This window comes from Heterodontus francisci, unplaced genomic scaffold (assembly GCF_036365525.1).
Source record: "Heterodontus francisci isolate sHetFra1 unplaced genomic scaffold, sHetFra1.hap1 HAP1_SCAFFOLD_421, whole genome shotgun sequence".
NCBI classification, from domain to species: domain Eukaryota; kingdom Metazoa; phylum Chordata; class Chondrichthyes; order Heterodontiformes; family Heterodontidae; genus Heterodontus; species Heterodontus francisci.
Window position 1 is genome coordinate 1,403,140 of NW_027140402.1, and position 72,089 is coordinate 1,475,228.

Consider the following 72,089-nt stretch of genomic DNA (forward strand, 5'->3'; position numbering starts at 1 on the left):
AATCCATCAGTGCTGAGAAAGCAATGGGAAATATTACTCATGGCTGAGTAAGCAGAGGGCACCGATTTAAGGTGAATGGGAAAAGAAACAAAGGCAACATGAGGAAAAACCTTTTTTATGCAGCAAATGGTTAAGATCTGATATGTACTGCCTGAGAGTGTGACGGAGGAAGATTCAACCATAGCTTTCAAAAAGATATATGATAATTATCTGAAGGGAAAAAAATTCAGGTTTTCATGGAATACATGAGGATGTGGCATGAGCTGAGTTGCTTGTGCAGAGAGGCAGCACAAGCACGATGAGCTGAATCCCTCCTTTTGTGCTGTAAGTATTCTGTGATCTATGATTCTATACAAAGTGAAACCAACATTCACATATGAGAAACTGACAGGTACAGTGTAAACCCCACACTAACAAACCAGCAAATGCCAGGGACAGAGTAAAACCAACAGTCCTAGACATGAAACTGACAGATACTGTGTGAAACCCAAAAATCACTTATCAGGATTTGGCAGTTAATGTGTAAAAACCTCTCTTCAATATCCATCCTGCAAGGTACAAAGAAAATTAGGTACAAACCGAGGCTCATACTTCGAAGACTGAAAGATAAAGAGCAAAACACAGACTCACCTACAAGAGGCTGACAAGTACAGAGAATAAAACAGAGGGGGTGCAGATTAAAAACACATGCATGTAACGGATACTGATAGGGATAGAATCAAACCCTTTCTCACACATGACAAAAAAATTGGTGGTGTCGTAAATTGTGAGGAGGAAAGCCACAGATTACAGGCCAATATAGATCGTCCGAGGCAGAGAATATAAGAGCAGGGAGGTTATGACGGAGCTGTATAAAATGCTAGCTGGAGTACTGTGTACTGTTCTGGGCACCACACTATAGGAAGGATGTGATTGCACTGGAGAGGGTGCAGAAGAGAGTCACCAGGATGTTGCCTGGGCTGGAGCATTTCAGCTATGAAGAGAGACTGAAAAGGCTAGCGTTGTTTTCGTTAGAGCAGAGAAGGCTGAGGGGAGATAAGATTGAGGTTTACAAAATTATGAGGGGCATTGATGGGTTAGATAGGAAGAAACATTTTACCTTAGCGGAGGGGTCAACAACCAGGCGGCATAGATTTAAGATAAGGGGCAGGAGGTTTAGATAGGATTTGAGGAAAAAAGTTTTACCCAGATGCTGGTTGGAATCTGGAACGCACTCCCTGAAGAGGTGGTAGAGGCCGGAACCCTCACAACATTTAAGAAGTATTTAGATGAGCACTTGAAATGCTATAGCATACAAGGCTACGGGCCAAATACTGGAAAATGGGATTAGAATAGTTAGGTGCTTGATGGCCAGCACAGACACAATGGGCTGAAGGGCCTGTTTCTGTGCTGCATAACTCTATGACTCTATATCAGAAACTGATAGATCTGGACAAAAGCTGATGTTCACATAGAAGTTGTTGAAAGATATGTGGTGAAACTCACTTTTTTTTTATTTCCAAAATATACTTTATTCATAAAAATCTGTAAAAATTACATTCCCAAACAGTTTAAAACAGCATCACGTCAAAAAATACAAACAGTGCAAAGGTGATCAGCTACCTTCTGTACAATCATGAGTTGCCTCACAACCCTTCCATTTCATTGTCATGCCATATACATTTTTACATTTACAGCACACAAAATTTCTCCGATACAGTTCGAGAGATTTCCCATGGATCCAGCCTCTCAGTTCAGCTTGGTTGGGGGACCTTACACTGTGGTCTTTCCCCATTGAGCCTTTGATGCGGCTGCCCCAAGCTTTAGTGCGTCCCTCAGCACGTAGTCCTGGACCTTGGAATGTGCCAGTCTGCAACATTCGGTGGTGGACAACTCTTTTCGCTGGAAGACCAGCAAGTTTCGGGCAGACCAAAGGGCGTCTTTCACCGAATTGATAGTCCTCCAGCAGCAGTTGATGTTTGTCTCGGTGTGCGTCCCTGGGAATAGCTCGTGGAGCACAGACTCCTGTGTTACAGAGCTGCTTGGGATGAACATCGACAAAAACCACTGCATCTCTTTCCACAAAGTTAACTCACATAGCAATAGCAGAAACAGTCACACACCAAAAACTGAAACATACAGAGTAAAAACCCACATTCTCACACCAGAAATTCATGGCTACAAAGTGAAGCTGACTCTCTCCTCCCAGGCACTGACAGGTACAAAAGTAAACACGCACTAACATACCAGGAAATGAAATGTAGGAAATAAAACCTGATTATCATGTCAGAGATTGGCATTAATGACAGTTGTGGTACCCAGAATTCTCTGCGCTCCAGAATTTGCCTTGTCTCTGATAAGGAGCAGGCGCGGTAGTGGCTGAGCTCCATCTGCAGCTCGAGCGGAATATTTACAAAGTGCAGGGAGACCGCACCCGTAGCCGGTGCACACAGCTGGAGCCGGGCGTCAAGGCCACAATAGGATGGAACAATCCCGTTTGTGTCCCTGCGGGTGGCGGTGAAGCTTTTCCCTGTGAGGCTTCCCGAAACTGCCCGCCAGCAAGGTCAACTGGTCAGAGAGCGTCTGTAAATGGATAGGAATTGAGGATTGGGCAGGGAGCGTCTCTAAATGAATAAGATTTGGGGACTGGTCAAGGAGCGTCTGTTAATGGATAAGAATTGGGGATTTAGCAGGGAGCGTTTTTTCATCCGTTCGTGGGATGTGGGCGTCGCTGGCTCGATCTCAGCTACAGTAATGTGTCCAGTTCTGGGCTCCAGGTTTCAGAATGGACATCAAAGCTTTTGAGACAGTTCGGAGGAGATTTACGAGAATGATACCAGAGATGAGGGATTTCAGTTCTCTGGACAGGGTGGTGAAGCTGGGATTGTTGGCCAAAAATGTCAAGGGGAGGTGAGGAGAGATCTTTTTACCCAGAAACTGATTCGGCTTTGGAATAAATTGTCTGACAGGGTGCTGGAAACAGATTCAATTATAACTTTCATAAAGGAACTGGACAAATATTTCAAAGTGAATTTCTCCAGGACTATGGGGAAATAGGCAGGGGGTTGGACTAATTGCATCATTTTTTTCACAGATTCAGCACAGGCAGAAAAGACCGATTGGCCTCCTTCTGTGCTGTATGATGCTATGAAATAGTGACAGTCAGGGCAAGTCTGCATAAGAAGGAGAAATGGAGACAGGTCAGGGAGAGCACATCACCAAAACTGGGAGATACTACAATGGACAGGGAGGATCAGAGGGGGAGAGAGCACGTACATACAGTCAGAATCATCACCTTCAGGGGAAGAGAGAGAGAGGAACCAGTGAGTGTAGAACTAAACCCAGCCAGAGTCAACCTGCTGAAACACCAGTGAGTTCACACTGGGGAGAGATCATTCACCTGCTCCGTGTGTGGGAAGGGGTTCACTCAGTCATCCAACCTCACTGAACATCAACTTGTTCACACTGATCAGAGACCTTTTCAATGTCCTGACTGTGAGAAGAGCTTTAAAAGCTGTAATGATCTGCTGAAACACCAACACACTCAATCTGGGGAGAGGCCGTTCCCCTGCCATGTGTGTGGGAAGGGATTCACTCAGTCATTCAATCTGCTGCAACATCAGCAAGTTCAGATGTAACTGCAGGGTTTGGATTCTGCTGTTGTTGCTGCTATTCATCACTTTCAGAGACAAAGTTGGGTCTTACTTTATAACCAGTGCAGTCCAAAGCAAAAGCGTCTTCTTAATGTTGAGATAAACGGGAGAAGAAACCGGGAAGTGGCGGCGAGGATGGGGGAGGTGCTGCACCATCACTTCAATGGTGCACCCTCCCTCCCCCGGGTCCTTGCCGCACGCCCGCCAGGCCTGGCGGCTCTGATTGGGGTCCTGAGAGCCCCTGAGACTCGGTGCAGCTGAGGCTGCGCCCACCCCCGCTCAGCTCTGTTGTGATATTTAAAATACGAAAGGCCTGTTGGACTGAGAGCTGATCTGGAATTTAGAAAGCAGCATTACTGGAGGCTCATTGCTGCTCAGCACAATTTCACCCCCCGCTCCTGGCAATTGTTGATTCTACACCCTGTAGTTCAGTTCTTCACTTAACTAGAGGGGGAGATGTGTGAGCAGAAAAACAGAGCAAATTAAAAAACACAGCTGGACTGATGTGCAACAGGTCAATCCACTGGTACAATAACTCCATCAGTGACTCCCTCCTGACAGTAACCAGCCCTTTCACAGAGACTGTGGGTGGCTCTGAAAAGAGCCTTTGGTTTATTCGATGTCATTTCGGCCGCTTTACTTTTTCTGGGAGGTCTGAGCTCTGGTTTTCTTGGGCAGCAGCAAGGCCTGGATATTAGGCAGCACCCCGCCCTGAGGGATGGTCACGTCTCCCAGCAGCTTGATGAGCTCCTCGTTGTTGCGGACGGCCAGCTGCATGTGTCTGGGGATGATGCGGGTCTTCTTGTTGTCCCGGGCCACGTTACCGGCCAGCTCGTGGATTTCAGCGGTCAGATACTCGAGCACAGCAGCCAGAAAGACCGGAGCTCCAGCACCCACACGCTCAGCTTAATTGCCCTTTCTCAGGAGCCTGTGAACACGGCCCACCAGGAACAGCAGTCCAGCCCGGGAGGAGCGAGACTTGGCCTTGGACCGAGCTTTCCTGCCGGTCTTTCCTCTTCCAGACATTTCCACAATCTCACAAATACTTTCACAAAGAATGGATAATTTCTCAGCTTTTGTTGTCAGCATGCAGCAGTTAGGATGGCCGAGTGGTCTAAAGGGCTGTGTTCTGGTCGTAGTGTTTTCTGGAGGCGTGTGTTCAAATCCCACTTCTGCTAAGTTGCGTTTTGACTGAACTGGAGGGATTTGGGAGCAGTGGTGCAGGGAGAGCATGGAAGATTATTGGCAAGTAAAATGAAAATGGACCCAAAGATGTTTCTTCAATACATTAGAGTAAGAGGCAACTCAAGAAAGAGGAGTGCACTGAAAAGACCAAAAAATCACAGTGATTTTTGACATCTTGCCAGGATTGAGTGGCGCCTGCACGGGATGATGTCATTTTGCAGCGCCAACGTCATCACATTTCCGCAACAAATCCACCTTCGTGCATGCGTGATAAAGCGTCATTGGGTATCTAGCCACCCCATCCCCCCACCACTTGGCTGGAGGAAGTGGCTGAATGGGAGATTTTGAAGCTGTAGCTCTCCCCCCTCGGCCACTCACTCCAGGCCTCGACGATTCCCCCCTCAGCCGCGCGCTCCAGAGCTCGCTGCTCCCCCACCGCCCCCCCATTCCCCTGGACAGTTGTTTCTCGCTTCGCACCACCCCACTCTCTGGGGGAGCGGAGAGCGAACAGCCAGAGTGCGGAATTTCGCCAGTAGGGAGGAGGGTGAGAAAGCGAGTTGCAGAGGGGGGAGAGCGGTCAGTGAGGTGGGAGCTAGTAGCTGCGTTCGGGTGAAGTCAGACCTGGTCAGTTATATAAACAAATCACAATAACGAATTGGCAGCACATTTTATCCTCTGCCCGATTTTCCTTTCCATCGATCGGGGTACTAATTCACTATCTTCCAATGGACATTCAATCATAAAATTCATTTTGTATTTAATAGGATTACTGAAATGTTAAATGGATCTGAGGATTACAGTTAGTATTAGCAAACGCACCCTAGTGAATTAGCACCCCAATCGATGGAAAGGAAAATCGGGGAAAGTATAAAATGTGCTGCCAATTTCGTTATTGACATTCGTTGAGTAATTCGATTCTGCCCAACACTGAAATTGGCGGCTTTTTGGAATTCAACCTTTCTGCCAGGACGACAATTTAAGCCAATGATTTGCTGTATTTTCTAATTCGAGGCTCGGCAATTGGTTAAGACATGCGAATGGGAAGAGGGTGACCAATCAGAAGTGGGCTCTGGATAGCGCGGGCTCAAACTGCGGGAATTCCAGGTCCCTGAATGATTGAGCTGAAACTGATCAGTTTCACAAACCCTGTCAGTTTGAGTGCAGGAAACACCGTCTCGGGGGAAATAACATCACAAGTGGGTCTGGTTCCATTGACCGATTCAACGGCTGCTGCAAAACTCCCGGATTCCCTCATTGCAGCGAAATCATTTTGAAATTCTATGAAAACAATGAGTGATTCTGGAGGAGTGATGTGGCTTTTCACTGAGGGCATGTGTCGACTGGGGAAATAACTAAGTGCAGAGCCTCAGGCACTGTTTACACAGCCCGTTTAGAAAATCAAATCCACTGCACATCCTTGCTGCAAATGAAATGTCAAATTTGGGGATTCTAGTTTTGTATCTCGAACACAGCACAGATTTATTCCAGACAGTTCTAAACAGCCTATCCCAGCTCCCGTTTCCAGGTCACTGCTCTCTCGGTGAGGCGGTGGGTGGCTCTTAGAAGAGCCTTTGTTGTGTTTGCTGGAAAGGGTCGAGTTGTTCAGCCGCTGAATTCGTAGAGAGTGCGGCCCTGCCGTTTCAGTGCGTACACCACATCCATGGCAGTGACCGTCTTGCGCTTGGCGTGTTCAGTGCAGGTGACCGCATCCCTGATCACATTCTCCAGGAAAACCTTCAACACCCCGCGAGTCTCCTCATAGATTAAACCCGAGATCCGCTTGACCCCGCCACGGCGAGCCAGGCGGCGGATTGCTGGTTTGGTGATGCCCTGGATATTATCAGGAAGCACTTTGCGGTGCCGCTTTGCTCCATCTTTGCCCAGTCCTTTCCCTCCTTTACCTCTGCCAGACTTTCTTTTATTAATTTCCAAAATATACTTTATTCATAAAAATCTGTTACAAAAAAATACAGTACAAAACAGTTCCAAAAAGCACCAAGTCAAACAATACAAAGAGTGCAAAGGAGATCAGTTTCCTTCAATACAGGAGTGAGTTGCCTCACAACCCTTCCATTTCATTATCATGCCATGTACATTTTACAGCAAACAAATATTTTCTGGCTACAGTTCGAGTGGTTTCCCATGGATCCAGCCCCTCAGTTCAGTTTGGTGAGGGGACCTTACACAGTGGTCTTTCCACATTGAGCCTTTGCTGCGGCTGCCCCAAGTTTTAGTGCGTCCCTCAGCACGTAGTCCTGGACCTTGGAATGTGTCAGTCTGCAACATTCGGTCATGGACAACTCTTTGCACTGGAAGACCAGCAAGTTTCGGGCAGACCAAAGAGCGTCTTTCAACGAATTGATAGTCCTCCAGCAACAGTTGATGTTTATCTCGGTGTGCGTCCCTGGGAACAGCCCATAGAGCACAGACTCCTGTGCTACAGAGCTGCTTGGGATGAACGCCGACAAAAACCACTGCATCTCTTCCACACCTGCTTTGCAAAGACACATTCCAGAAAGAGGTGGGCAACGTCTCTTTTCCACCACAGCCACCTCGAGGGCCGCGTGTGGATGGGGTGAGACTTCGGGTGTGCAGGAAGGATCTGACGGGGGGGGGGGGGCTCTTCTCATCATCAGCCAAGTTACATCTTGGTGCTTGTTTGAAAGTTCTGGTGATGAGGCATTCTGTCAAATGACTTTGGACTTCTGCTCAGGGGACCATCCGACAGGATCCACCATCTCCTTTTCCCGTAGGGCCTTGAGGATATTCCGTGCAGATTACTGCCTGATGGATTGGTGGTCAAAGGTGTTTTTCCACAGAAACTTTTCCATGAAGGATAGGCAGTATGGCACAGTCCAACTGGATGGAGCATTCCGCGGCAATATGACCAGGCCCATCCTTTGCAACACCGGCGACAGATAGAACCTCAGCACGTAGTGACACTTGAAGTTTGCAAACTGGGAATCTACACACAGCTTGATGCAGCCGCACACAAAGGTAGCCATAAGGATGAGGGCGACGTTGGGTACATTTTTCCCGCCCTTATCCAGAGGTTTGAACATCGTGTCCCTCCGGACTCGGACCATTTTGGATCCCCAGATGAAGCGGAAAATGGCTCAGGTGATCGCCACAGCGCAGGAATGCGGTATGGGCCAGACCTGCACCACGTACAGCAATGTGAGCGCCTCGCACCTGATGACCAGGTTCTTACCCATAATGGAGAGAGATCGCTGCTCCCACATGCTCAGCTTATGTTGTACCCTGGCTACTCGCTCCTTCCAGGTTTTGGTGCACGTCCCAGCCCTTCCAAACCATATCCCCAGCACCTTCAGGTAGTCTGACCTAACGGTGAAGGGGACAAAGGATCGGTCAGCTGAGTTCCAAAGAACATGGCCTCGCTCTTGCCGTGTTTAACATTGGCTCCCAAGGCCAGTTCGAGCTGGTCGCAGATGCTCATCAGTCTGCGCACAGACAGTGGATCTGAGCATAAAACGGCGACGTCATCCATGTGCAGGGAGGTTTTAACCTGAGTGCCTCCACTGCCTGGGATTGTCACCCCTCTGATGCTCGCATTCTTCCTAATAGACTCAGCAAAGGGTTCAATACTGCAAACAAACAAGACAGGGGAGAGAGGACAGCCCTGTCTGACTCCAGATTGGATCGGGAAACATTCTGATTCCCACCTATTGATTGAGACTGCACTACAGATGTTTGTGTAGACTAGTTTGATCCAATTGCAGATTCCCTCCCCAAACCCCATTTTGGAATGCACATCCATCATGTAAGTGTGCGATATCCTGTCAAAAGCCTTCTCCTGGTCCAGGCTGATGAGGCAGGTGTCCACCCTCCTGTCCCGTACATAGGTGATCATATCCCTGAGCAGCGCAAAACTATCAGAGATTGTCCTGCCTGGCAGAGTATAGGTCTGATCAGGGTGAATCATCAACTCCAGAGCAGACTTGAATCGACTGGCTATGACTTTTGACAGAATCTTGTCGTCAGCATGAAGCAGAAATTGAGCCACCAATTTCTGATTTCTGTCCTCTCCCCCTTCCGCTTGTTGATGAGGGTGATGATGCCTTTCCTCATGGATTCTAACATGCTGCCAGCCTGGAGCATACTCTTGTTTACTGCCTGTCATGTTGATTCTTGCCTCAAATCAGTGCACAATAAAAGAGACTGATTCCGTCAGTCTCCTTTTTATACAGGCCACCCGGACCTGGCTGAGAAAGGCAGAGTGAGAGCAGGGAGGGGAGGAGACAAGAGTGAAGATTAAACAGAGAGCTAGATGGAGGAGACACCCAGAGTGACAGACAGAGAGAGAACGGCCCCTCATCTTTCAGCTCCACCTCCAGTTTCCTCTGGGCTGCTAATTGCAAACCCTTTATTAACAGTAGAACCGAAACCCAACTCTCCACACCAACCCTTCCAGACTCGGCCTTCATAGTCAAGGCTTTCCAGAAAGCCGGAGCTTTTAAATATGGTCCCGCTACAATTAACACTCAGTAATATTCCGACCTAAACACAGTCCATTCTATACGAACAAACCTCCTCAGTAATATCACCATTTCCACACACATCCGCTTCCAGTAGTTTACAAACACCTTATTGCAGCTGTTTGGGGAATCTCCTGTGTGAAGATTGGAGTTGGAAAGCGGCCTTTACCCGGCAGTGTTACCGTCTCACACTGAATCTGCCAGACATCCTGTTCTCTTTATTGTGAGAGAGAAAGCACGGAGTTAGGAAATGTTCATTTGAAATGATCTCTATTGAGAACGAGCCCGGCCGTGGGACAGGTATTCCAGTGCAAAGACCTGTCCATGACCGAGTGTTGCAGACTGGCACATTGCAACGTCCAAGACTATGTGCTGTGGGACGGCATTAAAGCTTGGGGAAGCCACCATGGAGACCCAATGGGGAAAGGCTGCAGTCTAAGGCCCGAGTAGGCCATAGTACAGTGAGGGGCTGGAACCCGTGTAAAACCCCTCGGGCTGTTTGCACCAGAGAACGTTTGATGTGTAATGTAAATACTGTAAATATAACCTGTGCAGGCAGGGATTGTGAGATACATCATGTACATTATTGAAGGAAACTGATCTGTATTGTACCTTATGTAATATTAAATTTGAACTGCTTTGCAATGTAATTGCACAAATTATATGAATAAAATACATATTGTGCAAAAGAAAGCAGCTTTCCTGTCAACACACACCTTGTCTCAGGGCACAACTTTCCTGTGATCTTGTCATACCCAACTTCGCTCTATATGTTCTGACACACACACTTTACAGTCTGTCATTTCCAAAAACAAGCATTCTAAAATCAAAAGACCTTTTGTTTATTTCTCCTTTCTTTTCATTTCTCCTCTATTCTTCTCAATCACTCCCTTCAACAGTCCTATTCAGATCAAGGTGGAATGTGAATAGTGTCTCAACTCACCTGACACTATTATTACCCTTCTTTTCTCTTGTCTCATTCAATGGGAAAGTTTTATTCACCAGTCTGTTGCTGTTTTACACTCTTGCCATACCATCTGGTATTGCATCCATCTGAATTCTGTGCTTTCATGGCCTTACATATATTTTCCTCTTCTGGATGATTTGTTTGCTTCAGTTCCATTCAACCAGGCTGGACCACAGGGAAGCTTAGAACCTTTGCCTTGGACGTGTCCACGTTGATCCATTACATTCAGAATCACCTCCTTGAAATAACTCCATAGTACAACTACAGTAACCACACAGCATCTGCTTCAAACACTCCTCCACATTTTATCTGTTCTGACCGTCAACACCTCCAGCTCTTTTGTTTAAGTGGAACCCATCAGGTTTGTATCGGCTCCTTCTATTCTGAAAGCTGTAGCACTGGTTCAGGGAATTCAGCCGTGTTTCTCTACTCGAAAGGATCAGCCATGCTTGATCTGCCTCGTATTTTGCTTTTATTGCAACGTTACAAGACCTCCAATCCTCTGGCACCACACCTGTATCCAGTGAGGGATTGGAAAATGATGGTCAGACCTTCCCCTATTTCTTCCCTGGCTTCTTTCAACAGCCTGGGGTACATTTCATCTGGTCCTGGTGATTTATCCACATTCAAGGATGCTCATCCCATTAAGACTTCCTCTCTCGTTAAGTTATCACGTCCAATACTTCACACTCCTCCTCCTTCATAACAATATCTGCATCACCCTCTCATTCGGGAAAACAGTAAAGTATTCATTAAGGATATTGGCAACATCTTCCACCCCAATACAAAGGTTACATTTTTGATCTTTTATGTGCCCTGCTGTTTGCTTCGTTGCCTCTTACTCTAATGTTTTGTTGCAACATCTTTGGGTCCATTGTTATTTTGTTTGTCCATGTTCCTTTCTGCTTTCTCTCTTTGCCCTTCACCGCTGCTCCCAAACGCCTCCAGTGCAGTCAAAACACAACTTGTCAGAAGTGTGATTTGAACCCACGCCTCTAATCGAGACTGCGACCTAAACGCAGCGCCTTAGACCGCTCGGCCATCCTGACTACTTGCGACGTAACATCAATGCTAAGGAAATTATTCATTCTTTGTGAAAGTATTTGTGAGATTGTGGAAATGTCTGGAAGAGGAAAGACCGGCGGGAAAGCTCGGGCCAAGGTCAAGTCTCGCTCCTCCCGCGCTGGACTGCAGTTCCCGGTGGGCCGTGTTCACAGGCTCCTGAGAAAGGGCAGCTAAGCTGAGCGTGTGGGTGCTGGAGCCCCGGTCTTTCTGGCTGCTGTGCTCGAGTATCTGACCGCAGAAATCCTCGAGCTGGCCAGTAACGCGGCCCGGGACAACAAGAAGAACCGCATTATCCCCAGACACCTGTAGCTGGCCGTCCGCAACGACGAGGAGCTCAACAAGCTGCTGGGAGGAGTGACTATCGCTCAGGCCGGGGTGCTGCCTAATATCCAGGCCGTGCTGCTGCCCAAGAAAACCAGCGCTCAGAGCTCCCAGAAAAAGTAAAGCGGCCAAAATGTCATCTCATAAACCAAAGGCTCTTTTCAGAGCCACCCACAGTCTCTGTGAAAGGACTGGTTACTGTCAGGAGGGAGTCAGTGATGGAGTTATTGTAACAGTGGATTGAACTGTTTCACATCTGTCCAGGTGTGTTTTCAGTTCCCTGTCTGGATTTCGCTCTGTTTCTCTGCTCACACATCTCCCCCTCCAGTTAAGTGAAGAACTGAACTGCAGGGTGTCAGAATCAACAATTTAATAAATCCCTCTGCCTTCGATTTGATAAATCCCGAGATTATCCCGGTACATTAACGGGAACTGGTTCGGAGATGATGAATTAATTTAATAATCGAAGTGTCCGGGTTAATTCTTTGTTTTTTATTTGGACAGTTTGAATTGTGTTTTTTTTTTTCTCTCCGGTGATCTGAGCACCGCTTCTCAATGAGAATCTGCTCCCGGAACAGAGTAAATGCAGGAAGGAAGAGGCCATTCTCGGGCTGTGTGTTTCTCTCCTAACCTGATCTGTTTAGACCGCACTGTTCCCAGAGGACGGAATCAGTGAGAGTTGTGCACACACAGGAGCTGAGTCCTTGCAGCGCTTTAATATGTGCCTTCCCACCGGCCCTCCCTATTCTCCGGACATGGAGCTGTCTGTTCCCCCCTTCGGCGGCAGAGAGTTGGGGATTCTCTCCCCGCAGTGTCAGGGTCTGCAGCCCCGGGGAACTGGCGGTTTCAGTCAGAGTGACCGAGCTGCCTTACATATCCTGTGTACTGATCTCCAATGGATTCAAATATTAGTGAACTCATTGGGTAATGTTTGTAAATAACCCTCATGTGAACGGACCCGGCTCCATTAATGCCTTCCAAATAAAACTGGGATCCATTTCTTTTCCCCAAATGCCAGCTAACGGATCCCAGGAGCGGGGTTGAGATTGTGCTGAACAGCAATGAGTCTCTGGTAATGCTGCTTTCTAAATTCCAGATCAGCTCTCAGTCCTACAGGCCTTTCGGGAAAGTGATGTGAGAAAACAGAAACCATGTGACCGCCCCTTCAATCTAATGGGTTTGATGATGAACAGAGATGGCAGCTCTTTCCTTTGCTGATTTGGTGGCTCTGAAAAGAGCCCTTGTTACACCTGTTACTGAAGCTGGGTTTTAGGTGCGTTCCCCGCGGATGCGGCGGGCCAGCTGGATGTCTTTGGCCATGATGGACCGGGATCATTCTGGTGAATCTGCTCATTTTCCGGCAGAAGCATCAGTCGCTGTTTGAACTGTTTAAAGTCAGGGGTGTATCAGCCGCCAGAAAGTGAAGGGCAGTTCATTGCTCCCTGCAGCATTATCCGACTCTTTCAGGAGAAAAGATCAGAAACCGCTCGTTTCTGTCAGTCCCCGAGAAGCCTGTGAGAAGCGGTTAGTCGCTAATGTGTTCCTTTTACGGAGAGGAAGCTGATATTTGTCCCGTTTTAAATTGCTGAACCTGACCTTCCTCCTGCCGCTTCCAGTTAACAGATTGACAAATGAAAACGATTCCTAAAATCGCGTCAGGATTTTATGACGGTAAATACAGTAAAACAGAACATAAAATGAGAGGTTTAAAATTGTTGCCTGAAAATTGAAATTTTCCATCACTTCAATTCCTTCCTGCTCTGGAATTGCCGGGCTTTTTCCAATTGGAAAATCTAAGCCAATGAGAACTTCTATTTACTTTTATGTGATTCTCCTATTGGTTAAGAATTGGATTGAGAAGCGGGTGACCAATCAGAGACAGAGTCAAACTGCGGGGATTCCAGGCCCCCAGGAACTGAACTGAAACTGTTCAGATTGACAAACCCTGGCAGTAGCTTCACACATTGGACACTTCACACTGAGTCATTCAAGGGCTGGTGTGAGAGAAGCTTCAGATCCTGTCATTACTCTCTGACTCATTATTCATCTAGAACCAAACAATTAGTAAATGTGAAGCAGTGAAGAGACTTTTCACTCTCACTGCAGAATGTGTCATCTGGGGAAATAAGGAACTATTATATTCGGAGATTCCAGGTACATTCCTCCCTGAACAAATCCATTCCTAACATTCCCGATCACAGCCTATCCCAGCTCCTGTTGTCACCCGACTCCAGCTGAATTGGAGAAACTCATGTGTTGGGGTTTGAGTTGTGAGGTGGGGTTTCTCCGCCAGTGTTACTGTCTTACAAACTCTCCCCCTGAATTAGTGAACTGAGACTGCACCGAACACATCCCCAGTTAGAGTGAGGGCCGGATATCCCTCTGTTTTATTACAGAGAGTGGGGAAAGGGCTGAGTGGAGGGGAGTCACCAGGGATCCTGGATTTACTCCAAATCATTTCCATCTGCAGGCGGGGCCGGGACAGGGATCATTTGATCAGGGGATCAGCTCTTTCCTGAGAGATGTGGGTGGCTCTGAGAAGAGCCTTTGTGTTCAGATGTTTACAAGTTTCTCGCGCTCTTTCACTTCTTTCCAGACCCTGCTTTCTGAGCCTTCGCTGCTTTCGGCTTGACCTTTCTCTTCCATGTCTGCACTTTCTTCAGTGCCTTTCTGCCCGCCGCACTCTTGCCTTTTTTGACCTTCTTCGCAGGAGACTTTTTCTGAAGCGCTGCTTTCTTCACCGCCTTATTTGGCGTTGCCGCCGCCTTGCTGCTCGTTTTCTTGGCTGTTACTTTCTTTGTTGTCACTTTCTTGTCTGCTGGTTTCTAACGAAGGATTTCTTGTCTGCTGGTTTCTTCACTGAAGATCTCTTGTCTGCTGGTTTCTTCACTGAAGATTTCTTGTCTGCTGGTTTGTTCACCTTCTTTCCCACTTTTCCCTGGGTTTTCCTTCTTGCTTATTTTGAAGGAGCCGGAGGCTCCCTGTCCCTTGCTCTGCACCAGGGAGCCATTGTTCACATTCCTCTTGATACTTTGCTTGATCTGGGTCTTGTGCTTCTCCTGAGCGGTGGCAGACCTGCAAGGAATCAACTACCAGCTAGCGTATAAAGCGAGACCAAGGCTCAGGGCCTTCTGTTACCTGGAGGGGAGTCGGAGAGGCAGCGGATCCTGTGAGGAACCACAATCCAGGAAGGATGAGAAGGTCATTGTCAGGGTACAGAGGAGATTAAGTTAAAGATTTAACAGTTTTATAAGCAAGCGCAGAGCCAAGGAACGGTGCTGGGGCAGATCAAATAATAGGAAACTGTGATCAGTTGGAAGGCAAGAGTGATTAAATGACAGAAGAGATGATGGTGCAAGGCAAAAGTCAGGGACAGAAAAAGTAACATTTCGTAAGCACAAATACCAGGAGTGGGGCTTGAACCCACGCAGACACATGTCTATTGGATCTTAAGTCCAACACCTTAACCACTCGGCCATCCTGGTACATTAACCCCCCACTGAAAATGAAATTTAATGTGATCCGGGTGCCATTTAGCCTTTTCCAATATAAAGTTTTGACTCCTCTCCCATGCTAAATTGGACCCTTCATTATTTATGAACCTCAATCGGATCACCCCTCAGTCTAGGTTTCTCTAAGGTGTAGGGTCCCAACTCTTTTAGTCTAACTTGAGAACCAAGATGTCTTATACTGGGAATTCGTCGAATGTCTCTCCTCTGGACCCTTTCCAAAGCCTCAATATCACCCATCATGTGAGGAGACCAATACTGGATACAATATTCCAAGTGAGTCCTGACCAAGGTTTCATAAAAGGACAAATTCGGGACATCTCAGATACTGAAGGAGTCCGTGTCCAGAAGCAGCAAGACCTGGACAACATTCAGATTGGGCTGCTAAGTGGCAAGTAACATTCACACCACATAAGTACCAGGCAATGACCATCTCCAACAAGAGAGAATGTAACCATCTCCCGTTGACGATCAACAGCATAACCATCTCTGAATCCCCCCACCATCAACATCCTGGGGGTTCCCATTGACAGAAGCTGAACTGGACCATTCATGTAAATACTCTGGCTACAAGAGTAAATCAGATAGTGGGAATTCTGTGATGAGTAACTCAGCTGAAGGCACTAGATGAAATGCTCATTAGGAGAGCTGGAGAAATGGACTGGTCAGGTGGGCAGAAAAGTGGCAAATGGAATTCAACTTGGAGAAGTGTGAGGTGATGCCTTTGGTGAGGTCAAACACAGCAAAGGAATGCACAATTAATGGGTGAATGCTGAGAGGTGTAGCGGAAGTGAGGGACCTTGAAGTGAATGTCCACAAATCCCTGAAAGTAGCAGGACAGGTTGATAAGTTGGTTGAGAAGGCTTTTGGAATCCTTTCCTTTATTAGCCGATGCATAGAATATAAGAGCAGGGAGGTTATGCTGGAACTGTACAAATCATTAGTTAGGCCACAACTTGAGTTCTGTGTGCAGTTCTGGTCACCTCATTCCAGAAAGGATGTAATTGCACTCGAGAGGTTACAGAGGAGATTTACGAGGATGTTGCCAGGACTGGAAAAATGCAGCTATGAGGAAAGATTGGATAGACTGGGGTTGTTCTCCTTGGAATAGAAGAGGCTGAGGGGAGATTTGATTGAAATGTACAAAATTGTGAGGGGTCTGGATAGAATGGATGGGAAGGGTCTATTTACCTTAGTAGGGAGGTCAGTGACTAGGGAGCATAGATTTAAAGTGATGTGTTGAACAATTAGAGGGGAGATGAGTAAAGGTTTTTTCACCCAGAGGGCTGTGGGAGTCTGGAACTCACTGCCTGTAAGGGTAGCTGAGGCAGAAACCCTCAACTCATTTAAAATGAGTCTGGATGTGCACCTCAAGTTCCTGAACCTGCAGGGCTACGGTCCAAATGCTGGACACTGGGATTTAGCTGGGTGGCTTATTTTTTGGCCTGCCTGTGCTTTAAACTTTCTATGTTCTATGATTCTATGCAGACACAATGGGCCGAATGGCCTCCTTCTGCACTGTAATAATTTTGTGATTTTTGACTCTCCAAAACTTGTCAACCATCTACAAGGCACAAACCAGGATGAGTGCAGCACCAACAATACACTAGAAACTCGACACTGTTCAGGACAAAGCAGACGCCTTGATTGTCACCCCATTCACCACCTTAAACATTCACTCCCTTCACCACTGACGCACAGTGGCAGTAGTGTGTACCATCTACCAGATGCACTGCTGCAACTCACCAAGGCTCCGCAGACAGCACCTTCCAAACCGAAGACCTCCACCACCTTGAAGGACAAGGGCTGCAGATGCATGGAAACACCACCATGTGCAAGCTCCCCTCCAAGTCACACACCATCTGATCTGCAAATATATCGCTGTTCATGCACTGATGCTGGGTCAAAATCCTGGATCTCAGTTCCTAACAGAACTGTGGGTGTACCTACACCACATGGAGTGCAGCAACTCAAGAAGGGAGCTCACCGCCACCTTGTCAAGGACAATTAGGGATGGGTAACAAATTCTGGCCTTGCCAGTGTCGCTCACATCCCATGAAAGAATATGCCTCATTTTATACTCAATTGTCCTCTGAATGCAGCCCAACCCTCTATTTGCTCCAACTATCACTTCACAGCATTGCTGCTGTACCTTTAGAGATCTGTGCACTAGAACATCCAGATCTCTGCTCAAAATTATTTTCTTTCTCCACCTGCTTCAATGTTTTTCCCTGAAGGGTGTATGAATGTTGAACATTCGCCCTGCCCACATGAATAACACTGCACTTACCCAAATTAAACATAATTTACCAGTCATGAACCCAATCTCCCAACACATTAAGATCAGCCTGAAACAGTCGAGTATCGTCTACAGTCTAAACACTCGCACAGATCTTCAAATCATCTGTAAATTTACAGATGGTGCCTCCTACACCTACATCCAGATCATTAATAAAAATAGTAAAGAGCAACAGTCCCAACACCGATCCCTGTGAGATACCATTGGTGACTGGTCTCCAAACAGATCCAGATACATCTGTAACTACTTTCTGCCTACGTCGTGACAGTCAGTTCCCAATCCAGATCAATATATTACCACTGATACCAGGGACTTTAATCTTATAGAGAAGCCTCTTGTGTGGAACCTTATCAAAATCTTTTGGATGAGATCAGCTGATTGAACACAGGCCGAGGATTAGGCCTAGGCCTGTCCTGCTCTGTGTATGGGTCGCAGGACCAAACAAGGTGAGATCTGCTCACTGAGCACAGGCCCATCCTGCTCTATATGGTGCTCAGTACCTCACCAAATGAGAATAACTAACACAGCACAGGCCATAGAGCCTCGGCCCATCCTTCTCTGATTGTGGTTCAGTGCCAACCAGGTAAGATCAGCTAATTCAGCACAGGCCGGAGATGGAAGCTGGACTTTTCCTGTTCTGGGGACTCCGTACCATACCAGGTGCGATGAAGTAAAATACCACAGGCCGGGGATGGAGCCTGAGATTTCCCTGTTCTGTGTGGGGCTCTGTACAACAACGTGTGAGAAGAACTATCATCCCTCAGGCTGAGGAAGGAGCCTGGGCCCATTCTGTTCTGTGTGGCTCCTACCACACTGAGTGGGATCAGTTAACTCAACACAGGCCATGAATACACCCAGGCCCTTTCCTGCTCCGTGTGGCTCAGTATCACACCAGGTGGCATCAGCTAACACAGCACAGGCTGGGGCTGGAGCCTGGGCCCGTCCTGCTCTGTGGGCTCAGTAACAACCCGTAAGATGAACTTTTTTCAAAAGACTTCAGTGTATTTATCTCTGTCCAACACTGTGAGGCAGCTTTCTGTGTTCAGAAAGGGTGTAATTTATTGACTGGTCTCTTGGATCAAACAGGGTAACAGACAGAGGTCTGTGTGCAGACGGTTTGGGAGTGAGCTCTGATTCCTAACTCTTTCTGGACAGTCAGGAATAAAGAATGAATGAGAGAGAGAGAATGTGGGAGAAGGGATGATGGAAGAATTTGTCCGTGAACCTGATTAAAAGTGGCTCAAACGCAAGATAATATTAAGGTATCAAGAGCAGAACATTAGCATAATCTGAGTTCCGCGATCTAGTAGGGTCCCATTCCCCTGAAGTGAGGAATGAACGGGTGGGAAATTCTGCCTGGAGTTATATTTGTCTCCAATGAAGATGAGTTCACAGTGAGGATGGAATAGCTCAGTTGGGAGAACACTAGATTGAAGAACCAGGATACAATCCCTGGTTTCATCAGTTTTAATTTGGTGTCTCCATCAGTTTAAGTAGAGAGAATCAGAGGGGGGATTTTCCACTCTTGATCCCATGGGCTGAATTTTAAACTAACCGTGCGGCTCTCGGCAGAGGCACCGGAAGCGGGTGTCATCACCACACGAGTGAAATGTGGCCGACCGACCCCGATCATGGAGCAGCCGACCAATTAATGAAGGGGAGGCATGGGGCCCAGGTAAACAAGGACCAGAGGCAGGGAACGAGGCACCGATGGCACCGACATCTGACACAACGGCCGGTGCTGGCACCATATTGAATGGGCTGCCAGACCTGCATTCACCGCTGCCTGGTTTAAAGGAGTGTCTTCCTGAGAGCCCTCTGCTGTCCCAGGACCTGTTCTGCTGCCTCTGCTGTCCCAGAACCCGTTCTGCTGCCCCAGGACCCATTCTGCTGCCTCTGCTGCCCCAGGATCCGTTCTGCTGCCTCTGCTGCCCCAGGATCCGTTCTGCTGCCTCTGCTGCCCCAGGACCCGTTCTGCTGCCTCTGCTGCCCCAGGACCCGTTCTGTTGCCTCTGCTGCCCCAGGATCTGTTCTGCTGCCTCTGCTGCCCCAGGACCCGTTCTGCTGCCCCAGGACCCGTTCTGCTGCCTCTGCTGCCCCAGGATCCGTTCTGCTGTCCCAGGACCCATTCTGCTGCCCCAGGATCCGTTCTGCTGCCTCTGCTGCCCCAGGATCCGTTCTGCTGTCTCTGCTGCCCCGGGATCCATTCTGCTGCCTCTGCTGCCCCAGGACCCGTTCTGCTGCCTCTGCTGCCTGATAGGTAAGGAGCTGAATGCGAGCCTGCAGTGACCATGGTCCCACAGTTTAGCGATGCCTTCCAGCAGGTTCGCCTCCAGGTGGCAAGAGATAGGTGGAAGATCCTCTTTCCCAGGGATGGGAGGTGAAGACCAGCCCACCTGACCAAGTAGAGCTGGCTGGAGATAGTAGGTGAAGTCAGCAGCCGTGGGGTCACCCCCAGAACATGGATCCAGTGCAGGAAGTGGGACTATGACCTGACCCAGGATGCTCAGGTGAGAACTCCAAACACTTTGGACCCTTTGGACATTGCGTGTGGCAGAGTGAGAGGGAGTGTTTGGTGGACAGGGAGTGACCACCCAGTCATGTGTATTGGGGAAGGGCAGCAGGGCATGCTGCCTGAGGCTTGGCTGCATCTCGGTGGGAGGTGCACGTCAGTCATTGTATAAACTCACACAGTCCCTCGAGAGGGGGCCACATGCAGGAGGAATACGTGTGTCCCCATCATGGACTGCTGGACTATCACCATCAGAGATGTTGGTCTTGTCCCTGCTGGGAGACTAACTTTGTTCATCATAGTGGCTGCAGGAGAAGACAGCCCACAATCGGAAAGAGCGTGTCAAGACTGGCGGTGGAGTGCCTTATCTCCGTGTCCTCATCCCGATGGAGGAGGAGGCCATGGAACAGGCCGGGCAGCAAGGCAGCTGCTCCATAGCTGATGGAGAGACAGGGACACCTACCCAAGAGAGTGACTGAACATCTCCTGGGGCACAAGGGAGCATCCACTGCAAAGGAGCCACACTGCACATCTGTTCACCACTGCATCAATGGAGCTGCACAGTAGGGGTGGTTGGAATGTCATGATGGGCAGACGCTAACCCTTCAATGTCACTGTTTTTTCATGCAGGCTAGGATGAACGACAAGCGTGAAGAGCTGGAGAGACTGGGGGACAGCCGGACACCTCTGAGGAGGAGGTGGGAGCCTCAGAGGGTGCACCGTCGCATCATTCCCCTGCACCCTCCACCAGCACAGAAACCCTCACTCGGTGGGTATCCACTCGCTGTTAGATTTGGGCACACAAGCTGGTGAGCACGACACAGACAGGCCCGGGCAGCTGACGGAGGCTGTGACAGCCGAGACCACTGGCAGTTGGGAGTCTGTGGGAGGCCAGGCCCATGCTGAGTCCCAGGCTGATGACGTGCCTCTGGTGTCACCAGCAACACGGGAAATGCTGCAGCTGCAGCAAGAGGTCAGGCAACATCTGGCAGAGTTGCCGGAGGTTATGTGTACCCAAGCTCGATGATGGAGGAGTCCATCCAGGCCTTGCATGCTGTACTGTCTCCGATGGGGGTGTGTCTGGCTTCCTTGCTTGAGAGATTGGTGACTCTGATGGAGAGCCAGATCCAGCCGACCAATCAGTGGCTGCCGGAGATGTGCGCAGACCTGCACTCCATCACTTTGTCCATGAGCTCCATCCAGTGGTGTCAAGGCGAGAGGGGGGGACGAGGCACCTGAGCTGTCCACCAGCTCCACGTCCCTCTCAGGTCAGCAGGGACGTACAAGTGTGTCTTATAACTGGGGAGGAGCAGCTGGCTGCTACATCTGGGGTCTTCTCTATGGGTGCTCCTGGTGTGGACAGTAGCTCTAAAGCCCCTCTGCCAGTGACACCAGTGATGCCAGTGCCTGCCTACATCACCCTCGATGACAGAGGGGGGTCCCTGTACCTGTGCAGGAGGCCCTCAGTGTGCCGGGGCCCTCCAGGCCTCAGGCAGCAAAAGGACGGCCACCAATGTCATCCCAAGCCATGGGGCAGCAAGGTCAGCAGCCTGTCTCCATCTCAGCTGACAGAGCAGGGGGAGCACCACGTAGGAGCACCCGGAAAAGATATAAGAAGAGCACCTAGATTCACTGAGGGGTTCACGGTGAATGTACATTCCAGATGGATAGGGTTGCGTTTGGTGTCACACGGAAGAAATAAATGATTTTCTCTCACTATGTCTCCTTCCTCTTGTTGATGCCCTTTGGGACTTCATTTAAACCCTTCCTCCCAAGGGGCTGGAAGTGAAGGACCAAGCCATGAGTTCACAAAGCTTCGGCCTTGTCACTGTGCGATGTGCACCTGGATGCTGTGGTGTTGAAGGAAGGAGGCGACAACAGGGCTGCTTAAAGCTAAGACTTTATTACTGTGGTTCCAGAAGGTGGTAAGGCTCAAAGGAAACTTGAATGTAAAGGGTGTCTCATGTCTCCCTTGTGTGTGTCTCATGGCCCCTTTCCTGCTGTGCCTGAGGTTCTTCATCTGGCACTGCTTGGGCAGCATCCTCCTCCACATCCTCATCATCAGAGGAGACATCACACTCCACGTTTTCGTCACTAGTCAACACCTCACCCCTCTGTAATGCCAGATTGTGCTGTGCACAGCAAACCACCACGATATGCGAGACCCTCGCCGGGACATACTGAAGGGCTCCACTGGATCGATCTGGGCACCTGAATCTCATCTTCAGGAGACCAATGGCCTCCTTGATGGTCGCTCGGGTTGACCCGCAGCAGGTGTTGTACCTCTCCTCTGCATCCGTGCGTGGGTTCCTCACAGACGTAAGTAGTCATGTCCTCAGTGGGTAGCCCTTGTCTCCAAGGATCCATCTCTGAAAGCGGATGGGGCCACGGAAAGGTTCTGGCACCTGGGTGTGCCTTGGTATGCAGGAGCTGTGGCTGCTTCCCGGGATTTGTGCACACACCTATGGGATCCATTTGCAATGGTCGCAGACCAATTGCACACTGAGCAAGTGGAAGCCCTTCCTGTTGAAGGCTGCTGGCTGGTCTGTAGGAGCCTTGATGGTCACATGGGTGCAGTCATTGACACCCTGCACCTGGTGGAATCCAGCGATGGCCCCGACTCCTACAGCTCTCTCAGCTTGACTGTTTGGATCAATGTGCACATAGTCACCGGCCCTCCTGAACAGGACATTGGTGACCTCCTTGATGCACTGATTCACTACAGACTGTGAGATTCCACACATATCTCCAGTGGATCCCCGCAATGATCTGGTGGTGATGAAGTTCAGTGGCACGGTGACCTTCAGTGACACTGGCATCACGTGCCCACCAAGTCGCATGGGGCACAGCTGCATCATGGCAGAGAGGTCAGTGACGACCTCCGTGGAGAGGAGCAGTCTGCGGAGACACTGTCACTCAGACATCTGCAGGTAGTTGAACCTCGGCTGACGTGATCCTCTGCCTCCTTCTCCAGCCTCCTGTTCGAGGCTGGCCTTCCTGTGGGCCCCCAAGCCGCTGTGGTGCCCCTGCTGGTGCCTGCGCCTCCCTCCATTCCTCTCTACCCATCCTCCTCCTCCTCAATTGGAGCCTCGAATCCAATGAGACCCTCGAATGAGGCCCATGACAGGTTGCACCTCCCTGAGTGCAAGGCCTTCACAGTAAACAACACCCAGCCACATTTACCTCACTTGTCACCCCAATGACACCCTGGTGTGGCTCACCCTGCAGAGCTGGCACATTAGCCCCCACTCCTGACAGTGTTTCCCGATGCCCTTTCCCCCTCCACCCTTGCTGCCAAGTGACGCTGCCTCACCCAATAGCTTCCCAGTGAAGCCAACACTCAGCTCCCACGTCCCAGTTGCCTCCTTTAACCAGGCGAGGCACTGAAGCCCCGTGGTTCCCGTGTGCTATTAGTTCAATTGGATCCAGTGAATAAAATTGCTGACAATTGGATTCATAAATACTTTAAATGCCTTCTTGCCGTGTGGATGTGAGAAGTCTGCCCTCCATGTCAGCCGCCGACAGAAAAATCCGGTCCAACGTCTTCCATCCCTATTTTATACACCCCCCTCCCCGTTCCCGGCCTCCATTCCCGTCTCCAACGGTCCCTTAAAATTCTGGCCCATGTCTCTAAGACTAATGGGAGTGAAACCACATCTGCTCCTTAGAATGAACAGGGAGAGCTGCTCTCTCTCTGTGTTTAAAGTGAATGAATCTGATCTTTACCTTGTCTTAATGGAACGTTCACTGTCTGGAAATGTCTGTTTGAAAATGTTTTCCTGTTATATTAATGGAGCAGAGGAGCAGATGTGAGGTACTGTTCAACAGAAAGGTTTGGAAGTGGGTGAAGGGGTGGAGTGACAGTGTGAGTGAGCAGTGAGTTGGCCATTCTCAATAGAGTGTCAGGAATGAAGGTCAGAGGAACAGACCAGGCAGGAAACACAGAAATAGCGAGGAGAAGCTGGTGTGAAAAACAGAGATTAAACAACGGGCTTGTTCATTTGGTTTGGGTCTGGTGTTTAGAATACCCGGAATCTGGGTTCACTTCCCTTCCAACTCAGCGAATTGTATCAACATTATGTTCAGAAAACCATAGAATGATACCCAAAGAAGGAGACCATTTGGTCCATTGTGTCAGTGCTGTCTCCTGTAATCTGTACATTTTTCCTTCCAGTATTTTTCCCAATTGCTTTTCAAAGTTACGACTGAATCTGCTTTCAAGTCCTGATCAGACAGTGCATTCCAGATCACAACACATCACTGTATAAAAAAATCATTCCTCATTTCGCCTCTGGTTCTTTTCTCAATCACCTGATAAATACATCCTCTGGTTACTGACCCTTTTGCCACTGGAAACAATTTCTCCTTATTTAACTTATTGAAAACCTACTTGATGATGTCACATACTAGACTGCCAGTAAAACTGAAGCCCATGGAATAAAAGGGACAATGACAGCATGGATATGAAGTTTGCACACTTAGAGGAACATAGGAGCAGGAGTAGGCCATTCAGCCCGTCGAGCCCACCCTGCCATTCAATATGATGATGACTGATCATCCACATCAATGCCTTTTTCCCACACTATCTCCATCTCCCCTATGTCATTTGTATTTTGAAATCTGTCAATCTCTGCTTTAAACATACTCATTGACTGAGCTTCCACAGCCCTCTGGGGTAGAGAATTCCAAAGATTCACAACCCACTGAGTAAAGAAATTTCTCCTCATCGCTGTCCGAAGTGGCTTTCCCCTTACGTTGAAATTGTGTCCCCTGGTTCCAGACTCATCAACCGGGGGAAACATCTTAGCTTCATCTACCTGTCTATCCCTTTAAATATTTTGTAAGTTTCAATGAGATCACCTCTCACTCTTCAAAACTCTAGAGAATACAGGCCCAGTTTCCCCAATCTCTCTTCATTTGACAGTCCCGCCATCCCGGGATCAAGTCGGGTGAACCTTCGTTGCACTCCCTCGATGGCAATGATATCCTTCCAAAGGTGAGGGGAACAAAACTTCACACAGTATTCCAAACTGCAGACCAACAAAGGTTATATGCAAATGAAGCAAGACTTCACTACTCCTGTACTCAAATCCTCTTGTGATAGAGGCTAACATATCATTAGCCTTCCTAATTGCTTGCTGCACCTGCATGTTAGCTTTCAGTCACTTATTGACAAGGACACCCAGGCCCCTTTGTACATTCACACTCTTACCATTTAACAAATAATCTGCGCATCTGTTTCTCCTACCAAAGTGGATAACCTCACATTTTTACACATTATATTTCATGTTCCACTTTCTTGTCCACTCACGAAGTCTGCCAAATTCCCTTGAAGCCGCTTTGCATCTTCCTCACAACACACATTCCCACCTAGTTTTGTGTCATCTGCAAACTTGGAAATACTACATCAGGTCCCCACATCCAAATCATGTGAACAGCTGGCTCACAGTGTGGTGGTGAACAGTTGTATTTCTGTCTGGAGGAAGGTTTACAGTGGGTTCCCCATGGTTCCTCATAACTTCAGTTATGTGCAGACACTGGAAAAGCTGGGGTTGTGTTCCTTGGAGCAGAGCAAGTTCAGAACAACTTTGACAGAGTTAGAATCAAGGAATCAAATGGTTACAGTACAGAAGGAGACCATTCAGTCCATCATGTCCATGACAGCTCTTTGCAAGAGCAGATCAGCTAATTCCACTCCTCTGCCCTTTCATTGTAGCCCTGCAAATTTTCTCTATTCAGGTGTTTATCCACTTCCCTTTTGAAAGCCACGATTGAATCTGCCTCCAGCACACTCTCAGACAGTGTATTCCAGATCCAAACCACTCACTCCGTCCCACACCCCTGGTACCATTGCAGAAAATCTTTTCTGTTCATTTCATCCCTCATAAATAATTGAAATGAAATGTTTATTAGGAAATGCACAACATAAAAAGGAGAGAGAAATAAATGCTGAGTAAAATAGAAGTCAATGTTTGGAAGGTAAAAAGAGCAAAAGATGTAACTTATATTCTGGATGAGTGAGAGGAATATATCACACTTTGGGGCTTTTGTAAGAGGATTTACTGATAAACCTGGGATTTGAGAGGAAGCTGGTTCATGGTTAACAGAACAAATTCAGCCCCTGGGGTGGAGCCAACAGCTGCACCATCCAATAACAGACAGGACGGGGACACTGTCTCAGGCCTGGTGAGCTCAGTCGATGAAAGCATGAAACTCTGAATCTCAAGTTTTTGAGTTTGAGCCCACGGTGGGTGTTTTCTATTTCCTTTTTAGGCTGATTTTACAGGCGTTACCCATCTCTGAATTCCTCGTCAGAGAGTTCAAGGAGCGTTTGAAATGAGATTCAGCAGCAGTATGAGAAAGTCTCTCCTTGATTCAGGACTCTTACCTCTCTGCAGCATCTCACTGCTGGAGATTGAACGTTTTCTCATTTCATTCTCAGCTCAGGGTCAGTGTGGATCAGTGAGACTTCTGGCTGTCTCCCACTTCACAATGCATCAGTGCTGAGAAATCAATGGGGAATATTACTCACATGTTGTAATGTTTTATAAATACTTGAATGTATTTCACACTGTGTCAAACAGTGTGAATCTCCCCTGGTATATCAGCTCACCAACACTTCAACAGAACATTCACATAATGTGAGCTCTGAGATCTGTTCAGATCCCTTTCCAAAGACCTGGAAAGTGGGATTGGGCTGGATCGCTCTTTTTCAGCTGGCACAGACACGATTGCTAAATGGTCTCATTCTGTGCCATAAATTTTCTCAATTTTCTATGTTCTATGAAGTGAGGTGTGATTGGGAGGGGCAATTCCACCAGGGTTATATTTTCTACCAAAACAATGACACAAGGGATACTTCACTTTTTATTCATTCATTCATGCGATGTGGGCATCGCTGGCTCGGCCAGCATTTATTGCCCATCCCTAATTGCCCATGAGAAGGTGGTGGTGAACTGCCTTCTTGAACCACTGCAGTCCATGTGGGGTAGGTACACCCACAGTGCTGTGAGGAAGGGAGTTCCAGGATTTTGACCCAGCGACAGTGAAGGAACGGCGATATAGTTCCAAGTCAGGATGGTGTGTGGCTTGGAGGGGAACTTGCAGGTGGTGGTATCCCCTGCATTTGCTGCCCTTGCCCTTCTCGGTGGTAAAGGTCGCTGGGTTTGTAAGGTGCTGTCTAAGGAGTCTTGGTGCATTGCTGCAGTGCATCTTGTAGACGGTACACACTGCTGCCACTGTGTGCCGATGGTGGAGGGAGTGAATGTTTGTAGATGTGGTGCCAATCAAGTGGGCTGCTTTGTCCTGGACGGTGTTGAGATTCTTGAGTTGGAATTGCACCCATCCAGGCAAGTGGAGAGTATTCCATCACACTCTTGACTTGTGAATTGCAGATGGTGGACAGGCTTTGGGGAGACAGGAGTCATGGATGAGTCTGAGGAATATATCACACTTTGGGGCTTTTGTAAGAGGATTTATTGATAAACCTGGGATTTGAGAGGAAGCTGCTTCATGGTTTACAGAACAAATTCAGCCCCTGGGGTGGAGCCAACAGCTGCATTGTAATTACTCACCTCAGGATTCCAAGCCTTTGACCTGCTCTTGTAGTCACGTTATTTGTATGGCTACCCATGGTAACCTGCATGATGTTGATGGTGGGGGATTCAGTGATTGTAATGCTATTGAATGTCAAGGGGAGATAGTTAGATTCTCTCTTGTTGAAGATGGTCATTGCCTGGCACTTGTGTGGTGCGAATGTTACTTGCCACTTATCATCCCAAGCCTGTGAGACTGAAATAGCTCAGTTGGGAGTGTGTTAGACTGAAGATGCCTGGTTCAATCTGGGGTTTTGGCAGTTCTCCTTTATTCTGCATCGCCCTTTGGTTTTGACTCTTGAGCTGCACAATTTACACTGAAATTATTTACCCAACTCTGAAGGTTGGATTGGAATAGAGAGATATCAATGATGGGAAATATTTACATTGTCAGCTTTAGCTTATTCTCTATCTCCTTGTGTCCTTTTCCCCAGTTTTTGAATCTTTCGGGGCCGGGTGAACATTTGATTTGCTGCATATGTCCCAAACTGAAGCCTTTTCCACATCTCTGGGCGGTCAGACTTGCTCTGTCTGTTTTTGCTGCTCGTGACCATTAACGAGAACAGGCCACGAGTTCAATGTTTATCAGCAAACGGAAGATAATTGGAAAGAATTCTGTGTTACTCCAGACCAGTGACAAAGATACAATGGATGTTATTCAAAATAAATTCCCTTTGACATTTTATGTAAACTTGTTTGCATCTAAAAGTTGGGTTTTAAGTGTGACAAAAATGTGTCAAATTAATGACTGACCATGTGACAGCGCACATGGGGATTAAATCCACAGCCTTGTTGTTATCAACACTGCGTCCTAACCAACTGAACTAAGCGGCCAAGAGACAGAGCCAGGTATGGGTTTGAGCCGCACGCTGTGCGGTTTGTGTTTTATTTCTCACAATGGGTGACAGAGCGATTGTACAAACAATGGACACATCACATCCCTGAAACATTGTTCTGATATAAAACAGTGTGAAATAAGAACTGAGCATGGAAATGGAACGGAACCAGAAATCAGGACTTTAATCTATTAAAGTTGATCTTGAAATTCTCCCATGCACGAACATTCCAAGAGAACGAACTCTCTTCTGATATAAAATCCAGGAACTTCAGCTGCTGTAAAACGTAACTGAGCCTGACGTGATTTGAACATGCAACCTTCTGATTTGGAGTCAGACGCGCTACCGTTGCGCCACAAGCTCACAAAGAAAGCAAAGTCTTCCATTCCTGGCAGATTTACTTCCTGTTTAGATTCAGTGATTGAAATTAATTCAATCCTCATCTGACCTCCGCTCTGCAAAGGCCTGCCACCCGACCTGAACCCGACGGGACCCGACGACCTGTGTCGGGTCCGGGTCGTGTCGGGTCGCTCTTCCGGGTCTGGCTTTCGGGCTCGGGTCAGGTCGGGCCAGGTTCGGGTCGGGCTGGGCCCAGCTCGGGCTGAGTCCGTGTCGGACACACACAGTAAGTATTACATTTAACTCTGCTGGGAAGTTGAGTTTAATAATTGTCAAAAGTTGAAAAGCCAACCGAAGCTGGGAGTCCGGGTCATCAAGGAGGGAAACTCTGAGTCTGCTCAGTGAGCAAGTGAGCATCTCTATGAAGTCATTGCGCTCATGCTGCAGCTTCCTGTAGATTCGGAATAGGGAGGTAGATAAAGTGAACATTCCGGTGGTCGGGTAAGGCTCGGGTTAGTTTGGGCGTGGGAATAAATGGAGATACTCGGGCCGGGTCGGGCTCGGGTCCAATGTGGTTCTGTTGGGTTCGGGTCGGGTTTTTTTTCCTGACCTGAGCAGGCCTTTACCGCTCTGTCAGTTCAGTGCCTTATTTAAAATATTACTTGGAGTTCTGTTTTACAGGGTCTCGGCTGTTTAAGTGTTTCCCAGACCCACTACTCTGATTAATCAGACATTTTGCTGTTAACTGCTGCTGCTACAATTGAAATGTAAAAAAGAATTTCCAGTGACCTGCAACCAATGGACAAATACATTTCAGAAAGTTAAAGCTCATTCACCAATCCACAAATGTGTCTTTCTGCTTATATTTATAAACAACTCCTTCTCTCCACTATGAGAACTATACAATCACTCCAGTTATTTGAAAGTTAGTATGAGATGTTCCAGTTCATCAATTTTAAAACTGCAGCAGGTATTTTCCAGAAAACTCTCTGTTGGAACCTCAGTCCCATTTAGATTGAAAGTGGACAATTAATGTATTCATTTGTTCATTGTGGACAGGTGTCTGACTTAGAATAAATCTCATTAACCTTCAGCAGTATTTCTGTGCTCCCATTTTACACAGTCTGTCCTGTTCATGCACCATGTTTTTATTCTCCTCTCCCATTCTCCACAGGATACAGATTACAAACATCATCAATCCAGCTGTTGAAAAGCATTGGAAGAATCTGGTCACACAGGTATTGAAACATTCATTTCCTGCCATTTTACAAGTTGGTTGCTTTAAACACAGTACGATGTGCAATCATCTTGAAAAGAGATTCTCTTCAATATCCAATACAAACTGAATTACAAACCTGACAGACAAACACAGGAGAACAAGTGACTAGTGAACACAAACCTCGTGGTGCTCATTTTCAGATTTATTGCAGTCATCCGACAAAACAAATGAAAGAATATTCCAGTGAAATGATTTGGAAAGCAGGTGTGACTCGGATTGGATTGGTTGCCCACAAAGTACCCTGATTTTTACCTGGGTTGGATTATAGCCGGTACCAACCGGCTCAGGGCTGCTCGGGAAGGACTTTTCTGTTGACACAACAGCTCCACTATTCCAGGAAGACACCGGCAGCAGCAGGGGTCAACTTTCAGAGGGAGTTCAGACATTTTAAATGTTGTATTTTGTTTCTTAATTGTACGTAACATTTTAGCATGGCCACATCAGAGTTCTTAAATTTACATCTGACTTTTTATTAACAAGATTGAAGTGCTTTTAAAAGATCTCTAAATGTATATGACTTTTCATCAAAGATTTAGCTGGCTTCTTTGTAAAGACTCCTGAGCAAGATTGAAGTGACTTTTAAAAACTACATCTTATCCTTTAAAATCCTGCTTCCATGTAGATGACATTGGAAGATGACTTCAGAATAGCTTAGACTATCTTTCTAACAGGTACTACAACAGCTTAAGACCTGCTTTTCTGCAAAAGCTGGTGAATTACCTTCCGGGAGAGGAGCGGAGCGGAGCAGAACTATCTGGACCGATATGAGGAGAACGACGAGAGCGGAGCCTATAAATCCAATCCGAGGATCGAGGCCCAGTCTCTTACCTCCCAGGAGTGGAGTGGAGCTCTTCCAGTGTGCTGGAGTTTTGAAAAAAAAGAAGCCAACTGTGACGTCAGAGGAGAGCAGCAAGGTGATTGGTTGGTGAGTCACTGCTGTGAGTGTATTTAAATATCTTAAAGAAAAGGGCAAAGTTTTTCTGTTGAAAAAAACCTCTGCTGATAAGATGTGTACTACTAAAGTGTTTTTTTTATTCAGTGCAGCTTATGAAGGACTTTAGATTGTAATGGGTAGAACAAGGCCCCTAGTGTCGTTAGTATTTTTTAATTAAGGGAGTAACTAAATAATCTAAGGGTAAGTCATGGCAGAAGAGCTCAGCCCCGTGATATGCTCCTCCTGCGCAATGTGGGGATTCAGGAACCCTCCCAGTCTCCATGAAGACCATGTGTGCAGGAAGTGTATCCAGCTGCAGCTACTGGCTACTCGCATTATGGAGCAGGAACTGCGGGTGGTTTCACTGTGGAGGTTCCCCGAAGCTGAGGGCGTCATGGATAGCATGTTTAGTGAGGTGGTCGCACCGCAGGTAATGGATGCACAGGCAGAAAATGGATGGGTGACCACCAGATGGAATAGTAGGAGCAGGCAGGTAGTGCAGGAGTCCCCTGTGGCCAGCCCCCTCTCAAACAGATACACCGCTTTGGTTACTGTTGGGGGGAAGACCTCCCTGGGGAAAATAGCAACAGCGCGGTCCGTGGCACCACAGAGGGCTCTGCTGCACAGCAGGGGAGGATAAGGGGAGGAAGAGCTATTGTGATAGGGGATTCTATCATAAGGGGTGCAGATAGGCGTTTCTGTGGCCGCAAACGAGACTCCAGGATGGTATGTTGCCTCCCTAATACTAGGGTCTTTGATGTTTCGGAGCAGCTGCCGGAAATTCTGAAAGGGGAGGGTGTGCAGCCAGAGATCGTGGTCCATATTGGTACGAACGACATAGGCAGGAAGAGAGATGAGGTTCTGCAAAGTGAATATAGGGAGTTAGGCAGAAGGTTAAAGAGCAGGACCTCTAGGGTTGTAATCTCAGGATTACTCCCTGTGACACGTGCTAGTGCGGGTAGGAATAGGAGGATTAGGCAAATGAATGCGTTGCTGAAGACTGGCGAAGGCGGGGGGGGGGCATCAGGTACTTGGATCATTGGGATCTCTTCTGGTGCAGAGGTGACCTGTACAAGAGGGACGGGTTGCATCTGAACTGGAAGGGGACCAATATCCTTGTAGGGAGATTTTGTAGTAATACACGGGAGGGTTTAAACTAGTCTTGCAGCGGGGGTGGGACCCAAAGTATTAGTCTCTCCAATGAGATAGTTGAGGCAAATGGAGAGGTTAAAGCAAGCAAGACCAGTAGGCAGGCCAGGCAGGGGCAGGACAGGGAGCGTGTAAGGTCTGGTAGGCTAAACTGCATTTACTTTAATGCAAGTATCCTTACAGGTAAGGCAGATGAACTCAGAGCATGGATCGGTACATGGGATTGTGATATTGTAGCTATTACGGAAACGTGGTTGAGGGATGGGCAGGACTGGCAGCTCAATGTTCCGGGGTACCGATCCTTCTGGCGTGACAGAGGTGGAGGTAAGAGAGGAGGGGGAGTTGCACTATTGATTAGGGAGGACATCAGTACTTAGAGAGGATATCCCTGGGTGAATGTCCAGTGAGGCCATACTGGTAGAACTGAGAAATAATAAAAGGGTGATCCCTTTGATGGGATTATACTATAGGCCCCCCAATAGTCAGAGGGAAGTGGAGGAGCATATAAGTAGGGAAATCACAGATAGGTATAGGAATTATAGGGTTGTAATAATAGGTGATTTCAACTTCCCTAATATTGACTGGGACTGCCTTAGTGCTAAGGGATCAGATGGGGAAGAATTTGTTAAGTGAATTCAGGATAGTTTTCTGAAGCAGTACGTGGATGGCCCGACTAGAGAAGGGGCTACACTCGACCTCCTCTTAGGAAATGAGGATGGGCAGGTGGTTGATGTGTCAGTGGGGGAGCACTTTGGGACCAGTGACCATAACTCTATTAGCTTCAAGATAGTTATGAAAAAGAATAGGACTGGTCCTCAGGTTGAAGTCCTAAATTGGGGGAAGGCTAATTTCCATGGCATCAGACAGGAATTCTCAAAAGTTGAATGGGAGAGGCTGTTTACAGGTAAAGGGACGTCTGGCAAGTGGGAGGCTTTTAAAAGTGAGATACGAAGAGTTCAGGGCCAGCATGTTGGTGTTAGATGGAAGGGCAAGGCTGGCAAGTTCAGGGAACCTTGGTTGACGAGGGATATTGAGGGTCTGGTCAGGACAAAGAAGGAGGCATACGTCAAGTATAGGCAGCTGGGATCGAGCGAGTCCCTCGAGAAGTATAGGGGATGTAGGAGTACACTTAAGAAGGAAATTAGGAGGTCGAAAAGGGGCCATGAGATTTCCCTGGCAGATAAGATAAAGGAGAATCCTAAAAGATTCTATAAGTATATTAAGAGTAAAAGGGTAGCTAGGGAGAGAGTAGGTCCCCTTGAGGATCAGTGTGGCAATCTATGTGTGAAGCCACGCTAAATGGGCGAGGTCTTAAATGAATATTTCTCGTCTGTATTTACCGTGGAGAAGGTCATGGAAGCTAGTGAGTTCAAGCTAGGGAACAGCGATCTCCTGCAGCATATCAACATTACAAAGGAGGAGGTATTGGAGGTTTTGAAGCGCATTAAGGTGGATAAATCCCCAGGGCCTGATCAGATGTATCCTAGGATGCTATGGGAAGCAAGGGAGGAGATTGCTGGGGCTCTGGCAGAGATTTTAGTATCATCGTTAGCCACGGGTGAGGTACCCGAAGACTGGAGGATAGCTAATTTGTTAATTAATAAATTAAATAACAAATCATGTCGCCTCTTTCTCTTCTAAACTCTGGCGGAGACAAGCCTAGCTTGTCCAATCTTTCCTCGTAAGACAGCCCATCCATTTCATGTATTAGTCTAGTAAACTTTCTCTGTACTACCTCCAATGCATTTACATCCTTCCGCAAATAAGGAGACCAGTACTGTACTCAGTACTGCAGAAGAGGTCTCACCAATGTCCTGTATAGCTGAAGCATAACCTCCCTACTATTGTATTCAACTCCCATGGTGATAAATGATAACATTCTATTAGCTTTCCTAATTACGTGCTGGACCTGCATACTAACCTTTTGCAATTCATGCCCTCGGACACCCAGATCCCTCTGCATCTCAGATCTCTGCAATCTATCACCATTTAGATAATATGCTTTTTTATTCTTCCTGCCATAGTGGACAATTTCGCACTTTCCCACATTATACTCCATTTGCCAGGTCTTTGCCCAATCACTTAACCTATCTACATCCCTTTGTAGCCCCCTTATGTCCTCTTCACAACCTACTTTCCTACCTATCTTTGTGATCAGCAAATTTAGCAACAATACCTTCAGTCCCTTCATCTAAGTCATTTATATAAACTGTAAAACGTTGAGGCCCCAGCACAGATCCCTGTGGCACACCACTCGTTACTTCTTGCCAACCAGAAAATGACCCATTTATGCTGACTCTCTGTTTCCTGTCAGCTAGCCAATCTTCTATCCATGCCAATATGTTACACCCGACACCATGAGCTTTTATTTTCTGCCATAACCTTTCATATGGCACCTTATCCTTCTGGAAATCGAAATACAATACATCCACTGGTTCCCCTTTATCCACAGCACATGTAACTGCCTCAAAGAACTCCAATAAATTGGTTAAACATGATTTCCCTTTCAAAAAACCATGTTGACTCTGCCTGATTACCTTAATTTTTTCTAAATGCCCTGCTATAACATCCCCTGTAATAGCTCCAAACATTTTCCCTAAGACAAATGTTAAGCTAACTGGCCTGTCGTTTCCTGCTTTCTGTCTCCCTCCCTTTTTGAATAAATGAGTTACATTCACTCTTTTCCAATCTAACGGAACCTTCCCGAATCTGGGGAATTTTGGAATATTAAAACCAGCGCATCAACTATCTCACTAGCCAATTCAGGACCTGGCGACTTGTCAACCCGCAGCTCCAACAATTTGTTTAGTACTACTTCCCTGGTGATTGTAATTTTCTTGAGTTCCTCCATCCCTTCAATTTCCTGACATACGGCTAATACTGAGATGTTATTTGTATCCTCAATAGTGAAGACCGATGCAAAGTATCTGTTCAATTCATCTGCCATCTCTTAATTAACCATTATTAATTCCCCAGACACACTTTCTATAGGACTAACAATCGCTTTGTTAACTCTTTTCTTTTTAAAATATCTATCGAAACTCTTACTGGTTGTCTTGAAATTTCTTGCGAGCTTACTCTCATCCTCTAATTTTACCTTCCTTATCAATCTGTTAGTAATTTTTTGCTGTTTTTCTTATATTCTGTCCAATCGTATGACCTGCCTCCCACCTTTGCACAATTATAGGCTTTTTCTTTAAGTTTGATAGTATCTTTAACTGTTTTCGTGAACCATGGATGGTGAGCCCCACCTTTGGAACTTTTCTTTCTCGTTGAAATGTATCTATTCTGTGTATTCTGAAATATCCCCGTAAATGTCTGCCACTGCATCTCTATTGACTTATCCCTTAACCTAAGTTGCCAGTTCACTTTAGCTAGCTCTGCTTTCATGACCTTATAATTGCCCTTATTTAAATTTAAAATACTTGTCTGGGACCCACTCCCCTCTCCCTCAAACTGAATGTAAAATTCAATCATATTATAATCGCTACTACCTCGGGGCACCTTAACTATGAGGTCATTAATTAATCCTATCTCGTTGCACAATGCCAGGTCTAGTATAGCCTGCTCTCTGGTTGACTCCAGAATGTATTGTTGCAAGAAATTATCCCCAAAACATTCTATGTACTCCTCATCTCGGCTAACTCTGCCCATCTCAATTTTCCGGTCTATATGTAGATTAAAATCCGCCATAATTATCACAGTACCTTTCTGACAAGCTGCCATTATTTCTTCCTTTATATCCCATCCGACAGTGTGGTTAATGTTAGCTGTCCTGTACACCACTCCCACAAGAGACTTCTTGCCTTTATGATTTCTCATTTGTACCCAAACTGCTTCTGCATCCTGATCTCCTGAACTTAGGTCATCCCTCTCTATTGCGCTAATACCATCATTAATTAACAGAGGTACCCTGCCACCTTTTTCAAGCTTCCTGTCCTTCCTAAATGCCATGTAACCTCCAATATTCACATCCCAATCTCTGTTGCAGTGCACCCATGTCTCTGTAATGACTATCAGATCGTACTTATTTATTCTATTTGTGCTCTCAGTTCATCTGTTTTGTTTCGAATGCTCCATGCATTCAGATACAGAGCATTTAGTTTTGTCCTTTTATTATTTTTGTCACCTCTAGCCTTATCTGTCGATTTACTCTTAGATTTGTCTGCTCTGTCCCTTCCTGTCACAGTCTGTTTATCATTTCCCATATTTATACCTTTCTCTCTTGCCTTGTCTCTCCTCCTTGATTCACCATATCATCCCAAATTTGATCCCTTGCCCCCACTATTCAGTTTAAAACCGTCTCTACTTCCCTCGTTATGTGGCTCGCTAGACCACCGGCACCAGCACGGTTCAGGTGTAGACCATCCCAACGGTACAGCCACCTCTTTCCCCAGTACTGGTGCCAATGCCCCACGAACCAGAACCCACTACTACCACACCAGTCTTTCAGCCGCACATTACTTTCTCTAATCTTATTTGTCCTTTGCCAATTTGCACATGGCTCAGGTAATAATCCAGAGATGATTAACTTTGAGGTTCTGCTTCTTAATTTGGTGCCTAGTTCCTCATACTGACTTTGCAGAACCTCTATCCTTGTCCTGCCTATGTCGTTGGTACCGACATGGACCACGACGACTGGATCCTCCCCCTCCCATTGTATGTTTCGCTCCAGCCCTGAGCAGATGTCCTGAATCCTGGCACCGGCAGGCAACACAGCCGTCTGGACTCTTGCTCTTTGCTGCAGAGAACAGAGTCAATCCACCTTACTATACTGTCCCCTACTACCACTACATTCCTCTTTTCTCCCTCTTTGAGCCGCAAACACTTACTGCAGACGTGTTTGCCCTGGATCACACTGGCATCTAGGAGCTCTCACATGCTGCAGCTGTGACACATCACCTGTCCTGTCATCCTTAACGTGTTTCAATTAACTACTTAATTATTTTATTCAATTATTCATTTTATTGCATATTTTATTAAACTTACCACTAGTTTGCTACTATTTTAAATGTTAGGACTAAAATGGACCTCAATCACTTCCCAGATGCGCATCAAGCAGGTCGGTTCTTCCAAACCAATCAACTACCTGCTTGCCTGTGATATCACAGCTTACCAGATCCTCACCAAACAGCTCCTTCCACTGCAACGAAGGAAGAACCAAGTCCTGTAGACTCACCCCAGCGGCTCTCTGTTTCCCTGCTCTCACTCTCCATTGTGACGTCACTCTTCGATTTTTTTTTTCCCCTGCTCTGCTCCTCTCTCTCTCGCTCTGTCTTCGAGTCTGTGCTTTTGGCGCATTTTTTCATTTGTTGTTCCATTGCGCTCTTCTGTTTCTGGTCCAAAATCTGACTCTGGTGGGACTTGAACACACAACCTTTGAATACCTTCTTAGTCATCATTTAGAAGTCCAACACGCTATCCATTGCGCCACAGAGCCACACACATTTTTATCGACATCACTAAGGCCTTTGATCTTGTCAGCAGAGACGGCCTCTTCAAACTGCGATGGAACATAGGCTGCCCTCCTGAACTCTTGGGCATCATCTCTTCTTTCCACGAGAACATGCACAGTTCCATCAGTTACAATGGAGCAACATCAGACGCTTTCAAGATCAGCAGTGGGGTAAAGCAGGGCTGCACGCTGGCGCCAACTCTCTTAGGAACAGAGGAACATAGGAGTAAGCCATTCGGCCCGTCCAGCCTGCTCTGCCACTCAATTCGATCATGGCTGATCATCTACCTCAAAGCCCCTTTCCCGTGCTATGCCCATATCCCTTGATGTCATGAGTATCAAGATTTCTATCAATTTCTGTCTTGAACATGCTCAATGATTGAGCTGCCACAGCCCTCTGGGGCACAGTATTCCAATGATTCACCACCGTCTGAGTGAAGAAATTCCACCCATCTCAGTTTTAAATGGCCTACTCATTATTCTGATACGATGTCCTTTGGTTTTAGACTCACCAACCAGGGCAAACATCCTGTCTACATCCACACTGTCACGCCCTGTAAGAATTTTGTCAGTTTCAATCAGATCACCTCTCATTCTTCGAAACTTTAAGGAATACAGGCCCAGTTTCCTCAGAAGACAATCCAACCATCCCAGGGATTAGTCTGGTGACATAAAAACAAGAAATGCTGGAACCACTCAGCAGGTCTGGCAGCATCTGTGAAAAGAGAAGCAGAGTTAACGTTTCAGGTCAGTGACCCTTCTTCGGAACTGACATATATTAGAAAAGTCACAGGTTATAAGCAAGTGAGGTGGGGGTGGGGCAAGAGATAACAAAGGAGAAGGTGTAGATTGGACAAGGCCACATAGCTGACCAAAAGGTCATGCAGCAAAGGCAAACAATATGTTAATGGTGTGTTGAAAGTCAAAGCATTAGTACAGATTAGGTGTTAACGGACTTTATATTGAACAGCAGCAAGTACAAACCTGAAAAAACAGTAGGTAAGCAAACTGAACAAACTGAGATGAAATGAAATAAATGCAAAAAAAAGATTAGTCTGTTGACCCTCTGTTTCACCCCCTCTATGGCAAGTGTATCTTCCATAAGATGAGGAGACGAAACTGTACACAATACTCCAGTGCGGATTCACCAAGGCTCTATACAATTGCAGCAAGACATCTTTACTCCTGTACTCATGACCCCTCGTGTGGGTACAACATACCATTTGCCTTCCTAATTGATTGCTGCACCTGCACAAGAGCTTTTAGTGTCTCAGGAACAAGGACACCCTGGTCCATTTGGACATCAACACTTCCCAACCTCTCACCATTTAAGAAATACTCTGTCTTTCTGTTTATTCCACCAAAGTGGATAACTTCACACTTATTCACATTATATTCCATGTTCTTGCCCATTCACTGAGCCGCTCCAGGTCCCCTGGAAGCCTCTCTGCATCCTCCTCACAACTCACACTTCACCGAGCTTTGTGTCATCTGCAAACGTGGAAATATTACATTTAATCCCCACATCCAAATCATTTATATAGGTTGTTAACAGCTGTGGCTCCAACACTGATCCTTGCAGTACCCCAATAGTAACAGCCTGCCATCCTGAGAAGGACCCGTTATTCCTGCTCTCTGTTTTCGGTCTGTTAACCAATTCTCAATCCATATCAGTATATAATCACCAAGCCTATGTGCTCTAATATTGTTTACTCACCTCCTGTGTGGGACCTTACCAAAGGAAAATACAAATACCACACATCCACTGGTTCTCCTTTATCTGTTCTATAGGTAACATCCTCAAAAAACTCAACAGGTTTTTCAAACCTGTTTTCCTTTTCATAAATCTATGTTGACTCTGCCCAATCATATCATCATTTTCGAACTGTCTGGTTATCACATCATTTATAATTGGCATATTCTTCTCCATGCTGCTATTGTACGCTTTCAGTGACTCAGATGGGGGTGTTCACCTGCACATCAGAGCTGACGACAAGCTGTTCAACTTGGCAAGACTGTGCGCCAAGACCAAAGGGGGTAAATTCCTAGTCTGTGAGTTGCTGTTTGCTGATGATGCTGTGCTGACATCCCATAATGAAGTTCAGTCACAGCAGCTTGTAGATCGGTTCTCCCTGGCCTGCCAAGAGTTTGGACAGACGATCAGCATCAGGAAGATGAAAGTTATGGGCCAGGGCGGAGAGACTCCACTTTCCATCAACATCGACAACCTCACTTTGGAGGTTGTCAACAGCTTCACATACCTTCAATCAACAATCACCAGCAATCTGTCCCTTGATACTGAAATCAGCACCAGGATTGCCAATGCTGCAGCTGTCATGTCAAAGTTGAGAAGACAAGTGTGAACCGACAGCAAACTGACCGAAAGTACAAAGCTCCACGTGTACCAGGCTTGTGTTCTCAGCACCCTCCTTTATAGTAGAGAAGCATCAACAACTTATACAAGCCAAAAAAAGCGGCTGAACAGCTGCCACCTCCACTGCCTCAGATGGATACTGGGCATCTCCTGGCAGGACAGAGTGCCGAATGCGGAAGTACACCAGCGTGCAGGGATCCGCAGCATGTTTGCCCTCTTGAGTCAGCGTTGACTCTGTTGACTGGGCCAAATGGATGACGGTCACATTGCCAAATACATGCTCTATGCTGAGCTTGCTATCAGCACGAGACCAACAGGTCAGGGCAAAAAATCAAGTCCTTTGGAGAGGTTTGAGTTAATTCAGGAGAGTGGGCATGGATTTATAAATGGGAGTTCATGCTTGACGAATCTAACTGCATTTGTTGATAAACTATCTGAGAATGTTGATGAAGGGAATGCAGTGGATGTTGTTTATATGGATGTTACGAAAGCATTTTATAAATTACCACATAAAAGGGTGGTTAACAAAATTGAGGTTCATGGATTAGGAGGGTCAGCGTCCATTTGGATAGTAAATTGTTTTAAAGACTGAAAACAGCGAGTCATATTAAATGGTTCTTGGTCAGACTGGAGGATAGTCGACAGTGGTGTTCCCCAAGGGTCAGTGCGAGAACCACTGCTTTTTTTGCTAAAGGTAAGTGACTTGGATCTTGGAATACAGAGTAGAATCTCAAAATATGCCGATGACATAAAACTTGGAGGAGTGGCAAACAGTGAGGATGATATGAACTGCCTGCAACAGGACAGTGATGGGCTAGCAGAATGGGCAGACAGGTGGCAGATGGAATTTAATAGTGACAAGTGTGAGGTGATGTATTTTGGCAGAAGAAATAGGGAGAGGCAATATATACTTAATGGCACAGTGCTAAAGAGTGTGCTGGAATAGAGGGACTTGGGGTTCATGTGCATCAATCTTTGAAGGTGGCAAGACATATTGCGAGAGTGGTTCGCAAAGCATATGGGATCTTGGGCTTTAGAAATAGAGGCATTGAGTACAAAAGCAGGGAAGTTATGCTGAACCATTATAAAACTCTGGTTAGGCCCCAACTGGAGTGTTGCTTCCAGTTCTGCTCAGCAGACTTTAGAAAGAATGTGAGGGTTGTTGAGAGGACGCAGAGGTGATTTACCAGAATGGTTCCAGGGATGGGGGATTTTAGTTACAAGGTTAGGTTGGAAAAGCTAGGATTATTCTGCTTATATCAAAGGAGATTGAGTGGAGAATTGATAGAGGTGTATAACACCTCTAGAGAACAGGCCATCCTGGACTGGGTATTGTGTAATGAGAAAGGATTAGTTAACAATCTTGTTGTGTGGGGTCCCTTGGGGAAGTGCGCCCATAATATGATAAAATTCTTCATTAAGATGGAGAGTGACAGAGTTGATTCCGAGACTCGGATCCTGTATCTAAACAAAGGAAACTATGAAGGTATGAGGCGGGAGTTGGCTTTGATAGATAGGGGAACGTTACTTAAAGGGTTGACAGTGGATAGGCAACGGCTAGCATTTAAAGAGCACATGGATGAATTACAACAATTGTTCATTCCTGTCTGTGCAAAAGTAAAACAGGAAGGGTGGCTCAACTGTGGCTTACAAAAGAAATTAAGGAAAGTATTAGATCCAAGGAGGAGAAATATAAAATGGCCAGAACAAGCAGCAAACCTGAAGATTGTGAGAAGTTTGGAATTTAGCAGAGGAGGACTAAAGAATTGATTACGAAGGGGGAAATAGAGTATGTGAGTAAGCTAGCAGAGAACATAAAAACTGACTGTAAAAGCTTCTATAGATATGTGTAGAGAAAAAGATTAGTGAAGACAAATGTGGGCCCCTGACAGTCAGAAACGGGGGAATTTATAATGGGGAACAAAGAAATGGCAGACCAATTAAATACATACTTTGGATCTGTCTTCACAAAGGAGGATACAAATTATCTCCCAGAAATGTTGGGGAACATAGGTACCAGTGAGAAGGAGGAACTGTATGAAATCAGTATTAGTAGAGAATGTTTGGGAAATTGATGGGATTGAAGGCCGATAAATCCCCAGGGCCTGATAATCTACATCCCAGAGTACTTAAGGAAGTGGTCCTTGAAATAGCAGATGCATTTCTGGTCTTTTTTCAAAATTCTATCGACTCTGGAACAGTTCCAATGGAATGGACGGTAGTTAATGTAACTCCGCTATTTAAAAAAAGAGGCAGAAAGAAAACAGCGAATTATATACCGGTTAGCCTGACATCAGTCGTGGGGAAAATGCTGGAGTCCATTATAAAAGATGTAATAGCAGAGTGCAATAATAACTCGTCTCCACTCCTAGTATTTCTAAATCCCACACATTCACTATAATGTGAACAATTGTTTCCTGTTGTGTCTCTCTCAGATTTGTAAACTTCACTGTATTGGAGTGAGGTGACATCTACTGGCGGGAAGCAAGAACTGCAATCAAGCAGCAGAAATTCCACAGTCTGTCAGGGTTCAAGAAACATTGCAATGTGAGGAGACAGCGAACTGGTTTGATTGGGTAGATGGAGACATGATTCCACTTGTGATGGTGTCTGAAGCAAAGGCCAGAAATACAAAATTGTCATTAATAAAAGAAATGAGCAATTCATGAAAAATGTAGTAACGTAGTGAATGGTTAGAATGTGGATAGAATAGAAAGTGAGATTGGATGGACAGAAGCAGTCTGAAAGGATGCCTGAAACAAAAGGTGAGTGCCCTGAAACGTTAACTGTGTTTCTCACAGCACAGATGCTTACAGAGCTGCTGAACATTTCCAGCACTTTCTGTTTTTATTTCAGCTTTTGCAGGATGTTGCTTTGATCTGAAAAAAAATGGATGATTGGCTGGGGGGTGCCAGTGAAATTCCACAGCAGCTAATAAAGCCTGACTTGTCAGTGGCACGTTGGTCTAGGGGTATGATTCTCGCGTAGGGCGTATGGTTAATTAATATGCGAGAGATCTGGGGTTCAAGTCCCGGACGAGCCCTGGTCTGCTGGCATTTTTTTAGATTAAGGTTATCTATTGGTTTCAGCCTTGCAGAAGGTGGAATTGACTTCCATACGGAGCTGGCTTGAGGACCAGACAACTGGATTCAAAGAGCTTGTCGACAAAATTGCAATTAACTAAATGTACAGATAGCCAAGTGGGAATATAAAGTTGTTGCTGTAATTGTGACCTGACTCCAAAAACAACAGGACTGGGTTCTGGACTGGAATGGAATGGAATTCTTCATTGTTTCTGTTGTTTGGCTTGCTTTGACTCATCGATTTTCTTGTTTTTCACTTTGTCGATGCCTTTGAATAATTGTGGATCCTTCTTCAGGGTGTCTTCTTTCACCAGGTAGTTCTGACCTCTGATGATGTTGATTGTAATCAGCTTCAATTCGCTGATAGTTTTGGAAGTGAGCAGATTTCCTTTGCTTGAGTGCACAACATGGAACTCAGTCTGACATGTGGACCCATTGGAGGATTTGAATGCCATCCCTGCATTGGAGTTGCATCCATCCAATAAGAAACCGAGTAGAAGTGACAGTTCAGTCAGTCGAATATGAGACTTTTAATGGCAGGGTTGTGAGTTTGAGTGCCATTCTGTTTTTCCCTTTTTTCAGGCTTCATGAGCAGAGAGTACAGGGAGTGTTTGAAATGAGCAAGTCTCGCTTTGATTCAGGACTCTTTCCTCTCAGCAGCATCTCACTATGAAAGATTGAATTTGATCTCATTTCATTCTCAGCTCGGGATCTGTGCGGCTCAGTGGCACTTCTGGCTGTCTCCCGCTTCACAATCCATCAGTACTGAGAAAGCAATGGGGAATATTACTCACATGTTGTGTTCTTTAATTTTTTGGAAAACTTGAATGTATGTATTTTCTTCCAAAACAAGGACACCAAGCCACTGTTAAGGTAGGGCTGAAATAGCTCAGTTGGGAGAGCGTTAAACTGAAGATCTAAAGGTCCCTGGTTCAATTCTGGGTTTCAGCAATTTCGCTTCCTTATGCGTCCCTTGCCTTGGTTCTGATTTTCCAGTTGCACAATTTACTTTGAGATTATTTGCCAAGCACCAGTGGATTGAATTTGAGAAACAACACAGAGTCATTTACAAAATAGAAGGTGGTCATTTGGCCTACCACGTCCATGCTGGCTCTCCCCGGAGCAATCTAGTCAGTTCCACTCACCAGCTCGATCCCTTTCCTCCTGCAAGTTTCTTTCCTTCAAGTATCCATCCAATTTCCTTTTCAAATCATTGATTGTCTCAGCTTCCACCACATTCGTGGGCCAAGACATTACCGCCCACAACATAAGAAAGTTGCCGGACTGAACATTGAGTTCAATAATTTCAGAGCATGACAGCCCCCCACTTTACTTTCATTTTTAGTCATTTTTAGTTATTTTTTCTTCCTTTTTTTTTTTGCATTCCTTTTTACATTTTTTACAATCTTTTTTTGCATTTATTTAATTTCATCTTAGTTTGTTCAGTTTGCTTACCCACTGTATTTTTCAGGTTGTTTTTCTTCAGGTTTGCACTTGCTGATGTTCATTATTCAGTATATTCACACCTAATCTGGACTAATGCTTTGTCTTTCAACACACCATTAACATATTGTTTGCCTTTGCTCCGTGACCTTTTGGTCAGCTATGTGGCCTGGTCCAATCTGCACCTTCTCCTTTGTTATCTCTTGCCCAACCCCCACGTCACTTGTTTATAATCTGTGACTTTTCTAATATTTGTCAGTTCCGAAGAAGGGTCACTGACCCGAAACGTTAACTCTGCTTCTCTTTCCACAGATGCTGCCAGACCTGTTGAGTGAATCCAGCATTTCTTGTTTTTGTTTCAGATTTCCAGCATCCGCAGTATTTTGTTTTTATATAAGAAAGTTCCACCTCATCAAGGATGGAAAATACTTACATCTTCCATATTTGCTTATTCTCTATTTCTATGAGAATAGACTGGCAGTCAACATGAAAGGAAACCCAAAAATCTTCGAGCAGCATGTAAATGATAAGTGGGTAGTAAGAGGTTGAGTCGGGCCTATTAGGGACAAAAAGGATAATATAAGCTTAGAGGTGCAGGGCAATGTTAATCTACTTAATGAGTACTTTGCATCAGTGATCACTAAGGAAGTGGAATTTGACAAAATATCAGTGGAAGTGAAGAAAGTAGAGGAAATAGAGAGAGTACAAATTAGGAGAGGGAGGTACTAAAAAGGCTGGCTGTGCTTAGGGAAGATAAATCACCTGGTTCGGATTGCTCACATCCCAGGTTGCGAAAGGAAATGCGGATGCAGATAACGGAAGGGCTTGCTATAATCTTCCAATCTTCCCTGGATACGAGGGAGGTGCCAGAGGATTAAACAGTGGCAAATGTGACACCCTTATTCAAGAAAGGGTGTAAGGACAGTCCGGGTAACTACAGGCTAGTTAGATTAACAGCAGCGGTGGGTAAGGTTTTAGAAGGAATAATCAGTGTAAAAAATCAACAGTCACTTGGAGAGGTTCGAGTTAATTAAGGAGAGTGAGCATGGATTTATAAATGGGAGTTCATGCTTGACTAATCTAACTGCATTTTCTAATGAACTAACAGAGCAGGTTGATGAAGGGAATGCAGTGGATGTTGTTTATATGGATTTTAAGGAAGCGTTTGACAAGGTACCACATAAAAGGGCGGTTAACAAAATTGAGGTTCGTGGTATAGGAGGGTCAGTGTCCAATTGGATAGAAAATTGGTTTAAGGACAGAAAACAGCGAGTCTTATTAAATGGTTCTTTGTCAGACTGGAGGATAGTCGACAGTGGTGTTCCCCAAGGGTCAGTGCTAGAACCACTGCTTTTTTTGCTGAAGATAAATGACTTGGATCTTGGAATATTGAGTAGAATCTCAAAATATCCCGATGACAACAAACTTGGAGGAGCGGCAAACAGTGAGGATGATATGAACTGCCTGCAACAGGACAGTGATAGGCTAGCAGAATGGGCAGACAGGTGGCAGATGGAATTTAATAGTGAGAAGTGTGAGGTGATGTATTTTGGCAGAAGGAATAGGGAGAGGCAATATATACTTAATGGCACAGTTCTAAAGAGTGTACTGGAATAGAGGGACTTGGGGTTCATGTGCATCAATCTTTGAAGGAGGCAAGTCATATTGCGAGAGTAGTTCGCAAAGCATATGGGATCTTGGGCTTTATAAATAGAGGCATTGAGTACAAAAGCAGGGAAGTTATGCTGAACCATTATAAAACTCTGGTTAGGCCCCAATTGGAGTGTTGCTTCCAGTTCTGCTCAGCAGACTTTAGAAAGAATGTGAGGGTCCTTGAGAGGACGCAGAGGCGATTTACCAGAATGGATCCAGGGATGGGGGATTTTAGTTACAAGGTTAGGTTGGAAAAGCTAGGATTATTCTGCCTTTCTCAAAGGAGATTGAGTGGAGAATTGATAGAGGTGTATAACGCCTCTAGAGAACAGGCCATCCTGGACTGGGTATTGTGCAATGAGAAAGGATTAGTTAACAATCTTGTTGTGTGGGGTCCCTTGGGCAAGTGCGCCCATAACATGATAAAATTCTTCATTCAGATGGAGAGTGAGAGAGTTGATTCCGAGACTCGGGTCCTGAATCTAAACAAAGGAAACTATGAAGGTATGAGGCGGGAGTTGGCTATGATAGATTGGGGAACGTTACTTAAAGGGTTGACAGTGGATAGGAAATGGCTAGCATTTAAAGAGCACATGGATGAATTACAACAATTGTTCATTCCTGTCTGTGCAAAAGTAAAACAGGAAGGGTGGCTCAACTGTGGCTTACAAAAGAAATTAAGGAAAGTATTAGATCCAAGGAGGAGAAATATAAAATGGCCAGAACAAGCAGCAAACCTGAAGATTGTGAGCAGTTTGGAATTTAGCAGAGGAGGACAAAAGGATTGATTAAGAAGGGGGAAATAGAGTATGAGATTAAGCTAGCAGAGAACATAAAAACTGACTGTAAAAGCTTCTATAGATATGTGTAGAGAAAAAGATTAGTGAAGACAAATGTGGGCCCCTTACAGTCAGAAACGGGGGAATTTATAATGGGGAACAAAGAAATGGCCGACCAATTAAATACATACTTTGGATCTGTGTTGACAAAGGAGGATACAAATTATCTCCCAGAAATGTCGGGTAACATAGGGTCTAGTGAGAAGGAGGAACTGTATGAAATCAGTATTAGTAGGGAATGTTTGGCAAATTGATGGGATTGAAGGCCGATAAATCCCCAGGGCCTAATAATCTACATCCCAGAGTACTTAAGGAAGTGGCCCTTGAAATAGCAGATGCATTTCTGGTCTTTTTTCAAAATTCTATCGACTCTGGATCAGTTCCAATGGATTGGACGGTAGTTAATGTAACTCCACTATTTAAAAAAAGAGGCAGAAAGAAAACAACGAATTATGTACCGGTTAGCGAGGCCTGGACAACGTATGCCAGCCAAGAGCGACGTCTCAATTCATTCCATCTTCGCTGCCTTCGGAGAATACTTGGCATCAGGTGGCAGGACTATATCTCCAACACAGAACTCCTTGAAGCGGCCAACATCCCCAGCTTATACACACTACTGAGTCAGCGGCGCTTGAGATGGCTTGGCCATGTGAGCCGCATGGAAGATGGCAGGATCCCCAAAGACACATTGTACAGCGAGCTCGCCACTGGTATCAGACCCACCGGCCGTCCATGTCTCCGCTATAAAGACGTCTGCAAACGCGACATGAAATTGTGTGACATTGATGACAAGTCGTGGGAGTCAGTTGCCAGCATTCGCCAGAGCTGGCGGGCAGCCACAAAGACAGGGCTAAATTGTGGTGAGTCGAAGAGACTTAGTAGTTGGCAGGAAAAAAGACAGAGGCGCAAGGGGAGAGCCAACTGTGCAACAGCCCCGACAAACAAATTTCTCTGCAGCACCTGTGGAAGAGCCTGTCACTCCAGAATTGGCCTTTGTAGCCACTCCAGGCGCTGCTTCATAAACCACTGACCACCTCCAGGCGCGTATCCATTGTCTCTCGAGATAAGGAGGCCCAAAAGAAGCCTGACATCAGTCGTGGGGAAAATGATGGAGTCCATTATAAAAGATGTAATAGCAGAGTGCAATAATAACTCGTCTCCACTCCTCGTATTTCTAAATCCCACACATTCACTATAGTGTGAACAATTATTTCCTGTTGTGTCTCTCTCAGATTTGTAAACTTCACTGTATTGGAGTGAGGTGACATCTACTGGCGGGAAGCAAGAACTGCAATCAAGCAGCAGAAACTCCACAGTCTGTCAGGGTTCAAGAAACATTGCAATGTGAGGATACAGCGAAGTGGTTTGATTGGGTAGGTGGAGACATGATTCCACTTGTGGTGGTGTCTGAAGCAAAGACCAGAAATACAAAATTGTCATTAATAAAAGAAATGAGGAATTCATGAAAAATGTAGTAACGTAGTGAATGGTTAGAATGTGGATAGAATAGAAAGTGAGATTGGATGGACAGAAGCAGTCTGAAAGGATGGCTGAAACAAAAGGTGAGTGCCCTGAAACGTTAACTGTGTTTCTCACAGCACAGATGCTGCCAGAGCTGCTGAACATTTCCAGCACTTTCTGTTTTTATTTCAGCATTTGCAGGATGTTGCTTTGATCTGAAAAAAAATGGATGATTGGCTGGGGGGTTCCAGTGAAATTCCACAGCAGCTAATAAAGCCTAACCTGTCAGTGGCTCGTTGGTCTAGGGGTATGATTCTCACTTAGGGAGTATGGTTAATTAACATGCGAGAGATCCCGGTTTCAAGTCCCGGACGAGCCCTGGTCTGCTGGCATTTTTAGATTAAGGTTATCTATTGGTTTCAGCCTTGCAGAAGGTGGAATTGACTTCCATACGGAGCTGGCTTGAGGACCAGACAACTGGATTCAAAGAGCTTGTCGACAAAATTGTAATTACCTAAATGTACAGATAGCCAAGTGGGAACATAAAGTTGTTGCTGTAATTGTGACCTGACTCCAAAAACAACAGGACTGGGTTCTGGACTGGAATGGAATGGAATTCTTCAGTGTTTCTGTTGTTTGGCTTGCAGTGACTCATCGATTGTCTTGTTTTTCACTTTGTCGATGCCTTTGAATAATTGTGGATCCGTCTTCAGGGTGTCTTCTTTCACCAGGCAGTTCTGACCTCTGATGATGTTGATTGTAATCAGCTTCAATTCGCTGATAGTTTTGGAAGTGAGCAGATTTCCTTTGCTTGAGTGTACAACATGGAACTCAGTCTGACATGTGGACCCATTGGAGGATTTGAATGCCACCCCTGCGTTGGAGTTGCATCCATCCAATAAGAAACCGAGTAGAAGTGACAGCTCTGTCAGTCGAATATGTGACTTTTAATGGCAGGGTTGTGAGTTTGAGTGCCATTCTGTTTTTCCCTTTTTTAAGGCTTCATGAGCAGAGAGTACAGGGAGTGTTTGAAATGAGCAAGTCTCGCTTTGATTCAGGACTCTTACCTCTCAGCAGCATCTCACTATGAAAGATTGAATTTGATCTCATTTCATTCTCAGCTCGGGGTCTGTGCGGCTCAGTGGCACTTCTGGCTGTCTCCCGCTTCACAATCCATCAGTACTGAGAAAGCAATGGGGAATATTACTCACATGTTGTGTTCTTTAATTTTTTGGAAAACTTGAATGTATGTATTTTCTTCCAATACAAGGACACCAAGCCATTGTTAATGTAGGGCTGAAATAGCTCAGTTGGGAGAGCGTCAGACTCAAGATTTTTCAATCCCAGGTTTCAGCAATTTTGCTTCCTTATGCGTCCCTTGCCTTGGTTCTGATATTCCGGTTGCACAATTTACTTTGAAATTATTTACCAAGCACCAGTGGATTGAATTTGAGAAACAACACAGAGTCATTTACAGCATAGAAGGTGGTCGTTTGGCCTATCACGTCCATGCTGGCTCTCCCCGGAGCAATCTAGTCAGTTCCACTCACCAGCTCGATCCCTTTCCTCCTGCATGTTTCTTTCCTTCAAGTATCCATCTAATTTCCTATTCAAATCATTGATTGTCGCTGCTTCCTCCACACTCGTGGGACAAGTCATTACCACCCACAACATCAGAAAGTTCCACCTCATCAAGGATGGAAAATACTTACATCTTCTATATTTGCTTATTCTCTATTTCTATGAGAATAGACTGGCAGTCAACATGAAAGGAAACCCAAAAACCTTCGAGCAGCATGTAAATGATAAGTGGGTAGTAAGAGGTTGAGTCGGGCCTATTAGGGACAAAAAGGATAATATAAGCTTAGAGGTGCAGGGCAATGTTGATCTCCTCAATGAGTACTTTGTATCAGTGATCATTAAGGAAGTGGAATGTGACAAAATATCAGTCGACGTGAAGAGAGTAGAGTCAATGGAGAGGGTACAAATTGAGAGAGGGAGGTACTAAAAAGGCTGGCTGTGCTTAGGGTAGATAAATCACCTGGTCTGGATGGCTGGCATCCCAGGGTGCGAAAGGAAATGCGGATGCAGATAACGGAAGGGCTTGCTATAATCTTCCAATCTTCCCTGGATACGGGGGAGGTGCCAGAGGATTAAACAGTGGCAAATGCGACACCCTTATTCAAGAAAGGGTGCAAGGACAGTCCGGGTAACTACAGGCTAGTTAGATTAACAGCAGCGGTGCGTAAGGTGTTAGCAAGAATAATCAGGGTAAAAAAACAACAGTCACTTGGAAAGGTTTGAGTTAATTAAGTAGAGTGAGCATGGATTTATAAATGGGAGTTCATGCTTGACTAATCTAATTGCATTTTTTGATGAACTAACAGAGCAGGTTGATGAAGGGAATGCATTGGATGTTGTTTATATGGATTTTAAGGAAGCGTTTGACAAGGTACCACATAAAAGGGCGGTTTACAAAATTGAGGTTCGTGGTATAGGAGGGTCAGTGTCCAATTGGATAGAACATTGGTTTAAGGACAGAAAACAGCGAGTCTTATTAAATGATTCTTTGTCAGACTGGAGGATAGTCGACAGTGGTGTTCCCCAAGGGTCAGTGCTAGAACCACTGCTTTGTTTGCTGAAGATAAATGACTTGGATCTTGGAATATTGAGTAGAATCTCAAAATATCCCGATGACAACAAACTTGGAGGAGTGGCAAACAGTGAGGATGATATGAACTGCCTGCAACAGGACAATGATAGGCTAGCAGAATGGGCAGACAGGTGGCAGATGGAATTTAATAGTGACAAGTGTGAGGTGATGTATTTTGGCATAAGGAATAGGGAGAGGCAATATTAACTTAATGGCACAGTTCTAAAGTGTTTGTTGGAATAGAGGGACTTGGGGTTCATGTGCATCAATCTTTGAAGGTGGCAAGACATATTGCGAGAGTGGTTAGCAAAGCATATGGGATCTTGGGCTTTATAAATAGAGGCATTGAGTACAAAGCAGGGAAGTTATGATGAACCATTATAAAGCTCTGGTGAGGTCCCAGTTGGAGTGTTGCTTCCAGTTTTGCTTACCACACTTAAGAAAGAATGTGAGCGTCCTTGAGAGGATGCAGAGGAAATTCACCAGAATGGATCCAGGGATGGAGGATTTTAGTTACAAGGTTAGGTTGGAAAAGCTAGGGCTGTTCTGCCTGTATCAATGGAGAGTGAGGGGAGAATTGATAGATTTGTTTTCGGCTATGACAGTTTTAAATAAGTTGGCAAGGAAACATTGTTCCCGTTAACTATTGGTACAAGGACTAGGGGGACACAGATTGAAGGTTTTGGACAGGAGGTACAGGGGTAATGTGCGCAAGAACTTTCTTACACTGATTGGTGATGATCTGTAACTCGCTGCCCACGAGGGCGGTGGAAATGGAGACAATCGAGGATTACAAAAGGAATTTGAATGGGCACTTGAAGGAAATAATTTTACAGGGCTATGGGGATCGAGCAGACAAGTAATAACTCGTCTCTACTCCTAGTATTTCTAAATCCCACACATTCACTATAATGTGAACAATTATTTCCTGTTGTGTCTTTCTCAGATTTGTAAACTTTACTGTTTTGGAGTGAAGTGACATCTACTGGCAAGAAACAAGAACTGCCATGATGAGATCAGCCATGATTGTATTGAATGGCAGAGCAGGCTCGAGTGGCTGACTTGCCGACTCCGGCTCCTCGTTCTTTTGTTCATAGAATCATGCAGCACAGAAGGAGGCCATTCGGCCCCATTGTGCCTCTGCTGACTCTCTGACAAAAAGATGCAATTAGTCCAACCCCCTGCCAATTTCCCCATAATCCTGGAGAATTTCACTTGGAAATATTTGTCCAATTCCTTTATGAAAGTTATAATTGAATCTGTTTCCACCACCCTGTCAGACAATTCATTCCAAATCCGAATCAGTTACTGGGTAAAAAGATCTCTCCTCACCTCCCCTTGACATTTTTGGCCAATTATTTTAAATCTGTGTCCTCTGGTTACTGACCCCCAGGACAGTGGAAACAGTTTCTCCCTCTCTACCCTATGAAAATCCTTCATGATTCTGAACATCTCTATTAAATCTTCCCTTAACATTCTCTACTCTGAGGAGAACAATCCCAGCTTCACCAGCCTGTCCAGAGAACTGACACCCCTCAACTCTGGTATCATTCTAGTAAATCTCCTCTGAACTGTCTCAGAAGCTTTGATGTCCTTTCTGAAGCCTGGTGCCCAGAACTGGATACATTACTCGAGCTGAGATCGAGCCAGCGACGCCCACATCCCACGAACGAATAAAAAAACGCTCCCGAACCAGTCCCCAATTCTTAAGCATTTATCGACGCTCCCTGCCCAGTCCCCAAATCTTATTCATTTAGAAACGTTCCCTGCCCAGCCTCCAACTCTTATTCAATTATAAACTCTCCCTGCCCAGTCCCCAATTCTTATCCATTTACAGACGCCTCCTGACCAGTACCCAAATCTTATTCATTAAGAGACGCTTCCTGCCCTGTCCCCCAATTCTTATCCATTTGCAGACGCTCCCTGCCCTGTCCCCAATTCTTATCCATTTACAGACGCTCCCTGACCAGTCCCCAAATTTTATTCATTTAGAGACGCTCCCTGCCCAGTCTCCAATTCTTATCCATCTCCAGACGCTCCCTGCCCAGTCCCCAATTCTTATCCATTTATAGACGCCGTTTCGGGAAGCCTCACCGGGAAAAGCTTCACCACCTCCATCCGCAGGGATACAGATGGGATTGTTCCATCTTATTGTGGCCCTGAGGCCCTGCTCCAGCTGTGTGAGCCCACAAAGTCTTCTCGCACTTTGTGAATATCCCGCTCCAACTCCGAACCCGCAGCTCTCGCTGCTGCCAAAGCTCTCTACTGCGCCTGCGCGCCCCGCTCCTGTCACAGATAGGGCGGATTCTAGGCTGCTGAGCATTCTGGGTATCACACCTGTCACTAATACTATTCTTTCAGCTGAAAGGTTTTATTACGTACATTTCATGACCTGGATTCGTCGTGAGTGTTTTCGTTTGCACCTGTCAATGCCTGGGAGGATCGAGTCAGCTTCACTTTGTAGCCATGAGTTTCTGGTGTGAGAAAGTGGTGTTTAACTCAGTATATTTCAGTTTTTGGTCTGTGACTGTGGGTATTATTCAGTACTTGTTTGTTTCTGCTATTGCTCTGTGAGTTTCATCACATATCTTTCAACAACTTGTATGTGAGCATCAGCTTTTGTCTAGATCTATCAGTTTCTGAGAAGTGAGAAAGGGTTTGATTCTATCCCAATCAGTTTCTGTTACATGCATGTGTCTTTAATCTGCACCTCCTCTGAGTGTGTCTTCGTCTCTGTACTTGTAGGTGAATATGTGTTTTGCTTTGTATCTCTCAATCTTTGAAGTGTGAGCCTGGGTTTGTACCTAATTTCCATTGTACCTTGCAGTTGGGATATGAAAGAAAGATTTTTCCACGTTACCTGCCAACTGCTGCTACGTGACTGTGGGTTTCACACTGTATCTGTCAACTTCTTGTCTGGTAATGCGAAGTTTACAGTGTACCTGTCAGTTTCTTGTATGTGAGTGTTGATTTCACTCTGAAAAGAATCATTGATCATAGAATAGTTACAGAACAAAAGGAAGCCATTCAGCTCATTGTGCTTGTGCTGCTTCTATGCACGAGCAACTCAGCTCATGCCACAGCCTCATGTATTCCATGAAAACATGCAATTTTTTTCACTTCAGATAATTATCTTGTACCATTTTGAAAGCCATGGTTGAATCAGCCTCCATCACACTCTCAAGCAGTGCATATCAGATCTTAACCACTCGCTGTGCAAAAGTAGTTTTTCCTCATGTTGCCTTTGGTTCTTTTGCCATTCACCTTAAATCGGTGACCTCAGGTTACAGAGCCGTGAATAATATTCCCCATTGCTTTCTCAGCACTGATGGATTGTGATGCAGGAGACAGCCAGAAGTCCCACTGAGCCGCACTGACCCTGAGCTGGGAATGACATGAGATGAAGTTCAATCTTTCACAGCGAGATGCTGCAGAGAGATGAGTCCCGAATCAAAGTGAGACTTTGTCATACTTTTGCTGAATTTCATTTCAAACACTCCTTGTACTCTCTGCCAATGAAGCCTTAAAAAAGGGAAAAACAAAATGGCACTCAAACTCACCACCCTGAAATTAAAAGTGTAATGTTTGACTGACTGAACTGTCACTTCTACTCGGTCTCTTTTTGGATGGATGCAACTGTATTCTCCAACGCTGGGGTGGTATTCAAATCCTCCCATGGGTCCACATGTCAGACTGAGTTCCATGTTGTCGACTGAAGCAAAGGAAATCTGTTCAGTTCCAAAACTATCAGTGAGTTGAAGCTCATTACGATCATCATCATCAGAGGTCAGAACTACCTGGTGAAAGAAGACAATCTGAAGAAGGATCCACAATTATTCAAAGGCATCGACAAAGTGAAAAACAAGAAAATCGATGAGTCAATGCAAGCCAAACAGCAGTAACACTGAAGAATTCCATTCCATTCCAGTCCAGAAGCCAGTCCTGTTGTTTTTGGAGTCAGGTCACAATTACTGCAACAACTTTATATTCCCACTTGGCTATCTGTACTTTTAGTTAATCAAGCTCATTGAATCCAGCTCTCTGGTCCTCAAGCAGGCTCCATATGGAAATCAATTCCGCCTTCTGCAAGGCTGAAACCAATCAATGACCTTAAACTAAAAATGCCAAAGAAGAAGGGCTTGTCCAGGATTTGAACCCAGGATCTTTCACACATTAATTAATCACTCACCCTAAGCAAGAATCATACCCCTAGATCAACATGCCACTCATATCAGAACTTTCTTTTAGCTCCTGTGGAATTTCACTGGCAGCCAAAGCCGATCATCCATTTTTTTTCAGAGCAAAGCAACATCTTGAAAATTCTGAAATAAAAACAGAAAGTGTTGGAAATGTTCAGAAACTCTGGCAGCATCTGTGGAGAGAGAAACAGAGTTCACCTTTCAGGGCGTTTACCTTTTGTTTGAGCCATCCTTTCACACTGCTTCTGTCCACCCAATCTCACTTTCTATTTTATCTAGATTCCACCCACTCACTACCTAAATACATTTATCATGAATTCCTCATATCTTTTAATAATGACAATTTTATATTTCTGGCCTTTGCTTTGGACTCCACCACAAGTGGAATCATGTCTCCATCAACCCAATCAAACCCATTCACTATTTCCTCACATTGCAATGTTTCTTTCACCCTGACAGACGATGGAAGTTCTGCTGCTTGATTGCAGTTCTTGCTTCCTGCCAGTAGATGTCACCTCACTCCAGTGCAGTGAAGGTGACAAATCTGAGAGCACACAAGAAGAAGTAATTGTTGACGTTGTTCATTGTTCAGTGAACAGGTCCCTCTATTCCTGCACACTCTTTAGAACTGTGCCATTAAGTATATATTGCCTCTCCCTATTCCTTCTGCAAAAATGCATCACCTCACACAAGTCACTATTAAAATCCATCTGCACCTGTCTGCCCATTCTGCTAGCCTATCACTGTCTTGTTGCAGGTGGTTCCATTCATCCTCACTGTTTGCCACTTCTCCAAGTTAGGTGTTATCGGCATATTTTGAGATTTTTTTTTAGAATTAGAATATTACAGCGCAGTACAGGCCCTTCGGCCCTCGATGTTGCGCCGAGCTGTGAAACCATCTGACCTACACTATTCCATTTTCATCCATGTGTCTATCCAATTTCCACTTAAATGCCCTTAAAGTTGGCGAATCTACTACTGCTGCAGGCAGGGCATTCCACGCCCTTACTACTCTCTGAGTAAAGAAACTACCTCTCACATCTGTCCTATATCTATCACCCCTCAACTTGAAGCTATGTCCCCTCGTGTTTGCCATCACCATCCGAGGAAAAAGACGCTCACTATCCACCCTATCTAACCCTCTGATTATCTTATATGTCTCTATTAAGTCACCTCTCCTCCTCCTTCTCTCCAACGAAAACAACCTCAAGTCCCTCAGCCTTTCCTCGGAAGACCTTCCCTCCATACCAGGCAACATCCTAGTAAATCTCCTCTGCACCCTTTCCATAGCTTCCATAGATTCTACTCTATATTCCAAGATCCAAGTCATTTATCTGTCGCAAGTAAAAAGCAGTGGTTCCAGCAGTGACCCTTGGGGAACAGCACTGTCGACAACCTTCCAGTCTGAGAATGAACCATTTATTACGACTTGCTGTTTTCTGTCCTTAAGCCAATTTTCTATCCAATTGGACACTGACCCTCCTATTCCATGAACCTCAATGTTGTTAATCACCCTTTTATGTGTCGTTTCTTAAAATCCATATAAACAACATCCACTGCATGCCCTTCATAAACCTTCTCTGTTAGTTCATCAAAAAATGCAGTTAGATTAGTCAAGCATGAACTCCCATTTATAAATCCATGCTCACTCTCCTTAATTAACTCAAACCTCTCCAAGTGACTGTTGATTTTTTCCCTGATTGTTCTTTCTGAAACCTTACCCACCACTGCTGTTAATCTAACTGGCCTGTAGTTAACCGGACTGTCCTGACACCCTTTCTTGAATAAGGGTGTCACATTTGCAACTGTTTAATCCTCTGACACCTCCCTCGCATCCAGGGAAGATTGGAAGATTATAGCAAGCCTTTCTGTTATCTGCATCCACATTTCCTTTCGCAATCTGGGATGAAAGCCATCCGGACCAGGTAATTTATCTTCCTGAAGCATAACCAGCCTTTTCAGTACCTCCCTCTCTCAATTTGTACCCTCTCCATTGCCTCTACACTCTCCACTTCTCCTGATATTTTGTCAAATTGCACTTCCTTAGTGATCATTGATACAAGGTACTTATTAACTAGATTAACATTGCCCTGCAGCTCTAAGTATATATTACCCTCTTTGGCCCTAATGGGGCCCACTTCACCGCTGACTACCTGCTTATCATTTATATGCTGCTCGAAGATTTTTGGGTTCCCTTTCATGTTGACTGCCATTCTATTCTCGTAGAGATAGGGAATAAGCTAAATATAGAAGATATAAATATTTCCCATCCTTGGGTGAAGTGGAATTTTTTTATGCTGTGAGTTGTAATGTACTGACCCACGAGTGTGGTGGAAGTAGAGACAATCAATGATTTGAAAAGGAAATTGGATGGATACCTGAAGCAAAGGAACTTGCAGGAGGAAAGGGATCGAGCAGGTGAGTGGAACTGAGTAGCTGGCTCCGATAATTGCTGCAGTCACTGCGATCCCCCTTAATTTTGTACAAGGTGACAATGTTTGCGTCACGCATGTTTTGAGCCCTTGTTGAGCTCGACTATGGTGGGCTCACTGTCCAGTTCCTCCATGACAGGGAAGTCTGGAATGGCACTGAGAGCTACTTCAATGACAATGTTCTCCGTTATGTAGAGTTCAAGGTAATGCTGCACTCACCTTTCCATCTGCTTGTTAGGTTCAGTGATGATCACCCCTGTCTTTGTCTTCAAAAGGTGCTGATTTAGTTACTACTGTGCCATTGCTTTCTTAATCCCTTCATACATCCCTCTAGCATCCCAGGATTCAGCAGCAGAGTTTTGACCGGTATTGATTGGTGCAGTGCCGAGCAGTCTTCAGAGACTTGTTTCTGACAGCTCTGAAAGCATCTAGATGTTGTTTGCTGGGGACTTGTTTCTGGTTCATGAGAGCCCTCCTCTTAGTAACAGTAACTGACTCCATTTCAGTCCAATAAGCCTCAGACCAGTCAGCATTCCTCCCATCTCTTTTCCCATACACAGTGAGTGCAGAGTTATAGATGGTGGTGTGCAGATGATTCCACTTTGACACTGCACTGAGGCCTTGAGCATTGTTGTCTGAAAGAGCCTGATCGAGGATGTTGAGGAACTCCTGGGTCCTTTCTGGATCAGTGGTTCGGCAATGTTGATCAGAAGACGACCTTTCTTCATGGATGGATGAAGCTTCCTTGTCTGAAGCCTGACCTTGTTACACACCAGGGAGTGGTCAGTGTCACAGTCAGCGCTGTGATAGCTGCGAGTGATGAGGACACTGCTGAGGGTGGTATGTCTGGTGATGATAAGGTCTAGCTGATGCCAGTGGCGTGATCTCAGATGTCTCCAGGACACCTTGTGGCACAGCTTGACCTGGAAGTAGCTGTTCATCACACAGAATCCATGGTGACAGCATAGCTCCAGCAACCTCTGTACATTTTCGTTCAGCTTGCAAATCCCCTGGTGCTCTATGCACATTGGCAAAACTGTGTAGTCAGTACCCAAGCTTGTGTTAAAGTCTCCTAGAAGGTACAGTCCCTCAGTGCTGGGAATTCTACTGATGGCAGTGTCAAGTGTCACATAGAATTGATCCTTGACATCTGGGGTGGAGGTGAGTGTCGGGACATAGATGCACATGAGATTAACTGGGACTACGCTTGTTGACAAGTGAAGAGTAAGAAGTCTCTCTGAGCCTACTGTGGGTGGTTCACTCATCTCAAGTGGCGTGTATTTGACTGTGAAACCCACTCCATGCTCACGAGTTGCCTCTTGGGCTTTCCCCTGCCAGAAGAAGGTGTAGTGTTTCTCTTTGAGGGATCGCTTTGAATGAGTCTAGTTTCTTGCAGCAAAGCAATGTCCACATTGAGCCTTGTGAGTTCCTTGTTCATCACAGCTGTCTTGTGTGTGTCATCAACCTGCAGAAGGTTGTCGGTAAGGCCAGGACACATGGTCCTTACATTCCAGCTTGTGATGCGAAGGACTGGTGTCTTCTTTGTTGAGTTTGTTTTTCTTGGTGCATAGATTATCAATCCGCCTGTTGAGAGATGACTCTCCAAGCTCCAAGCACCCATTGATGCAAGCAGGTCGTGGCTTCACAGCACCTAACTGACTGGGGGCTGCCCATTTTGGAGTGAATGGTAGCTGTCCAATGAGACACTAAGAGTTCTCCCACTGTCCGAAGTAACCCCTGTCGCTCATACTCTACACCAATTGAATGACAGCTTATAATCAGTAACTGTTTATTCCCGGGTTGTGCAAATGTTTAACCACGAAGCTGGAGTGTCCTCTCCAGGGCACAGGCCTGGGCAAATAGTATGGAGACCCTGAGCATCAGGACCCCCTCTCAGCATTGCTAGTATTGTCCAAAGTAAAGGAAAATCCAGTACTGTTTGTTACCAGCTCTGCTGTTGGAGTTGCTGGAAAACCGCCTGATAAGTCACAGGTAACCGCCTCCAGGACTGCACTCCGGATTGACTGACCAGGTTTACTCCCTCAGCCTTCTTATTTATTTATTTAGAGATACAAGACTGAAACAGGCCCTTCCAACCCACCGAGTCTGTACCGACCATCAACCACCCATTTATACTAATCCTACATTAATCCCATATTCCTAGCACATCCCCTCAATTCCCCATCACCTACCTACACTAGGGGCAATTTACAATGGCCAATTTACCTATCAACCTGCAAGTCTTTAGCTGTGGGAGGAAACCGGAGCACCCGGCAGAAACCCACGTGGTCACAGGGAGAACTTGTAAACTCTGCTCAGGCAGTACCCAGAATCGAACGCGGGTTACTGGAGGTGTGAGGCTGTGGTGCTAACCACTGCGCCACTGTGTCTTCTCGAGACACCCATCGAGAAGTGAGACTTTTTGCCCAGAGATGGGGCTCTGTTTCTTGGCATCAGGATGGAACCACACACCAGTGGGCCTGCATGACATGCACAAGGATATCACACACTGCCCCATCCCTGGGACAGCTCAGAGTCAGACACTGAACAGATTGCAACCCACAAGGACATCACAACCTTCCCACTCTCTGGGACAGGTCAGTGTGATACACCAAACAAACAGCACCCCAGAGGGACCTCATAAATGCCACGTCCCTGTGACAGATCAAGGTCAGACACTGCAAATATTGCAACCACAGGAACGTCACAAATTGCCACATCCCTCGGTCAGCTCGGGGTCTGACATTGAACATATTGCAACAACAAGGACATTACTGTATAACTCCCTCCATTCTGAAAAACAAGCATTCACCCTACTTTTTACCCTGCAGCCAATTTTGGATCCACACTGCCACTGCCCCTTTAATCCCATCTGCTTGAATTTTGTTAGCAAGTCATAGAGAGGTGCAAAACTGAAACAGGCCATCCGGCCCACTGAGTCTGTGCTGACCAACCACCACCCATTTATAGTAATCCTACACCAATCCCATATTCCCTACCACATCCCCACCATTCTCTTACCTACACTCGGAGCAATTTGCAACAGCCAATGGACATATCAACCTGCAGTCTTTGCTTGTGGGAAGAAACCGGAGCACCCAGCAGAAACACACACAGTCACAGGGAGAACTTGCAAACTCTGCACAGGCAGTACCCAGAACTGAACCTGGGTTGCGAGAGCTGTGAGGTTGCAGTGCCAACCACTGTTCCATTGTGCTGCCCAAAGTCTAGTTTATGGTACCTTTTCAAACACAATTTTGATGTCCAGACACGTACAATCAACCTCACCACCCTCGTCAACTCTCTCTGAAACTTCATCAAAGAAATTAATTCATTAATTATTTCAGACACAATCTTCTGTTAACCAATCTGTACTGGCTGTCATTTATTAGCCCATGTTCTACCAAGTGACAGTTAATTTCCTCCTGGATAATTGTCTCTAAATGTTTCCCCACCACCGACATTAGACTAATTGGTCTGTAGTTCCTGGGTTTATCTCTCTTTTTAAACAGGGCTGTAATATTCGCAACCCTTGCAGACTTATCTTTTAATTCTGGAAAGTCTATTGCAGACAATCTCTTTGGGCATGACTTTAACCAATTAAAGCAACAGGATACTTGATTAATAAGTCCAGAACTTTTATTGAGAGTAAAATAGTACTTAATAATTGAAAGTAAAATTATACTTAACAAACTTGGGGAATAGAACTTTACAGCTCTGGGGACTGGTCGAGCTTGGTCTCAGAGCGTCACGGTCCTCTTTGTCCAGTCTAGATCCCTCATCAGGTGGAGAACTTGGTCGATGATCTGAGCCTTTACCCCTGAGGTTTTCTAGTGTTCCTGCACACTGAAACCTTACAAGCTCCCTACTTTTAACCCCTGGATGGCCATCACACCACCATGTAAAATAATAATTGGTCCTAGCTGTTGCTCGGTACATTTCTTTAGTTCTTAATAATGTCTTCCACTAACAGCCACCTGTCCTCAGAATCTCAGACATGAGTACAATGGAGTGGTTTCACACTGTCTCCCAATCTGATCTGAAACAAGTTTCCTGTTCATTAAATCTAGACTCTTGAAGGTCACGATGTACCAGACCATGGGTTTTATCAGGGGTTCGAGAAAGGTCCATTGTTTGAATAAATTTAGCTGAAACTGCCCTTTCCCACAAAGACACAGAAACTCACAGTAATTAGATTGAACAAACTTTAAATCAAAACCCATTCCCTCTAAAATGTTTATTGATTCATTAATTATAACTCAATCAAGGTTCATTACTTTTACAATCATCTGTTTCAGGATGGGTAGCTACTCATTAATTATACAGGATATAAACATTAGTACTGAACACAAAATGGTTCCTTTGGTCATGTGTTAATTATAAAATGGCTTTCGTAACGTTGTTAGTTCTGACAATGGATACATTATAAAAATGGTCAAGTTAAACTAAGATCGAACTACCCAAGCTTCCCTCCATCCTCCAGTCCTCTGGCATCATTCCCATATTCAAGGAGGATTGAAAGATTGTGGTTCGAGTCTCCGCTATTTCCACCCTTACTTCCCTCAGCAACCCAGGATGCAGCCCCTCCAGACGGGTGACCTTTCTACTGTGAGAACTGCTAACCTTGTCATTGTCTCCTCTTATCTATTTTCATCCCGTCCAAATTCTCCACTTCCTCCTCCTTTACTGTGACATTTGCAGCACCCGTTTGTTTAGTGATGACAGATGAAATGTACTTAATTAGTACCTCAGCCACACCCTCTGCCTCCACAGGATCTCCTAATTGACCCACCCTTTCATTGACTGTCCATATGTTTGGTAAAAGACTTCAGTGTTCCCAGTTATGTGACCTGCTAATCTTTTCTCATACATCTTTTTGATCTCTTTTCCTTTTTCAGTTCTCCTGCATATGAATCCTCACATGATTTCTCAGTGAATGGTTTTTGAACTATTGTGTAAAAGGATTTAGTTTTGTAAATTTCTCCCCAGCTCCCCTCATGGTCAGGCAGAAAGTTTAACTGCTGTGTTTTCAAACAGCAACAGCTTTATTTGAAAAGCCATTGTGACAGGATTCCGGGTTTTAATCCATTCACAAATCTGGTTCTGATGTCTTGTGGCTCCAGCTGTCACATGACCTGTCAGAGGATGACCTCATAATTGACCCAGTCATGGAGCTGTGGGTTGATGTTTAAATTGTTTCAAAATAAATTTCCAGTAGGACAATCAAAAGGAATCGATATATAAAAGGTAGATATTGTGAATTTGTGCTCCCAGTGGAAATTCCTGCAGAGTCTGCTGGTTTTCATATCCCCAATTCCCCACAGGAAGCTCTGTGCTCGGAGTCTGTATTCCTTACATCAACATTATACAGAATCATTTCATGGGAGACCCCAGTGTGAATTGTAAAAAGGTGGGTCAGTTTTAACTTTCAAAGTAACACAGAAGCAAAATACTGCTGATACTGGAAATCTGAAATAAAAACAGAAAGTGCTGGAAATGCTCAGCAGGTCTGGCAGCATCTGTGGAGAGAGAGACAGAGTTAACGTTTCAGATCTGTGACCTTTCATCAGAATTGAGCTGAAATTGTCTGAGGGACTGAGATTGTGGAATCAATTTCAGGGTCAAAGACATTGTACTTGGTAAGGATAGGAAGATGGAGATTATTAAGTACAGTGCAAAAATATAGATGCTTTTACATTATTTTAATCAAAATTGATTTAAACTTTGTGCTCATGAATCCTATCTTTTGATCACAATGACACTGATAACAATGGAAAAAGCAAGACTTGCATTTCACGACTTTTCAAGTGTAGTCACTCAACAGTGCAATAGAGTACTCTGCAATAAAGATGTATAAGATTCCCACCACACAACTGCCAGACGATGACCATCCCAAACAAGAGAGAATCTAACCATCTCCCTTTGACATTCAATGGCATTTACATCGCTGAATCCCCCACTATCAACAATCTGGGGGTTAGCATTGAGCAGAAACTGAACTGCAGTAGCCATATAAATATTATAGCTGCAAAAGCAGGTCAGAGACTGAGAAACCTGTGGCGGCACAGTGGCGCAGTGGTTAGCACCGCAGCCTCACAGCTCCAGGGACCCGGGTTCGATTCCGGGTACTGCCTATGTGGAGTTTGCAAATTCTCCTTGTGTCTGCGTGGGTTTTCTCTGGGGACTCCGGTTTCCTCCCACAAGCCAAAGGACTTGCAGGTTGATCGGTAAATTGGCCTTAATAAATTGTCACTAGTATAGGTAGGTGGTAGGGAAATATAAGGACAGGTGGGGATGTTTGGTAGGAATATGGGATTAGTGTCGGATTAGTAGAAATGGGTTGTTGATAGTGGGCACAGACTCGGTGGGCCGAAGGGCCTGTTTCAGTGCTGTATCTCTAATCTAATTAACTCACCTCCTGACTCCCCAACGCCTGTCTAAAAGTCAGGAGTGTGATGGAATACTCTCCACTTGTCTGGCTGGGTGCAGCTTCCAACAATACTCAAGAAACTCAACAGGACAAAGCAGCCCGCTTGATTGGCACCACATTTACAACATTCATGCCCTCCATCACTGGCACACAGTGGCAGCAGTGTGTACCATCCACAAGATGCACTGCAGCAATGCGCCAAGGCTCCTTAGACAGCACCTTCCAAACCCGTGACCTTTATCACCTCGAAGGACAAGGGCAGCAGATGCATGGGAACACCACCACCTGCAAGTTCCACTCCAAGCCACACACCATCCTGAATTGTAACTGTATCACCGTTCCTTCACTGTTGCTGGGTCAAAATCCTGGAACTCTCTTCATAACAGCAGCACATGGACTGCAGTGGTTCAAGAAGGCAGCTCAGCACCTCCTTCTCAATGCGATTAGGGATGGATAATAAATGCTGGCCTAGCCAGCGACACCCATGTCGCTGACATGATAAAATGATAATATCCTGTAATCCTCCAAAGTAGAAAATACAGATGGAAATGAAAAATAATAAAACACAGTCAGAATGGATTTCACAAAGAAAGACTTGATTAACCTTATCTTTGAAGAATCAACAGCAAGATTAATGTAGAAGAGTTTGAGTTAATAATGCCTCATCCGTTTATGTGCCTGAACCGTCAAATTGTGGGTGAACAAACAAGCACACTAACTGACAGAGCTGGGTGTTGTGCTTTCTAAATTACCGTAAAGTAGGGTGTTAATGAGTTAAAGCTTCAGGTTGCTGTAACCAGAATAGCCATTGTCCACTATCAGTTTTACTGTTATAAATAAAGATGGAACATTCATCGTGAAACTATAGAAACAGTCTGGTCCTGCACACTGCAGACACATCCACGTCATCACCAACCAGCTCTCCTATAATTGGTGCAGTTATTTGACTTTGCCCCATTAGCTCCATGGAATTACTTTTAAAAGATTTTAAATTACAAGCGGTTTTGTTAATGTTCAGCCCTTGAGAAGAAATCATTCCCTGGCCACAGTGGAGAGAGCATTGAATATAAAACTGTAGACTACCAGGTAACACAGAGAAAGCTGATCAGCTAATCTATAATTACTTACTTTTCTTATTTTTGTTCCTGCTATTCGGTTTTTCATCATTTTCAGCTCCTGACTGTGGATATTATTGTGATTAAATGTGAAAAGATGCACTGTGTCTCAGCCCCGGTAGATTGACTCTTTCTCTGTACAGTGCTGTATACACTCAGATACTGACAGTGTCTCTCCCTCCCTCAACTTTCCAGCCCTGACGGTGCAGAAAGTGCTGCTCAAAGTTACACATTCTGACTGTTTGCAGTTGATGAGTGAGAGATTATTAACGTATCCTTCTGCAGCGCTGCCTCGGTTAATAACAGCAGATCGAAGTCACATTTCAGATACAGAAACAGATGCATCAATTATTCACTCTTTCCCAGAGTGAGTGAGGCCGGGACAAGCAGCAACATTCCAGCCCCACACTCTGCAATTACCCAGGGTATTGAGTCCAAGAGTTGGCAGGTCATGTTACAGTTGTATAGGACTTTGGTTCGGCCACATTTGGAATACTGCGTACAGTTCTGTTCGCCACATTACCAAAAGTATGTGGATGCTTTGGAGAGGGTGCAGAGGAGGTTCACCAGGATGTTGCCTGGTATGGAGGGGGCTAGCTATGAAGAGATGAGTAGATTAGGATTATTTTCATTAGAAAGACGGAGGTTGAGGGGAGACCTGATTGAGGTGTACAAAATCATGAGAGGTATAGACAGGATGGATAGCAAGAGGCTTTTTCCCAGAGTGGGGAATTCAATTACTAGAGGACACGAGTTCAAAGTGAAAGGGGAAATGTTTAGGGGGGATATGCGTGGAAAGTTCTTGACGCAGAGGCTGGTGGGTGCCTGGAACGCGTTGCCAGCGGAGGTGGTAGATGCGGGCACGATGGCGTCTTTTATGATATATCTAGACAGATTCATGAATGGGCAGGAAGAAAAGAGATACAGAACCTTAGAAAATAGGCGACATGTTTAGAGAGATTCTGGATCGGCGACAGGCTTGGAGGGCCGAAGGGCCTGTTCCTGTGCTGTAATTATCTTTGTTCTTTGTTCTAGCACCAGTGGAAAGCAGTGAATACAGATTCAATCAGTGGGTTAATGTCCATTACAGGGATGCAAGATTCCACGGCCCAGGATAAACATCCCCATACACCGAGAACAAGCTCAGGAAAACCCGGGGGAGTTAATATCCCAGTCACTGAGCATTCCAGTAACATTGAACAAGTTCCTGAACTGAGTGAACCTTTCAAAGTACAGAAGTGATGACGAGGTCAGAAAGGTCTGAACAGTTGAGGTGATTGAGCAGTTTCAGCTTCTCTGTTCAGGTTGCAGCTTTCACTGGAGGCATGTGTTTAAATCCCACTTCTGACAACTTGATTTTCAGTTACTTTGCAGAGCTTCCTTGAAGGTTTGAGGTAGAGTAAATACTGAGGAACTGTTTCTAACTGCTGAATGGTCAATAACCGAAGGTTACAGATTTAAGGTGACTCACAAAACCAGAAGGAACTTGAGGAAAAATTCCTTTCTGCAACGTGTGGTTAGGATTTCATTTATGTGGATAGATTGGAGAAGCTGGGGTTACAGTTACAGTTACAGAAATACTGATCCTACCGTCATCCCAAATTCCCGACATGCACTTGGGGCAATATACAACAGCCAATTTACCTATCACCTGCAAGGGAGGAAACAGGAGCACCCGGCAAAAACCCACACGGTCACAGTGAGAACTTGCAAACTCCGCACAAGCAGTACCAGAGTCGAACCTGGGTCCCTGGAACTGTGAGGTTGCAGTGCTAACCATTGCACCACCCCTGGTGTTGCGATCAATATTTGCCCCTCAATCAGATGAGTTAGACATTATCACATTGCTGTTTGTGAATATCAGCTGCTGCGTTTCTGACATTACAACAGTGATTACACTTCAAAAGTATTTCATTGTCTACAAAGTGCTTTGAAATTTCCAGTGGTCATTAAAGGTGCTATCTAAATGCAAGTCTTTTCTTTCTTTATCACAACACATTACTGTGTAAAAAATGGTTCTTCATGTCACCTCTGGTTCTTCTGCCAATCACCTGATATCAGTGTCCTCTGCTTACTGACTCTTTTACCACTGGAAACAGTTTCTCCTTATTTAAACTATTGAAAACCTCCATGATTTTGAACAAATGTGTCAAATCTCTTCTGAAGTTTCTCTGCTGCAAGGAGAACAACCCCAGCTTTTCCAATCTCTCCACATTACTGAAATCCCTCACCCTGCTACCATTGTGGCAAATCTCTTTTTTATTCTTTCCTGGGTTGTGGGCACTGCTGACACAATGTGATTCCTGTCAATGCAGCGGCCCGCTGACATCATCGGAGAGCACCAAGCTGCGCATAGGCACAGCTACATCTTGCCAGGATTAAGTGGCACATGCGCAGGATGATGTCATTGCACAGCGCCAACGTCATCGCAGATCCGTTCATGGTCCATCTTCACACATGTGCGCTAAAGCGTCATCGGGTATCCAGCCCCTCACTCAGCTGGAGGAAGCGGCTGAATAGGAGACTTTGAGGCTGGAGCTCTCCCCCCTCGGCAACTCGCTCCAGGCCTCGACGCTTCCTCCTCTCAGCCGCTCGCTCCACACCTCGATGCTCCCCTAGACAATTGTTCCCCGCTCGCGTCATCCAGCTCTATGGCCGCTTGCTCTCTGCTCCCCAACCCCCGCTCCAGCCGCCAGCTCTAGGCTGTTCCACTTCCCTCCTCCAGGCCACTCACTACTCGTTCCTACGTCACACTTTGTAGCCCACCTTACTTCTTCGGGTGGCGCGTGGAGACTGAACAAACGTGGGAGCAAGTAGCCGAGAGAAGGGAAGCAGCGCGGCCTAGAGCTAGTGGCTGGTGGGGAGGGGGGGCGGGGAGTGAGAGAACGACCGGAGAATGGGGTGACGTGATCGGGAGACAATTGGCCAGGGAAGTAGTGGGGGGGAGCAGCGAGGTCTGGAGCGAGCGACTGTGGAGGATGGAAGCGGCCAGTGCGATGGAGGGGGGAGAAAGCGAGTTGTGCCACCTAGTGGTTGCGTTGTCAGCAAACGCAGCCTTTATTGTCCATCCTTAATTGCCCTTGAGAAGGTGGTGGTGAGCCGCCTTTTTGGATCTGCTGCAGTCCATGTGTTGTACGTAAACCCACAGTGCTGTTAGGAAGGGAGTTCCAAGATTTTGATCCAGTGACAGTGAAGGAATGGTGATATCGTTCCCAGTCAGGACAGTGTGTAACTTGGAGGGGAGCTTGCAGATGGTGGTGTTTCCATTCATCCAATGTCCTTCCAGGTGGTCGAGGTTGGGGGTTTGGAAGGTGCTGTCGAAGGAGGCTTGGTGAGTTGCTGCAGTGCATCTTGTAGATGGGACAGACTGCTGCCACTGTTCACTGGTGGTGCAGGAAGTGAATATTTAAAGTAGTGGATGGAGTGCTGATCAAGTGATCTGCTTTGTCCTGGATGGTGTTGAGTTTATTTGGTGTTGTTGGAGCTCCACTCATCCAGGCAAGTGGGGAGTATTGCTTCACACTCCTGACTTGTGCCTTGTAAATGGTGGACAGGAGGTGAATTACTTAGAATTAGAATTAGAATTAGAATTAGAATTAGAATTAGAATTAGAACATAACAGCGCAGTACAGGCCCTTCGGCCCTCGATGTTGCGCCAACCTGTGAAACCATCTGACCTACACTATTCCATTTTCATCCATATGTCTATCCAATGACCACTTAAATGTCCTTAAAGTTGGCGAATCTACTACTGCTGCAGGCAGGGCGTTCCACGCCCTTACTACTCTCTGAGTAAAGAAACTACCTCTCACATCTGTCCTATATCTATCACCCCTCAACTTGAAGCTATGTCCCCTCGTGTTTGCCATCACCATCCGAGGAAAAGGACGCTCACTATCTACCCTATCTAACCCTCTGATTATCTTACATGTCTCTATTAAGTCACCTCTCCTCGTCCTTCTCTCCAACGAAAACAACCTCAAGTCCCTCAGCCTTGCAGCAGAATTCCCAGCCTCTGACCTGCTCTTGTAGCTACGGTAGTTATATAGAACATAGAACATAGAAAAATACAGCACAGAACAGGCCCTTCGGCCCACGATGTTGTGCCGATCCTTTGCCCTCTGTCAAGGACAATTTAATCTATACCCCATCGTTCTCCTTTATCCATATACCTATCTAAAAGCCGTTTGAAAGTCCCTAAAGTTTCTGACTCAACAACTTCCCCAGGCAAGGCATTCCATGCCCCGACCACTCTCTGGGTAAAGAACCTTCCCCTGACATCCCCCTTATATCTCCCACCCTTCACCTTAAATTTATGACCCCTTGTAACGCTTTGCTCCACCCGGGGAAAAAGTTTCTGACTGTCTACCCTATCTATTCCCCTGATCATCTTATAAACCTCTATCATGTCACCCCTCATCCTTCTCCGTTCTAATGAGAAGAGGCCTAGAATGTTCAGCCTTTCCTCGTAAGACTTATTCTCCATTCCAGGCAACATCCTGGTAAATCTCCTCTGCACCCTCTCCAAGGCTGCATTGACAGCAGCTTCCCAACAATTCCCCAGATTATCGGTAAATCCACTTCCAGAAGCCCCAAAGTGTGATATATTCCTCTCACTCATCAATGATAAAACTGAAATCTTTTTACCTTCCAAATGCTGCCATCTATTTTGTCAGTATTTATTTCTCTCTCCTTTTTATTTAGTTCATGCATTTCTTCAGAATTTTTTTTTCAATTAAATCTGAGGGAAGAAATGAACAGATCTGGCAGCTCAAAACTGGGCATCCATGAGGCACTGTAGGCCAGCAGCAGCAGAATTGTATTTAAACACAATATGTTACCTCCTGGCCTGACATATCCCTCACTCTCCCATGACCATCAAGCCAAGGGAGCAATAGTGGTTCAATGAAGTGTGCAGGAGGGCATGTCAGGAGCAGCACCAAGCAGACCTAAAAATGAGTGAAGCGACAACACAGGATTACTTGCATGTCATATAGTGGAAGCAGCATGCAATAGACAAAGCTGAGTGATCTCACAACCAACAGATCAGATCAAAGCTCTGCAGTCCTGCCACATCCAGTCCTGAATGGTGGTGGATAATTAAACAATTAACAGGAGGACGAAACTCCATAAATATCCCCATCCTTAATGATAAGGGAGACCAGTATATCAGTGCAAAATACAAGGTTGAATCATTTGCAACCATCTTCAGCCAGAAGTGCCAAGTAGATGATCAATCTCGGCCTCCTCCTGAGGTCCCCAGCATCACAGGTGCCAATCTTCAGCTAAATCCACTTCACTCCACATGATACCATGAAATGGCTGAAGGCTCAGGATACTGACAACATCCTGGCTGCAGTGCTGAAGACTTGTGCTCCAGAACTAGCCACACTGCCCACCAAGCTACAACACTGGCATCTACCCAGCAATGTGGAAAATTGTCCAGGTATGTTCTGTATACAAAAGGCAGGGCAAATCCAACCTGGTCAATTCTTGCCCCATCAGCCTCCTCTTTATCATCAGTAAAGTGATGGAAGGTGTCGTTGACAGTGCTATCAAGCAGCACTTACACAGCCATAACCTACTCACCAATGCTCATTTCGGGTTCCGCCAGGGCCACTTAGCTCCTGACCTCTTTATGGCCTTGGCCCAAATATGAACAGAAGAGCTGAATTCAGGAGGTGAGGTGAGGTGAGAGTGACTGCTCTTGCCAAGGGCATCAAGGAACCCTTGCAAAATTGAAGTCAATGGCAATCAAGGAGAAAAATCTCCACTGGTTGGAGTCATACCTTGCGCAAAGGAATATGGTGCTGGTTGTTGGTCGCCAATCATCTCAGTACCTGACATCGCTCAGGGTAGTGTCCTAGGCCCCAACCATCTTCAGTTGCTTCATCAATAAACTTCCTTCCATCATAAGGTCAGAAGTGGAAATGTTCACTGATGATTGCAAAATGTTCAGTTGCATTAATAACTCCTCAGATACTGAAGCAGTCCATTTCCACATGTAGAGAGACCTGGGCAAGATTGGGCTTGGACTGATAAGTGGCAAGTAACATGCACGCCACAAAAATGCCAGGCAATGACCATTTCCAACAAGAGTGAATCTAACCATCTCTCCTTGACAGTCAATGACATTACCATTGCTGATTCCTTCACTATCAACATCCGGGGGGTTACCAATGAGCAGAAACTGAATTGGATCAGAGCATGACTGGTGTCAGGCAACCACAAGCATTAACACACTCTTTGCCTTTGTCCCAGGACAGCTTTGTTATTTAATCTCTCCTGCCCTCTGCTCTATCAAACACCTTCCCCTTTGTTCTCTCCCACATGCCCCTCCCCTTCACTTGTTTAAAACGTAATTCTTTTCTAACCTGTGTCAGTTCTGATGAAAGGTCACAGACCAGAAACGTTAACTCTGTTTCTCTCACCACAGATGCTGCCAGAGCTGTTGAGTATTTCCAGCACTTTTTGTTTTTATTTCAGATTTCCAGCATCTGCAGTATTTTGCTTTTATTGCGTCAGAAAGTCTTTCCTTGATTCAGGGCTCTTACCTCTCTCCAGAATCTCTCTGCTAAAGATTGAACTTTATCTCATTTCACTTACAGCTCAGGGTCAGTGTGGCACAGTGGGACTTCTGGCTGTCTCCCACTTCACAGTCCATCAGTACTGAGAAAACAATGGGGAATATTACTCACATGTTGTGTTCTGTAACTTTTTACAAACACTTTAATGTATATATTGTCTTCTAAAGCAGTGACAGAATGGTGGCTTTAGTGTGTTGTTGAAATAGCTTTGTTGAGTTCGTGCTGCCCTAACAGTTAAATAGTTCTT

The 72,089-nt window shown here is 45.6% G+C and overlaps 5 non-coding genes across 5 annotated transcripts; 1 reads left to right on the forward strand and 4 right to left on the reverse strand.

The window, feature by feature from the left end:
- Positions 1-11,246: 11,246 nt before the first annotated feature.
- trnal-uag (transfer RNA leucine (anticodon UAG)) lies at positions 11,247-11,329 on the reverse strand. Its single transcript has one exon. It is a non-coding gene; the product is annotated as a tRNA-Leu (tRNA).
- A 3,739-nt stretch (positions 11,330-15,068) lies between these two features.
- On the reverse strand, positions 15,069-15,151 carry trnal-uaa (transfer RNA leucine (anticodon UAA)). Its single transcript has one exon. It is a non-coding gene; the product is annotated as a tRNA-Leu (tRNA).
- Positions 15,152-28,708: 13,557 nt separating this feature from the next.
- On the reverse strand, positions 28,709-28,780 carry trnaw-cca (transfer RNA tryptophan (anticodon CCA)). Its single transcript has one exon. It is a non-coding gene; the product is annotated as a tRNA-Trp (tRNA).
- An 8,687-nt stretch (positions 28,781-37,467) lies between these two features.
- trnar-ucu (transfer RNA arginine (anticodon UCU)) lies at positions 37,468-37,558 on the reverse strand. The gene is given in 2 exon segments: positions 37,468-37,503; positions 37,522-37,558. It is a non-coding gene; the product is annotated as a tRNA-Arg (tRNA).
- A 6,350-nt stretch (positions 37,559-43,908) lies between these two features.
- Positions 43,909-43,981, forward strand: trnaf-gaa (transfer RNA phenylalanine (anticodon GAA)). Its single transcript has one exon. It is a non-coding gene; the product is annotated as a tRNA-Phe (tRNA).
- The last annotated feature ends 28,108 nt before the right edge of the window (positions 43,982-72,089 follow it).